Raw genomic sequence first — 69,035 nt, forward strand, 5'->3', positions numbered from 1 at the left:
GAGATAACCTACTTTGAAATTCTGAAGAAATTAAAAATATAGTAGAAACGTTGACTCTATATAATTACTCATTTTTTGAATACATCTAAATTCATATTTATAATTGTTGAGAGTTTTTATTTTAAACATGAAAGACTGCTGTAATTAACATCTATCAGAATTAAATTGATTCATTAAGATTTTCATTTTGTCAAGAGCTTAATGTTAAATAAAATTATTTATAATGTAACAGTACATATACAATGGTATACTCTTCTATGAATCTTTGAAGTCATTTTGAATACAGGATTTGGGGGGGGGTTCTTGATAAACCATATAAAATGCAAATCAATTTTTGTTTTTGATTGATCGAGGTTTAATATTTTTTTTTTAATAAAACTATGAAGTAATTGATTTGTAATATTGAGAAGAGCGGCACATGTCACCTTTAAATTACTGCGCTGTAATCCTTAAAGAGATTAAATACATACATTTATGTAATGTTTTGAAATTCTTTGAGTTGACATTTTCAGCAATCAGTTTATCTTTGTAAACATGTGCTTGTGAATCCATACATTTAGTAATTTACTGGTTAAAGGGAGATAATTCGACTTTTGTACTAAAATATTTTCATATTACCCAGTGGTGTATATTTACTTATGATATTAATTGATATTTATGTTTATTTTGATAAATTGATTAATTCATTAATTAAGGCTGGGATGGGATGTCAGGATCAAACATTGCTAACATTATTTTCGACATGGAAGAGTCGGGTGAAATCGACAAAGAAAATTCTATGGTTCCTAAAGTTTTATCTGACAGTTCCTGGAAAAAAATCAACGACAGAGTCCCAGATGGTGATTTATTTTTTTAATCAGTCTTTTAATTATTTTCATATTTAATTGTACTTTCAATCGCATATGTAATTAACAGTGCCATGCACTCCAGAAGTTGAATTTTTTTTTCTAAGAATCAGCATACATTGATAAAAAAAAATTTTTCACATTTGAAGTAAGACTCGAAAAGTTTTTATGTCACTTAAAAATCTTTTTAAATCAAAAATTGTACAAGGAAAAACAAATCATTTAACCTGTTGTTCAGTATCAATGTTAAAAATCCTTGAAAGCATCATTTTGTGTAAATATATATTTTTTGCTTCTTACAGATATCAAAGAGCTTACTCAGAGAAACAGTGAAATGCGAGAGAGGACGATGTGTATTTTGTGTTGTGAGGAGAGGGTGTCCATTGTTTTTTTACCCTGTGGGCACCTGGTCAGTTGTGCCCAGTGTTCACCCGCTTTAAAAAACTGCCCAGTGTGCCGAGAATCTATCAAAGGGACGGTCCGAGTGTCATTTGCATGAGTTGGTCAAACAAAATTGAAAATAATCACACAAAAAACAAAACAACTCAGAAAATTTATCTATACAATTCAAAAAGATAAAAGAAAAAAAAAATAATGTATACATATATGTTGCAATAATTGTCGTCAGATTATTAGATGGTAATTTTAATTGGAATGTCTGTCTGTCTGGAAGGGGGGTTTACATTTTTTTCTTCTATTGATTTTTCTTTACTGGAATTCAACTTTAAGATATTTTATGTCATATATTTTTTCTGCAAAAAATTGCTTTTTTAAAAATATTTGTTTACAATTATTTGAGGAAAATGGTGTTTTATTTAAAATTCATATTACCAGATATTTGAAACTAAGAAAAGCAACACTGATGAGGATTTAATATCCGAAATATGTATATATGTCTTCAACTGATTCAAATAAGCAATTGTTTGATAAATGCATAAATCATTTTAGAAAGAAGGACTTGTATTAAGGTTATTCACTCCTCAGCTTTTTAGAAAAGTTAACGCAGAAACTTTTACTTCAAAACTACTAATCAAAATTTAATTTTTATGACATATTTATATTCAACAGTGTAATTTTTTTAACATTCATTGAAAAAACTGCTAAAAAATCAACAAAGAAGCAAGATTTATGAGGGACTATTTCTTTTGGTGGAAGGATATTTAGCAGAAAATTCTGCCTCACATACTTTTACTCGGAGAAAATTTTCCGTTTTGATATTGCTAAAAATATTTAATATAGGTCTTAATTTATATTTTTAGGCTAAGTTTTACACCTTCCCTCAACAAACTTTCCCAAAAAATGAAAATATATGAAAGAAGTCCAGGTCAAATTTACACCATTTTTAGCCTAAAAATCACATATTTTGACAAATATATAAAAATTAACATCACTGACCCCACCTTTTTCTTTCATTATTTTAAACTACTCAATACTTGTGACTGATCAGCACTCAAGTCGTAAAAAGTTTGATATAAGAAAATTTTTTATTGCCGATTAAGTTATTTAATACCCCAAATATGTTATTGTTTAGTGCAAAAAGGTCAAACAATAATTTACGCGCATTAATTTCCAAGATTTTTTAAATGTTAAATATTATTCAAACTATTTTACAAAAAATAAGATTATATTTATTGCCTTGCTTACATCTAATCAAATATAATAAGGGTTAAAGTAATAAACCAAAGAGATGAAATTTAAGTGCAAAAAGGTCAACTTAAATGAACCATAGATCAGTAGGATGCACACTGACCCCCTATTTTCTTTGCAATTTTGAGTTACACTTTATGAGTACTTATCAAAAATATACTTCTCAAAAAATCCTTGATATAACATACTTGAGGAGTGACTTACCTTAAAGGAGAATTATTTAATCATGAAATTTTTTTGTTTGACCAACTCATCACTGCAGCACAAGGTTTAGGGGTCATAATATAAAACCTATTCATTACAATAGTTTGCTAAATTGAATTTTAATAGTCATTTTGTATTAAAATATTTCTTTAGAATTCACTAGAAACATTTACAGTAACATTTTAAATACTTGTGTTTGAAGCTATACCATATTTATAAGGGTCAATGGAATTTTGTTCTTAACGAAGCAAGTAAAAAAAAAATAGGTGAAGCAAGAATTTGAAAAGAAACGAGAAACAAGTTTTCATTCCTGTACATTATAATTTTTAACATTATTTTAATTGATCAAGATAGATCAAGCACAACTTACATATGTGCTTCTTGTATTTATAAAGCAATTTGAGCACTGTACAGCACATATACACATATTTACTACATGTACATGCAATTACATGTAATTGTACAAGCATAGCACTCATTTCATACAATTTAATTACCGGTATGCTTATATATGACATACATGTGATTAATTTTTTGTTTTGCTAATAATTATTATTCAAGGTACAGAATATTGAAAAAAACTATTTTAATTTGGTTTAAATTCCAATTCTTTTTGTTGTGTATTGTGAAAATCAACACTTCAACATTTACATTCAACTTCTGAAAAAAAATGAAGATCTGTTTTTATAAATTCTCCATTGATTTTGGGTGGTTAATCAAGTTTCATTTATTGGAGATACCATTTAATTTTCTATATGTAAAAAAAGATATTGCTTTATTTTAAGTTCATATACAAAGCTTTGTACATTTAAATTTTCTCATTTGTGACGCGCCAAGCAAAAACCTCCCTTATCGAAAAATTTTGACTGTTTCAGTTTTTTATTGATTCTTGTAGAGTTTTTCTTTCTCTTTCGTTTGATGTATAACATGACATATATTTCTGTACATAAATGTAAAAAAAAATCGCATGACAAAGACGGAATATTTACTTTGACGTACAGTGTACGCGTGCGTAACTGCATGACTTTTTTAACGTATAATCGTAAAATGACGTAAAGCTTCATAATAATTTGATGATATTTATTATTATTTAACTTTTGATTTGATTTCCCTCAAAGTATCATCAATTAAGGATTTTTTCATCGTAATACTAGAAAATAAACATTCTAAAGTATATCTTTTAGAAAGGGGGGGGGGGGGGGAACGAAGTGATCGTCAAGGGAAAAACACAATACAAAATTAAAAAATATTCACTTCTCTGGGAGATCTTCAAATTTATGGCGCTTTAATACAGTAAAATGGCAGAAATCTACATCATTGCAATAGTAAAAGAAAATTTGCAACATTTGGATAAAAAAGTCCTATTGTGGTAGTACTAACGAAGACACGTACGGCTTCCTACTAGCTTAGGCTACCTACTAGCTTAGGCTAGTGTGATAACCCTTAAGCTTATTCTGTAAAGCACAGAGGCTTCGGGTTCGATCCCAATTAAGCAGAGGCACTTAATTTTCTCTGTTACACTATCAAAGTATTTATTTTTAAAAAAGAAGTTCGGGAAAGTCTTTACTCCCCCTCCATTAAAAGTCTAAACAATTTATGAATACATAGAAAATATCGTCATAGTACCTGAAATTTTTTAAAGAGTGCGACAGTTTTCTTTTTTATATCCAAAGGAAAAATAACATTTCTTTTAACACAAGTTAACTATTTGCGTGTTTCAGTTTTGAATGTTTTAATACTGAAGACTTCTTGGCTTATTGAATAGATATTCTGCACCCAAGAATAAATTGTATTTGTCTCTTGTAGTAAAGTTTGATCCTTTTCTTCTAAATATATTTCTTTTCAATAATTTAAACATCAATATAAAATAGGAAAAGGAAGGCCAGGAAAAATGAATCATATGTTAAAAATTACCAAGAAATAATGATTGAACACTTTAAAATTTGATGCACCTAATCTTCATTGATTTGATTTAAACATGCATTTATTGAATTATACAAACGCATTGGAAACAAATTTGACAACTTTCAAGTTCTTATTGTGAATGAAAGACTGATTTCATAACGACATCCAAAAAATGCATGCATACTTTTCAGTGAATCAGTATATGTAACATCCATCCCCACCCATTAAATATATGTATTTTTAAATCTTGTTAATTAAAAAACAAATCTGCAATTTATATGTATGAAGTTAATCGTGAATTAATTTTGAACCGATCATTGTATATAAGCCGAAAAACAAACCACAATACCAGAATATAAATTTCATATGAATCCCACATGTGACACGTACACTCCACAACTTCATTTCTAGGAACAGAATGTAAGGCTTATACTATGCTTCACTGTTACCTTTCTCTTAAATGCTAGTTACATTTTAGTATTGGTTAAAACACGCATGTCAAAAATAGCAACAGAAAGAAAGAGAACAGATAAAACATTTTTACATGTAATAAAAATATATTCTTCGATCATCGTAAACGGGAGGGGGCATGCATATGTCTCAGCTATGGACATTCACGCTTAAATGACGCTTAATTGATTACCTGAATTAATTTAGAAAACAAGAACAAGGCACACATCTTAAGGTGTAACTTTTGTTACTTTTTTCTTTAAATATTTAGTTGTTGTAATGTATACATTTTTTGATAAACGAGAAGCTGTATGAATGGGTTAGTTGATCAAGCACGGAATATTCAAGCTGACCAACATGTATTTTTTATGTTTGATAAATCCTTTATCATAGAAAATAAAGCGATTTGATCATTGGCTTAAGTATGACATATTCAGATACATGCATTTACATACTCCAACTTCCATATATATTGAACAAATATAGGCATATTAATTACATCGGATTAATATATGTTGCATAAGCGTCAGAACCCGGGAGTTAGGAGGGGATTAGCCCCCCTTATTTTCTCTATATTTAGATATAGATTAGATATAGATTTAGATTTAGATAAGATAAGTCATTGGACATTGCTGCGTAGGCTTAGCCACGGTCCACCAGTCCGAAGGTTCACTAGTCCGAAGGTCCACAAGTCCGAAGTTTCACTAGTCCGAAGGTTCATTAGTCCGAAGGCCCACTAGTCCGAAGATTCACTAGTTTAAACCCTAATACCAATATATTGTCCGTACATTAAACTGTTCACCCTGCAAGTCTCTTTGCAGGCCCGTAGTATTCGGGGTAGGGGGGGGGGGGCTGGTCCCCCCAAATTTTCTCTCAAGATTACCTTTACTACAGGAAAAGAAAGCCCCCCCCCCATTTCACGACAGTGTAATGTTATAAGGAAAATAATCCCCCCCCCCGAAATAGGATTTTCGAATTTGGACAACTTTTAATTTTCGGGCCTGTTAACTTTTCAGGCAGGTAAGTAAAGAATTTTTTTCAGGTTGCCCCCCCCCCCTCCCTGATTTTCAAAAACGATGCTCCGTACCTGCTTTGCAATTTTTTTCCATTTTGTACCTTTAGTTAACAGGTTACTACTCAGGTTCCTTTGAGGTTCTTGAAATTCAGGCTACAAAATACTGCGACATAAGTTTATTAATAAAATTTGAAACTTCCATCCTATTTTTGTGCATATTCTCATGTTCCAGTTTCTTTTTTCTATACCATTGATCGACTATGGTGGCCTTGTGGTAAGACACTTGCTCCACTCAGCTGTAGGTGCTAATGTGGACAAGACCCCCCCCCCTTCCCCGGAAAAACACCCCAGGCCCCAACATACTTTAATTTGTTCATCTTCTTTCATTCATATCTAAATCCATATACATAATATATATAACGTAGAATTTACATTTTCAATACAAAAAATCATACCCACGGTTTTATAACTTCTCTTTTTATATTGTCAAATACTGAACGTCTTTAACCTCTAAAACGTTTAATTTATACTCTCATACTGCATTGATGTTTTTAAAAGGTCTTAATGTGATGAGCACCGCAGACGTTCCTACATGTACATGCAACAGCCTGATTCAGCGATTTTATACATGACCGAAATTATGTTGTTTTCGGGAATCCAGAACTCCAGAATCTTGGTTAGTACATGTAGAAAAACTATGTACAAAATAATAATGGTTGGAATGTTTTAAAACTGTTCAAACAGATTGTATGAATTTGTAACAATTTGAATTAATTATAACATTTTAGTGATGTATCATGTTTGCCATTTTTACATTGGGTGTACATGTATTGTGTATAACCTCATCAAACAGATTATGAAAAGGTCGATAAACATACGTTCAATCTGTTTTTATTCTCAATCATGAAATATTTTAGACAGTGGGACTGTAACTGACAATGTATGCGAGCATCCGTAAATTCAAGACGAAATTAGCACGAAGTATCCAAAGAACACGCAGACACGCGACACAGAAGAAAGGGAAGGGAGGGGGAGGGGAGAGTTTTTTTTCTACATTTTTTTGTACAACATGAGAAGGCGTTCAACAATAAAATAAACTGAGAAGCTCAAAAGGTCTTTCTTCAAAATATTCATTTAAAATCGACAGCTATAACTAATTCCGGAAGAAGTATCCAAATCAAATACTCTGTGTCGTACCTATAGAGAACCTATACTTTTCCATAATTAAAAGAGAAGTAATTCAGGTCAATTTTCATTGCACCGCTATTTTAAAAAAAATACCTTAGTTTAATGCTCCTTTTAAATTGCATGTGCATTACGATGAAATAGATGGACATTAAGCTAAAAAAAAAATTCTTTAAAAATGTGTTTGTTTGACCTTTTAAAATGAACAGACTAAAATCTTTTTTAAAACTTCCAAATAATTTATTCCGAGATTTTCTCATCCTATTAACAATTTATTGCCTTCAATCTTAATTTTTCAACACTGAAAATTTCCGACAAAAAAAAATCGACCTACCTACCAATGTAGTTTTTTTTTAACCCGAATAGGGAGAAGGCAAACAAACTTCATTTCAAAAACGGCCTAGCGGGAATTTTTCAGCCACCACTGGAAATCTTTAAAAAAATACACACTTAATTGTGAAAAGGAGATATCACACAGTCACTTGACGGAGAATAAATTTTTATAAATAAAGTACATTATTGTACATCAAATTACACCCAAGAATCTGTCTTAGTGTAAAAATAAAACAACATCCCCCTGTTCTATTGCGGAGAGTTTCACTCAAGGAGACGTTTTGACGTCGCATTTACCTTGTTGACTTTAGATGCGTCTTTTGACGTTACGTCATAATAGACATAAGGGAGGTTTTTGCTTGGCGCGTCACATTTGTTTTTAATATCGCATTAGAGTCAATATGTGTATTAATAAATGATTTCAGCTTGTTCCTACATGCTATCCTTTAATCCTTATTTTATTCCAAATCTTTGAGTTGAAAATAACCAATAAAGTCAGAATAAAATATTTTCAGCATGGCATGCTTCAGTATATAAAACGGTTGCCTGTCGTTCTTTGGGGTAGAAACTATAGGTTTGTATTTTGTCTTAATCTCTACTTTGCAAGAAGAATGGTAAATGGCATTATAGATGACCTACTCAGTAAAGGATATACACATCCGTGTATTATTATGTTTGCCCAAACCTTGGGGGAAAATGCAAGTTGGTCTTTCATCGCTTAAATTAGATATTTTAGAAAATTCATTTTTTTTTCTCCGAGAATGGTCAAGATTTTGGGAAGTGTTTGTAGCTTAGCCCGTTACATGTATGAAAATTATCCCATGTTTTCCACTATCGTTCATGCCCTAAAATACACTAACTAGACAGTGATTCCTTACTATGACCATATGGTCATATAATATACGACCATTCGTTATGACCATATGGTCATTACGCACATGTATTCACATGTGCACGCGTGCAATGCTAAAATGTGAATGAACTTGTACACATCTGGGTAAACGTGGTTAAAATCTCAAATGCATAGAGTTTTTCTTATTTACGAAGCTTAGAGGGAATATGGCACCAAAAGGGAGTTGGGGAGCGTTTGGGGAACATCTGTAACGGTCCCCGTTACAATTAGCACTAGTTTGATATTGTGTTATCTGCAGGCAATGTTGGTTTTACACGCAATAATTACTCAATCTACAATTGGAAGAACAATGAACAAAAAGGATAATTTAGCACAAGAAATACTTTAATTGAATATAAAATATATCACAACCAGCAAATTGCTGAAATGCTTTGTGTTAAGGTATCCACCCTTTAGGCTTTGTGTGTAGAAACATATTGTCTTTTTTCTTAAAAAAATCATTGCTCAATATTCTGATATGAATTACATGTAGATCACTTTAGAGTAGGAATACTTTTACCATGTGTATTTTTTGTAAAAATATGATTCCCTATATAGTAATAAATATATATATACCGTGGAGGTTAAATTGAACATGCAACACCGATACATGTATAAAAATTCAAATATTTCAAAGATATAAGTTTAATTAATTGTTAAAATGAAGGATCAACCCCTTTCCTTGAAGACATAGTCAAGAGAAGACAAAAATTAGATGGTTTTATTTAAAAATCTTGAGAACCAATGGGACAGAAAAGCTGAAAATATTTGAAAGCATCCAGCTGAAACGTATGTTGAAGCGTCCAGGACTAGTTTTCAAATAATGACCGGTCGCGGGCAAAAATATATATATACAATGTAGATCCAAATTTCACATAGAAATATACGCCCCGGATCAATCGATCCCGGTGCATAAAAATCTTCCATAAAAACTTCTTAAGATCCGCTGGGTTAAAAAAGCTGAAACCGAAGTGGAAGTATCCTGAAGAAGTATAGATTCTCAAAAAAACGGAGGCGTACAAGGCGAGGTCAACCCCCCACTATGAAAAAAGACATTTCTCAATTCTAAAAGTAGTATTTGTTCAAAATTTTATGGTTTATATCATCTTTAACACATGAAATCCTGTAATTCATTGCCTTATTAATTTATTAATTATTTATTTTTCACTCATGTTTTTATGACATTTGAAAACAAAAAAAAGAAAATGATTCGAACTCTTTCCATAGCCGCAAAGCTAGGTTTGGTCCACGACCAACCGCTTTTACCACTACGCTACGAAGTATACGTATTATTTACGTCTATCAGTGTGATTTAAATGAACGGGTTTTTTGAAGCGTAAATTTTTTTCAGAAAAGTTCGATTTTCATATAGAATGGGTTCAGATTCCATTTTTTGGACAAATGAAATAGATTTCGCATTTACGTTTCCATCATTTAAGTGTTCACGAAGAATGGAGACTTGACCCTTTCATGTTCAAAATTCGTTTTTTATAGCTACATTAAGCCCATTTCCCACTAAATATGCTTAACTTTCAACTTTGAAATAAAAGATTATCAAATGATAAGTCGTTCAGTTAAAAAAAATGCTTTGAAGATGACATGACTGAGAACATGATTTTAGAAAGTTATAACTTTTCTGTGAATTTTAAAAATTGAGAAACATTTTGTCTCAGAGCGGGGGATTGTACACGCCTTATACGCCCTCTTTCTTTATAAATCATGACCCTGAGACTACAATGCATGGGGAAGATTCAAATTTTGACATGAAAATAAATAGGACAAATATTCAAAAATTCTTTCAAGAACCACTGAACCAGAAAAGCTGACTCTTTTGTGAAAGCATCTTTGGGCAGCTAGCTTGGATTAGAAATTGTTCATTACCCCAAGGGGTGGGGCCCAATGGAATGGAATCCAAGCTTACATTAAAATGTATCGGAAAAGTCTTCCCAAGAACCAAGGGGCCAGAAAAGCTAGAACTAATGTGAGAGTATCCAGAGGTAGTGCTCAAATCATTACCCTCATAGGTAGGGCGGGTCACACATAAAGATCGAATTATTACTTTGAAATATATTTGGAAAATCTTGAATAAAAACTTCTTAAGAACCACTTAAAACAACAATTAGTTAATTATAATATCTAAACTGTAGCACTGAAGACTTCCCCAAAAGTGTGTATGTGAAGAGGGGGGGGGGGGGGTTACCCCATTCGCACTCATACTACTGGCCTACTTGAAAAGGAAAATGGAAAGGCGTTATTTTGTGTTAATAAATATATGAAAGATTTATTTTAAACCATCTTTATTTTTGCAATTCCCTATATTCCTGCACATCCCACTGACAACTGCATTCGTATTAAGAAAAGACATCACTCTACTTGTGAAGATACGATATAGACAGATGCTCGTATTTATTAATAGGATGAAAACTGCTTTGTAAAATTATAAAAAATAAATTGTTTTCTGGAGATTAGAAAGGATTTGACTCGGGACATTTTAATCATTTCTTCGGGAGAGGGCAAACACATTGAAAAACTATGATTATTTGAACCATTTCCAGGTTAGCTTGGAATTTCATTAAGGCGTGGCATACTCGACGTTACATAATTAACTTCTGAAAATTACACAGCTTTCCTTTATTGTTAAAATATGCATGGGATAGAAATTCAGGCAAATGCCAGTTAGTGTATCAATTAACCAATGGTGTTGTCTCGTCCGGCAAAGAGGAGGAGCTTCAGCTATCTCAATGTTGTCAGCATCAATGTAAAGATCCTGATGTTATTTATTTATCAACCAATGAGAATCTTTTCACCATTCGACAGACCTTAATTTCGTAGCACCAAAAATGTCACGCCTTACTGAAAGTCCAAACTAAACTGGAAATTGTTCTAAGGAAATGTCAAATGTTTGATTTGATTGTATATATTTCGAATTTCAGTGCCCTGCATGCGTAGAATTCTTTGGTCTGTCTGTAGCCAAAATGTCAATGGAAAGGAACATCATGCATAGATCTACAGTGTATAGTGTCCGGCTGTATGTGTTATAACCTTTTTTGTTAAAGCTTTTAGATATTTTTTTTCATTATACCAGTACATGTATTTTATAGGAAGTTCCACCTGGATTTAATGGTAAATCATTAATGTTTTTCCTTCCTGTGCAAATGTTATAAGTTTTCAGTTTATGAATGATTTATTATTTAAATTATCTTAATTTAATACAGAACACGATATTGGGTATTTTTTGAATGAATGTTATCTACTCGAGATCATGCAGTCGCCAGATATCTCTGATATATTTTATATTTGCATGTATATTACGCAGTATTTGTTCAAGGAGAAAATTTTAAATAGTGACTAAACTTTGATAAAATTAGATTCTTCGATACACTGTCTCCATAGCATTATGCAAATATAGTAAGTATATATCATTGTACCGTATTTATTTTAATAGAATAAATGACTACAATTTAATAAAGGCATGAGGGATTTGAAACCATTCGTTATTTTTCTTTTTGTGTCTCATTGACATCCATCATTCAGAGATAAGAATAGCCCCAGCATCATCACATGCACACACAGTCATTCATTTAAATGCATCCATTGTTGTATAGTAGTTTTTCCCCCATAGTAGCTTTTCCCCCCGGAAAACTGGCTATATAGCAGCTTTTCCCCCTAGGGAGAAAAGCTACTACATAGCAGATTTTCCCCCATAGTAGGGTTTCCCCCTAACGTTTTTGGTTTAGATTTTTGAAAATTGTTTATGGAAAGCTGATTAGGCTTTAAATCGATGTTTTGAACAGTGACTGAAGTACGTTACATTTATGCACTTGCATACATTAATGAACGAAAAAGTGTTTATTGTCAACTGTATAAACGTAAAGAATTTATCATACCTGTCAGGCAATTCATGGAACTACTTGGATACTATATTTAAAACTTAAATTATACAACGTACATGGATTATATATTTCAAATACATGTATACACGTGCTATTAATTAAAGAACTTTTTTTTCCCTTTTTTAACTAAATTTAATTTTTTATGTGAAACAAAATCTTCTGACATTGTCTTTGTTATAAACATGTGTCAGCCAAAAGATCATAGTGCACGCTGATAGCGAATGCGCTTATAATGAATATTGACGCTTACAGCAAAGTGATTTTAATTCCCAATGACTTTAAAATATATTGTAATCGTAACAGATATTTAACGAATTACGGTTATAACAAAGCAAAATCCTTCATCCCTGGCACTTTGTTATAAGCGTGTCTTACCGAACTTTTATGTTGTAAGACGTATATTAAATTCAATAAAAAAACGTGAAAAATAGAAAGGAATAGTTAGTGCCAATTTTTTATTAGATTTAACTTTAAAGATTTAGCTTTTTTATTGTATTTACATTATATATCTTCAGTAAACACACTGTCCCCCCCCCCCCCGCCCTTTCATTGTTTTGAAAAAGAAGTCCTAGGTTTGTGGACTAGACTAAGGAAAAGCGAATGTTCCCAAATAATTATTTCAAAGTATAATTATTTCAATAAATAAGCAACTTTGGAATTTGTATTTATTTAAATGCAACACCATTTACCTGAGCCAGTATAAAGATAAGATAAAGAAATAGTTAATAAAATAACTTTTTAACTTGCATATCTTCATTTGTTTTCTTTTGTAGTAATTCATGATTTTTTTTTATAGTGCAGTTTTTACGTATTAGGTATCAACCATGGAGAAGTTCATCTCAGATGTAGTTTTGAGGTGAAATAGGCTGTTTTTAGGACTGCAGTACATATGTATATGGATAATTGATTTTAAAGAAATGTAAACCAAATATTTATGCAAAAAATACATACACATGTATATATCCAAAAACACAAAAATATGTACGGCTTTTTTTTCAGAATCCAGCAGCATTTGGATAGGAGTTTCAGAGTTATTTATTAAAATTTTTTTTATATTATTTCACAAAAAATATAAGACAAAAGTTCTAAAAAGTCACCCTGCAAAATAATTATGTAATGTGAAAACAATTTCCTTATCGTAATGGATTGATTTCATAACAAAAAGAAATGTCAGTCTACTTAATTACGTGTCGGTGATAATAAATGTGTTTTCAAATACGCATGTATTCAGTATTTTTACAAAGAATGGTCCTCCATAAACTTAACCGGAATGAAAAAAAGGGGGAAAATCTACTATATAGTAGGTTTTCCCTGGGGGTAATCTGGCTATAAAAGAGGGGAAATTCCACTATATAGCCATCTTTCCATGGGGGAAAATCTACTATATAGCCATTTTCCCGGGGGGAAAAACTACTATATAGCCATGTTTCCGGGGGGAAAGATGGTTAGGGGGAAAGGCTACTATACAACACCATTCCTAATCTTGGATAAAATCAGTAATTTGCAGAGTTCCAGAAACGAACTCGCATTTTTGATATTTGACACACAGTAACGCATACCCTTCAGCTTAAGAACATATAAGTGGATCATTTAAATATCGGGAGGAGGGCATATACAAGTTAAATTATACATATACATGTAATGGTACAAAAAATTCTTTGAAGTTTGTACATTTTTTGAAAACTTAAAAAATCGCGGAATCTCTCACTGTCTCCCCCCTCCCTCCCTATCACATATCCCGCTTAAATTAATCAGGAACAGATGAAAACTATTTTCTTTCTCACTCATAAAGTTATCCCCCATACTGCTATTTGCTGTATCTTATGCCAAGATTCCTATAATATCCATTTTGTTGCACTTACAACATTCGCAAAACCCGTATTTATAATTTTCTAGTTTCAAAACGTTTTCAAATATATATGAAAATTATACTATTTTAATTTGAAATGCTTCTCTCTTGTAATAGTAGGGTATTTTTGGTGTGGAGGTATTATATTGGGGATTTACCGATTTTTTTCCCATGTACAGTTGATAAATGAGTGCACAAGCGTCGGAAGCAAATTGAAATTGGGCGAGGGGTCTTCCGTCAAAAAAGTCTTCTAACGGTCCTTGATACACGTGAAGGATCATCAGAATATCAAGTCTAACATGGGTCATACTATTTGACACGGCGGAGTGTGCTTACATGTAACATTCTTTTCCTGGAGGCATCTGTTGCCGGTGTAAAGACGAATAATGACACCCCTCGAATAATGACCGGGGGGTTATTTTTCAACGACAAAAAATGACCCCCACCCGTAGAAAAAAATCATTTTTTGTAGAAAAAAATCATTTTTTGTAGAAAAAGGGTCTTAGGGGGTCATTATTTTATATGTAAGTCCTATAAAATAATGACCCCCATTGAAAAATGACCCCCTTTAAAGTGATACAAAATATACAATCTTTGATATCTTTTTTACAGCGAAACTAATTTTTACATTTTCTGTAACCAGAAAAATACAAAAAGTCGTATGAAATAATTAAGAGATTCACGTAGTCTTTCAATGCTAAAATTGTGTTTGAAAAGAGATTCTTTAATTGTTAAGTAAATAAAATTTCTTTTTAATATTCCTCCTTATAATGTTTGCTTAAAGAATGATATTCCAGTTGTTTTTAGAAATCAAACCATGCAAAAATCAGGTTTAAATACTCTTTAATAGGAAAAATTAAATTTTCCGTCATTTCAACTTTTAGTTTTTTTAAGTTTGGCAAATCCTATTTGACAATGAAAGAGGAGGAAATTTTTATCCCCCCCCCAAAAAAAAAAAGAACATTACGTTAAATCAAAACAAAAAAAGAATAATAAATGAAAAGCAAAAATATAAATAAAACTCTATATCTTTCAATAATTCTGAAAGAGGCTCTAGATAAAATATTGAAATGAAGTTAAGCCTTCACACAAGTACTATCATATCATAATTTACTTCGCCATGATTAAAGCATACTTTAAATGTTGGTGGAGTTATACTTGAAAGTATTGTGGCAAAGTAACAGTTAAAAATTAGTAGAAAAGTAGTTTATTTTTAGCTTATTTTTAATTTCTTCTTATAGAAAAATAAAGGTAGGGTGTTTTTTTTGTTGCTTTTGTTCAATAGCGACTTCCTCCGAAATACAAAAGGGGGTGGGGTAAGTATAAAACCTAAAAATATGCTCTGTAAAGCTATGGGCTAGTATAAGATACACAGTCATTCTAATGCAAAAACTATACATGTAGACATAAACTTTTGATTAAGCACACAGTATTGATTACATTTCTTTTAACGTAGAACCTACTTCGTATGGCATCATAACTGGTATATGTGTTAAACCTGTTCTAACCCATTAAGACGTTATAATTAATTCAATGCCACTTTTTCCGTACTTGACAGCTTCAATAAAAATGGTAGAAAATACTGCATTTTGAAATTCACAGAATTCAATCATGCCAACATAATCTTAATTCAATTCATATATTTTTCGGTTTATAATGCTTAATGGCAATATATTTCTTAAATAAGAAAAATATTAGGCACCTTTTATTTACTAGATCTAGACCTGATGTTTACAAAACCAAGACTATCTAGTGTACTGAAATTACAATGTACATACAACTTTCGTAATAATTTGAATGGTATGTAACCATTTTGAATGCATAAATCGTAAGAAATATTTACTTGCCAGCTATATATAGTGTAATATATTGATGAAATGTGTCTAAGATGTACGTATTGTAGATCGTTTGATCGTGTATACATTTTTGTGATATCTATAATGAAATGATGTGCATTCCTTTTAACAATTATTTGTTACCTAGTCATATTCTTGGTGTTTGATTACAATTTTTCTATTAAATATGATCTTTTTAAAGTAAAAGTACAATTTCTGATAAATATTTAATCTGAAAGTAACCCCAAACAGTCATTTAATTATTAAATCCCGTGTAAGTGCAAAAAGGTCAAGAATATGAGTATCAGGATATAGCCTATCTTTCATTAGTTAGAGGGGAAAGGTATATATTTTAATCATTTTTTGTAATCATTTGGCTATGTTCTTGAAGATTGAAAACATTGTTACAAAGACTTCTAAAACATATTTACAAATATAGGGTAAATAATTGACTAAAAATAATAGAGTTCATTAGACTTTTTTTAATGGTGGACTTATCTTTTATGTTAATTGAATAAAAAAGAAATTATTCTTGATAAGATATTGTTTAATATTATTCAGTTCAAAAAGTTTATAAACGACGAGGTTTGAAGAAGTATTTTTGTGATTTTTTAATATTCCCTTTATGACAAGTACCCCTAAAATATTTGAAAATGTGAAGTCGCATTAAGTAAATACCATACCAAATTTCACAGCCTGTTCTAGATTAAAAAACAAGGAAACATATCATGATATCTTTACTGATTGATAAGCAAGTACTAATTTATCATTTTGAAAAGTTTGAAAATCTTGTGACAAAGTCTTTTCCGACATAGGTTCTACCTTAATTCTTGTTTTACTCCACCCTTTTACTCAATTCTGAGTATATTTTTCAGAGAATGTAATATGAAAATCAGAACAAACATTTTCATTGTTGTAACGTCTTCTTTATAATGTATATTAATATGAAAAGTTAATTGAAAACCATTTCTTTTTATGTCCCCGTAATCGAAGATTCGGGGGTATATAGTTTTATCGTGTTCGTCTGTATGTCCGTCTTTCTATCTGGCGGTTTGTTTGTTCGCAAAAACCTTAACCTTTACCATTACTTTTCATTTATTGGAGCTATGACTTTCATATTTAATGTGTATACTCCTTGTGACAAGACCTTACTTTGGGTACCACCAAATTTGACTTTTTGACCTTTACCTTGGAGTTTGTCCCATTTTACAAAAAAATGCCAAATTTTTACTTTGGCCATAACTTTCAAACGGTAGATACAAGTACTCTTATACTTCAAATATGTAGTTTTTGGCATTACCTTTCATTGGATACTAAAAACCTTGACCTTTTGACCTTGACCTTGGAGTTTTCCGTACTTATGATTTTTTTTCCTTGGCCATAACTTTTGAACGGTAAGGGCAAGGGTATTCATACATCACATATGTAATCCTTGTTACATTAAACATTTTCTTAAGAAATCATCAACTTTGACCTTTGAGTTTGACCTACCTTTTTCCTAATTTGCAGTTGTATTTCTTGTGAGAAGACCCTACTTTGGGTAACAATATATTTAAATTGCATTTAAGAAAAGTTTAATCTTTGCTATGTTGCCATACAGGAGCATAGCTGTTTCACAAACACATCTTTTTATATATGAGGATTTGCGGATAAGAGATGGATACCTCAAAGCGTAACAGACAGACGGACGGACATCCCGATCACTATATACCCTCCCGCTTTTCGAGCGGAGGATATAATAATATATATTATACTGATGATTTTTCTGTAGGTTCGATGATTTCCACCATCAAAAAACAATGTTTACCTAACCCTTAAGGCTTGATAAATCTTTTACTCCTTTAGATTCTGAATCATTGCATTTACCTTTAAATATAGGTATAAATGTATAATGTTATGAGATCAACATATCAGTTTATTCCCAATAAGCTCAGGTGAGCATTTTGGCCAATATGCTTCTTTATCCAATTTTTTTTGCCCCCTAAACATTTTAGCTTTAATGTACAGGGAGTCATTTTTCTACGGGGGTCATTTTTCTTCACGTGGGTTCTGCAAATTTTTAAGGAAGTGACACTTTTTCTACGGGCAAAAGGGTCATTTTTCTACGTCGAATAATGACCGGGGGATTTTTTCAGCTGTCGAAAAATGACCCCCAGTAATTGTCCGAAGGGGGGTCATTATTCGTCTTTACACCGGCATTACAAGATCGAGAAGTTCAACCAAATTGAAATATCGGTATACAGTAATATGCCTTGTGTTTTGATGAATTTAGTCGATGTCTGAATGGAAGGAGTGATATCTTTGGGGAGATTACACCTGAGTGTTTGAAATTGAACTCTCAAATTTTTAGCATTTATGTCTTAACCGTAAAATGCTGTGACCAACTCAAATTCCTTATACAAAATTTTCTCCCCTGTCTCCTTTAACAAATAACAACTCCAATATATTATTCCAGGCTGATCAGAACGATCTTCAACATGTTCAATGCCATTCACAGGTAAATCAATTGACTAAAAATGATCAACTCTATACAAATCTTCACAATTGTCGTGGTGATACATAGACCCTTTGTAAATTTTTTTGGAGAACGTCTTTGACGATGCACTGCAGGACCATCAATACTTTCAGAACACTATATGGGTCTTTTTTTGCATTCTCATAAGATGAGAGACAATCTTCGTTTGTTCTTAGAGACTCCAGAGTTTTACTGTGCTTTGAGCCATTTTCTGACCTTCTGCAGCAGAGAGAGTTTTTGTCTGTAGGGCTTTGCGAAACATATCGCTATGACGGAGCAACTGTTCACCCAGCAGACAATCAAAGAGAAAGTCAAATAAAAATATAGTCACAACACCTCTTATTCTACATCTCATCCCTGATACTTTTACATATTCCATTGATTCCTCCCATACTCCCAATCATACTTTGTAGTTCAGTATAGCACTCTGGAGAGCATCTGCCCGACCTGCCCTTCTTGTTTGACACAATAAAAAAACCCATAAGACTTGAATATTGAAATTGTTTGATGTGGCCATCAAAATTGCTTTATTGTAGTGTCGACTCTGTGATCACATTTTGTTATTATAGTATTAAAAAACATCTCGCTAAATTGTCAATGAAATATTTAACACCATTTTGACTTCCTGTCATTGTAAATTTTCAATGACCATACCAATGGATTTGAGCTTGATCTCTTTATTAATATTTGTTTAGCAACTCCACTCTTTGACCCTGCAAATTGTAGGATTATTTTTTCATATTTTCTTGTTCCGTAATTTATTAAAAGGAAGATCTGCATCTTGAACAGGTAAGAATTAATATCGTGTATCGGCTTTAATGTCGTCATGTTCATAAAAGGAACAAAATCCTAACGCTATATGTTAGTGATCTTAATTAAGTGCTTCATAATTTGTGTTGTTTAATTCCATTTATTTTTAGTAACAGTGTGTTCTACAGGAAATAAATTGCATTATTTTTTCCAGTCATTTTTTAAAGGATTATATTCATTTAGAGTAGAAAACTATTGTTTCATTAATTTTAATCTATCGTTTCAGAACTGTGACGGATTCTACTTTTGTTGTGCTAATTTTTACAAAGACGCAAAAAGGGAATTGTAGCTGTAAGATGTTGATTATAATAGCTGATTGCATTAAATTTATCTTTTCTGGAGATTTTTTTCTATCAATATCTAAAAAACTAGCTAAATTCTTTCATTTCATGTTTTATGCACGTGTTGTACATATTGTTTGTTCAGAATTTTTTTCAATAATTTTACCAGCTAATTTTCCCACTTCAGTTTAATTTTGCAAAATCATTTTAAAATCTATTTAATGATTGGAAATGGATTTTGTATTTTTTTTCCGATACGTCAGCTCATTTCATTGTACATGTTGTACATGTAACAACATACCACCCTTGTAAGCGGGATACTATATACATGTGAAAAAATTTGTCCACGTGGTACATTTGGTCAAGATTGTGGTGGACAGTGTGGTGTTCCCCGAGGATTGTGACCACGTGACAGGATGTCCACAGTTAAGCCAAGATGTAACCACACAGACAATCACAGGTATAAGCTACGTGTACATCATGTCTAAAAAAATAATATACCCATTGTGTTGATAGCAAGCTGTTAAAAATATTACGTCTGAGATTTTTCTGTCTTTTTCTATTACAACAGAAACATCAAGAGAATAAAACAACCACAAGCTTAATATTTGGACTACCTGTCTCTAAAATAAAGGATGGCAACCCATCAGTAATATCACCAACAGTAAAACCTCATGTATCAACATTTAACAGCACAAATCTGTACTCTTCTAAGATTCAAACAACTTCATCTACTTCTGATATTACCAATCTGTACTCTTCTAAGATTCAAACAACTTCATCTACTTCTGATATTACCAAGGATTTAACAGTAATTATTTACTATCTGGTGTCGGATTGCTGTTAGCTATTTTATTAATTGTAATCATTTCCAACTCCGTTTGAGATCAAAATCTTCGCAAAAAAAGATATCATGAGCATGAAAAGAAAAGTGACACCTTGTAAAGAAATGTATCCAATGATTCTGCAAGTATGCCACTCGAGAGTGATAAAAAGCAATACCGCAGGTTAGAACAGGATAAGGCCAACCGCCACGTCTATCAGAAGGCTGAGTCTGAGTATCAGGAAATTGATCAATGTTTAGAAATGTTGGAGGTATCATCCAGACCAAAAGATCTTTATCAAAAGAGGAGTTTCGGGAGAAAGTAGTTATTTGGAAAATTATTTAGAAGTTTCAAAAGTAGATATAGTGAACAGCAATGACAGACAACGACATTCTTACATAGAACTTTTTATTCAGACAAAATCATGTGAATGAAAACGTAATTGATGGACGTATTGAAAATACTAGTAATTCATCGTCCTCATACGATGATGTAATGACTGAATGTTCAACAGTTGCAACGGCTAATGGAAATAATGATACGTATCTTGATGTTCAATTTTGATGAGAAGTCAAACAGGAAATAAGATAAACTCAATTTGTAACTTTTCTCTAAACTGTCTGTAAAATCAACTCATCAACTTGTGCTATAAGGTTTTTTATTATATTGATGCATTTCGCTATTGTTGCTTTTTTTTATCCAAGGTGCTCTTGAAATACTAAGATAAACTATGGATACTTGTAGTTATATATCATATGAGGATATGAAATAGATTTGTTTTTAATTATGGGATGAATTGATCTTCATTACAAGTTTAATGATTGACTTCAAATATAACGAAATAATGCAGAAAATTAATAATAACTAGTGCTTATTGTAACGGGAACCGTTACAGATGTTCCGCATACGCTCGCCAACTCCCTTTTGGTGCCATATTTCCTTTGAGCTTCATTAAATACGACAAATTCTGCACATTTTTTACTTTAGCAATGTTTTCCCAGAAGGATACTTATTATATGCAAATTTTAGCATTGCACCCGTGTGCATTTGAATGCCTGCGCGTTATGACCATATCATCTTGTCTACACTATCTATAATCATATTTTAATATGATATATATTAAAGCATTCAGTCCAAAAATATTAAAAATCACTCATTCAATGTATGTTTAATTTCACTCTTTCCAAATGCACGCACATGCGTGCACGTGCATGATGACCATACCTCTTTATAGGAGTCCTGAATATTTATCTATGTTCTAAATCCCATCCTGTTTGGTTGAAAAACAAGGGAGTTATAGCCATTTCAAGTTTAAGCCAATCAGATTGCAGCACACGTGCATGCGTGTGATTTCTTGATTTTTTTTGTACATTATATTGCTGGATATCCTAGTATATAACAATGTTTTAAATTTCAAAGCATTTCGTCAAAAAACAAAGTTGATGCAGCCATTTAAAGTTTCAGCCAATCAGATTGCAGCACACGTGCATGTGCGTGATTTCTGGAAATTTTTTGTATATCATATTGCAGGGTATTCTAATGTTTGACTATGTTTAAAATTTCAAAGGATTTCGTCAAAAAAAAAGAGATATTGATATTTTTATTTCAGCCAATCAGAGCGAAGCTCACGTGCACGCGCGTGAGTTCGTGCTAATATGAGAGTATGTTGATATTAACACTATTAATATATCTTTATGTAAAGAGTTTTAGAGGATTTCATCAAAAAATGTAAAAGTTATGGCCATATTAAGTATATCAGTCACATCACTCACTTCCCGCACCCGCACGTGCAGGCGTATGCGCGCAAAATGACATTCGTTCTGCACACCTACAATACACACCCATTAACCCTAAAAAGGTTTTAACATAGTTTGGTCAACAGTGTCTGAGAACACTTCGCACAAAAAAGTACCGGAGAAGAAATAAGAAGAAAAAAGAATAATTATAATACAATAATAAAATAAGAAACAGAGTAAAAACAATATGTTCACAAACTCCGTTTGGGTAACATAATAAAGTTAACAACCTTGTAAATTTTTGTACAGTCAGCAAAAATTGGTCGAGTATTTATCTGTCCCCCGGCATTACTCTTACCGATTGGATTATTTTAAGTGATATTTATTTCTAAACCCCATAGTATTACCTCTCACATTGGCCACTCTTCATCCTTGAAGAAGAGTAAAAAAGATGTTATTATTGTCTCATCTATGTTCATATACAAGGATTATTATCAAATCCGTCTTATTTCTAAGGTTTTAAGGTAATTTCCAAGTCTACCTGGTCGTTAATTAAATCATGAAACTCAAAGTCATTTTTTTTAATCTCAAAACAAATATTCATGCATAGTAATTAAAATTAATTTTATTTTCAAATACATGTAGTTCAAAAAGGAAGGACCATAATTCCATGAATTTCTTTGTAAATACATCTATTTTAGATACAGATTTCTAGAAATTCCTGTATTTAACATTATAGCTGTACTGATTCGTAAAGCTTAGTTCGAAAGAGTACACATCACGTCTATAAATTAATTGGAATGTGCATTCAACTGCTCAGTTAAAATCATCTGATGCAAGTTAAAGCTGAACATGATTCGTAAAAGGCATAGGTCCGCCATTTTTGTTACCGGTTCTCGCTACTCTGCAAACCCGTATATAGAGGCAAAACATGGTCTCTGTTCAGTGAAATCAGTCGACATCGGTGAAAACGGACGTATAGTATACAGGACTAAGTAGCAAGAATAATTACATAATACTTGGTCTACTGCAGAAAAGTAAGATACCAAATAAATTTACAATTATTGTTGTACAGTTCAATGCAGTATACAAACAACACAGATACATATAACGGCAAAAAATGTAAACAAAGGTAATGCAAGATAACCAGCACTAACACGTGTCGCCATTACACGACGATATCCGCGACAATAAAGCAGTCAGGTGTAACGAATGTAACGAGTATACCGTAGTGTTGATGTATCGTAGATAATGATATCGAAAATGGCGTATGCCTATTTACGAGTCGTGTTCAACTTTAAATTAACTAGTGGTCAATGTGTTAAAGAAATTACAATGTTGTTTAGATTCAAGGTTAATCTACCTTACACTTTTCATATAAATACGCATGGTCAAGTCTTCGAATTTCTGCTTAAAGATATACTGCACCATGTTTATTTCATTTTTATAAGATAAAAATATTGATGTTGTTTCCTGTTGTGTTGTCGAAATGCAGTTTTTCCAGTAGAAAATGTACAAAAAGTAACGTAACATACAGTAAGTAACTTTGGACGAACTATAATTAAAGTAATAATGAATTCCCTACCTTTTCAGCTTAGCTACCATTCTAGTCTTCCAAAGAAAATAAAATAAATCTCGAATATGTTTTCCAGGGTTGCGAGAAAGACCAGTGAATATTAAAATTCTACAGAACAGTACCACACTAAGTAATTTTAAGAAGGTACCCCGAGTACTCATTTCTTCTACTGATCTTATTTTTTTCACCTCATGCAAAAAAACTACAGTTATAAGTTGCTTTAAGTACGACCAATGAATTACATGTACGCCATTGTCACTGTGAAACCCACTCTAGATTCTTCAGCCTGAAACTGACACATACATCCTTCCTCACCCCACCTCTCTCTCTCTCTCTCTCTCTATGCCCTCCAGCGTAGAAACAGTCAACATTGTTTGACGACGGGTGATGTTCCAAAAAATACGTGACTGCGCAGAATTTATTCGCGCACGGTTCACTGTTATATGTATTTGTATAAAACATTCAGTATAATATAATAAATATAGCATTAAGTTGAGTGAAGCATTAAAAATTTTCACCCCTCGAAAACCATTGTCAACATCGGCTGCGCCTCGGTTGACAATGGTTTTCTTGAGGTGAAAATTTCCAATGTTACACTCAACTAGATGCAATATTAATTTTATATATTATGATATTGATTGGAATATTTAACATAGGTCTAATTTATATCCTTAGAACAAGTTTTAAACCTTTCTTCTACAAACTTTGCCAAAAAGATTTGTCAAATAAGTCAAGATAAAATTTACATCATCTTTCGCCTGAAAATAACACATTTTGACCAATATTTCAAAATTAACATCACTGACCCCAACGTCTTCTTTCATTATTTCAAAGTACTCGATACTTTTGACTGATCAGCACTTGAGTCGTAAAAAGCTTGATTTCTTTCCTTTTTTAGTTTTTTTAATAACACAAATACGTTACTTTTTAGTGCAAAAAGGTTACACAATAATTTAAGCGCAGTGATTTGCAAGATTTGTTCAATGATAAATATTATTTAAATTATTTTGCGTAAAATAATATCATATTTACTGCCATAGTTACATCTCATAAAATATGATAAAGTTTAAAGTAATTTGCAAAAGAGTTAAAAAGAGATGGGTGAAGGTAGCGTGCAGAAAGCCCAGTAGCTTCGGATATACCGTATAACGGGTATTTTCTGCGGTTGTCCAGTTTTTGCGAAATTTTGCGGATAGAAAAAATCCGCAAAAATTACAATCGCAAAATATTTTTGATATGACTTCAGGTATTTTATACATGCAAGCTTAAATATAACATATGCAAGTAAATAAGTGGTGTGTCTGCAAACTCATGCGTAAAAGTGTCTTCGTTAGCGATAAAATTCGGATATCTACATACGAAATAGGCAGTTTTTCTCTCTTATTTTCCACTTTTCAATCCTGTCAATTTTCTTGAGAAGGTGATTAAAATAATTGCTTGTGTTTACAATATGGCTTAATTGTCTCGTGAATTTCATTCAAATCATGATACGCGTATTTTTGGGGTGGCTGATTATGCAACTGTAAAATTGTCTGTTTTAGCTTATGATGAAAATCACGATTTAATGTTGATAGCAATTAATCTTAATTAAGTGTACATGTATTTTAGATTATGGCTTGGAGACATTAATTATCATCATCTTTATATCTATTTAAATTATTTTTATACCTCATACATAAAATCAACGTCTGCGGTGTTAGAATAAAGAATCTAATTATTGCTTGAGTGGACAAAAGTCTTGAGGAAATTTTTTCGATAAAATGTATTCTTTTATATAAGAAACAATAATGTGGTATCCATTGGGTTCGAACACGGGCAATAAAAATCCAGAGTTGCAATCTCTATTGAGACTAGCACGCTAACCACTACGGTACTCAAATCCTGAAGAATTGTGGCATTTAAATAATGTTTGTGATATGACTATTGATTTAAGGGACTTCAAGTATTTCCCGAAAAGATACGAAAGTTATGTCATAAAATTATATTTTTAAGGTACAGTTTTTATAATCTTAGTTTATATAAATAAGTACTTGTCATCATATTCATTTCGTTCATGTATTTAAATCATCTCAATGGGTATTCTGTGTTACATGTATTGAGATATGCCTTATCTGGGCCTCATCTGTTGTTTATTTATAACCCAGCCTCGTTTTCAGTTTCACCATCTTTGCGTTCGTAGCCATTGTGGAAATTTGTTATATTTTTAATCAACCACCATCCTTACATTTACTAAGGGAATTATTGCTAAATCATGATTTTTCAGTTAGTGTGACATCAGTTCTGTCTTCCTGTGAAACGATTTTATGTTTTCACGCGTTGTTTTGTGACTTATTGAACTTTAACTTTTGACCTAAAAGTTATGTCTACGGTTCGTCGAACAAGGAAACAAACAAACTTTACCATGTCAAATAGTGACAATCCCAGTAACTGGACGGTCGCCGAACTGAAGAAAAAGCTGTCAGATAATGGAATAAACATTAATGTGAACCTAAGTCACAGCATTCTGAAAAGGATTTATGTAGACAATGTTTTATCCGTTCAGGGTCAGCAAGCAGCTGCAGATGGTGATCGCAATCAAGCTAACATTACCAATGATATGCAAACTGTGGATAACCATGATATTTCTACCATGCGTAACTCTGTGCTATATTCAGGGGCACCCACTCCTTCTGCTAATTTAGCCGAGGGTGCACGCGCTTCAAACATCGAAGTCTATCCGGAACCAGGAATTCCAGGCGGTAGAAGTTCGTCTTTTACTTCACTTCCGCCCAGCTCAACGCTTCCTACAATGGCTACATCAACAGTTACCACATCTGCGATGTCAGAATCCGTTATTCTTAGTACTTTGCAATTGTGTCAGCAGGCCATAACATCATTAACTCAGTCAAACAAGACCAATGAAGCTAAATACAGTCTTCAAACAGCCATGTCAACGAACGCTGGGACTCCTGCCGTGAATATATCTGATGTAGACATGGTTTCGCCAGAACTACGTGCTGATATTCTGGCAGGTAAGGACGTGAATCTCAACATGTTATTAATCCCCAACTACACAACCCCTTCCCAAAAGAAAATTAAAGAAAATGACGAACGCCTTACACGCAGTCTATCTTTAGATGAGTTCATTGTGGCATTTGGAAGGTACAAAAAAATCATGTGTTCTGCCTTTCCCAACAGGTCTAATGAGTTAGATGGTTATCTCTCACACATTATAGAAACTGCTAATGTATGGCCTGACAAATTTTACGAGTACCATCAAATGTTCTCGAGTAAATGCGCAGCTATGCTTCTACAGCATAACATTAAAATTGACTGGGCTAAAGGAGATTTTGAACTAAGAACTTTGATTTGTGCTGGGTCTTCTGTCAAGTCGTGTGATGTTTGTGGCTCTAACATTCACTCCTCAGGTATGTGCCCACATAGAAACGCAAAAAGACAAAATACTCGTCCTCATTCAGGGTTTAAAGTGTTTCGTCAACAGAAAGATATTCATGGCCGAGAAATTTTGTTCCACGATGGTGAACAAATTTGTAATAATTACAACTCCACAAAAGGTTGCAGCAAACCTTATTGTAGATACGCTCACACTTGTACAGCTTGCAAAGCAAATGGACATCCCAGATTTTCATGTCCTCAAACACCTAAATCCATGAATGAATCTAAACAAAAAGCTACTAGCAGTCAATCCAAACCAAACACAACAAAATGACTAAAGGAACCACTGACAAGTATAAACGTTGACAGACTTAGATTTGAACTTTCTTCATACCCAGACAAAAGTTTTGTGAATTACTTGTGTTCCAGTTTAGAACAAGGATTCGATACATTGGTTGTTGACAACAATTTACAAACTTTTGAATGCAAAAATTCTTTGTCTGCGCGACAAAACCCAAGCATAGTTGATGAACTTTTACAAACTGAACTTGACAAAGGTTATGTTCAAGGACCTTTTTCACTGCCTCCGTTTAATTCTTACAGAGTCAGCCCGTTAGGAATAGCAACTCACAAATACTCTGGGAAAAAACGATTAATCTTTGATTTGTCTTCACCTCATAACAGTTCAGAACCAAGTGTGAATGATCTTATAAACAAGGAACAATGTTCTTTGTCATACGTTAAAATAGACGATGCAATTCAAATTATTCAAAAATTTGGAAAAGGCAGTCTTTTGTGCAAAACAGATATGACTGACGCTTTTAAGCAAATTCCTATTAGTCCTAACCAGTGGCACCTGTTTTGCTTTAAATGGAGAAACCATTATTACCACTATGTGCGATTGCCATTTGGTTGTAGATCAAGCCCAAAATTATTTGACAATCTTTCATCAGCTGTTTGTTGGATTGCGAAAAATAATTATGGAATTCAAAATATTCTACACTTATTAGATGACTTTTTAACAGTCGATAACCCAGAGTCTTGTGGTGAAAGAACTATGGCATTATTGTGTACAATTTTTCACAGACTTAATTTGCCATTGTCACCCAAAAAAACTATAGGACCAACTTGTGAATTAGAATATCTGGGAATTATTCTAGACACTATCAACATGCAAGCCAGATTACCTCTCGATATAATTGAGAGGATTACGTTATGCATTAGTAACATTCTGTCAAGAAAAAGTTGTACACGGAAGGAACTAGAACAATTACTCGGTCATTTAAACTTTGCTACCAGAGTAATATTACCCGGCCGGTCATTTGTCTCCTACCTCTACAAACTTATGTCCTCGGTCAAAGAGGGTTATTACCACATACATCTAAATAACGAGTGTAAGGCAGATTTATACATGTGGCTGGAATTTTTATCAAACTGGAATGGTATATCCATGTTTTATGATGCGTGCAAAGTAACGTCAGACTCTATTCAGTTATTTACTGATGCCTCTTCTACAATCGGATATGGTGGCTACTTCGAAGGACATTGGTTCTGTGATAGATGGCCAGTCGACCTACCTCGCATTGTCAATGATACATTATCTATGGCCTTTCTTGAACTGTATCCCATAGTTGTTGCTAGTATTTTATGGGGTAAACAATGGAGTGGAAAAAGAATCGTTTTTAATTGTGACAATCAAGCAACCGTGCAAATTATCACCAAAGGTCGCTCAAAGGAACCTGTAATTATGAAACTAATGAGACGATTAACCATGTGTGCAGCTCAGAATAATTTCGCTATTTACAGTACATATGTACCTGGTGTTAAAAACAATATTGCTGATAGTTTATCTCGTTTGCAGATGGATCGTTTCAAGAAGCTGGCACCAGAAGCAGATCTTCTGTGTACGCCGTGTCCTCCTTTAATGGAAGTGATTTGGACAGTGTTGTAGAAAATCTCTGGGACCATTCCATTTCCATTAGAACGCGCAATCAATATAAAGTTGGACTGGACTGTTACATCAAATTCACCTTGCTGAGAGGACTGCATGGTTCCGTTAGTGACTTACCACCAATGTCGGAACAATTGTTAATATATTTTGTTGCTTTTTGTGACGATCATTTAAGATTAGCTTATTCAACGATCAAATTGTACTTAAGTGGTATCAGATACTTTTATTTAAGATTGAAAGGATGTAATCCTTTTCAAAATAATGCTGGTCAAAATTTAATTTGTTTGCAATCAGTTTTAACTGGTGTAAAGAAAAAACAAAGCATGTATGCTGTTCCTAAACGCAGTAGGCTTCCTATCACCATGTCCATTTTAACAAAAATGTGTCAATTACTCAGGTCAGGAATTTTTGATATGTTTACATCATATATGTTTGAAGCAGCTTGTACAGTCGCATTTTTTGGGTTTCTACGATGTGGGGAATTCACTGTCCTCAGTGATTCTCATTATGATGATTATGTTTCAATCCAAGATGTAATTTGTCACGACTCATTTGTCGCACTTACATTAAGAAAATCAAAGACAGATCCATTCAGAAATGGAGTTCAGATTAAATTATTTAAGACACAAACAGATGTCTGTCCAGTGAATGCTGTTGTTAAATACCTGAAACTAAGATCAGAAGTTTTCAAGTCACAACCTTTGCCTTTCTTTGTTACCAAGGAAGGTTCCATTCTAACTAGAGCAATTTTCATTGACACACTTAAAGTCATTTTATCTCAATTAGGCCTAAACTCTGATCTCTATAATGGTCATTCCTTCAGAATCGGAGCAGCTACAACCGCACAAGAGGCACGCATTGAAGATCACTTAATTAAAACATTAGGTAGATGGTCTTCCAATTGCTACACTACTTACATTCACACATCTCCTTCAGTTATTCAAAATGCACAACAACAAATAGCCTCTTCTGTTTTGTAGAAATCAGTAAACAGCTGCACCTGTCTGTTTCATTTGTTCTTTTACTAAATCAATGTGCTTTATTCAGTAGTACATGTATTGTAATTTCACAAGGTGTGTCTTAAGATGTACATGTTGCATATGTTCTTAAATGTATATATGTTTTTCTATTTCTTGTTTAATTATTATATATTTTTACTTACATTGGAAACTTGGGGCTACAACTGCTTACAGTTGTATTTGGCTGTTTTGGTGTACAAATATTACAAATTCTTTAAAATTTTTCCATATTTTAACCAATAATCCCCAAGTTTTCTCCTGGGGGTTAATGTGTGTATTTTCTATATGTATGTTTGTTTACTACATTTGTATATATATTTTAACAGTCGTGCATTCTTTTTACTTATTTGCTGCTTATGTGTTACCATTTATACTTTGTCTATCTCCAATTGTCCTAGAGATAGATCAATTTCGTTAATGCATTGTAAGTCGGTTGTCAGTCCCCATAATCCAATATGTGTTTTGTATATAATAAACTTTGTAACTGTAACATTGTTTGAGTTTTATATAAATGAAAGATTATTTTTATAATCTTAGTTTATATAAATAAGTAATTGTCATCATATTCATTTCGTTCATGTATTTAAATCATCTCAATGGGTATTCTGTGTTACATGTATTGAGATATGCCTTATCTGGGCCTCATCTGTTGTTTATTTATAACCCAGCCTCGTTTTCAGTTTCACCATCTTTGCGTTCGTAGCCATTGTGGAAATTTGTTACCACCATCCTCCCCACCACACGCCTTGTGAAATTACCTTTGGGGATTGTCATTTGTAAATAATTATTTTTATTAGTATTATTGTTATGCAGTAGTTTTGTTTTACATATTCATTAATTTCTGTGTAAAGATGTGTAATCTTTAAACAATTATGTTATTCTGCTTGCATATGTTATGTCAATCTTACATTTCTCATGCTAAATGTATATCACCAATGCCAATCATTTACAAGTAATTGTTTTCATGTTAGTCATTCTGCTGCATGATTATCAACGTTCCTAATTCTAAACATTTATTTCATACTAGTCATGCTGACATGTTTCCAATCATGCTAATGCATGCATTTCTTTTCTGCTAGACACGCTAGTTATTACAATTCTAGTATTCTACAATGCAAAATGCATTTACAATAATCATAATGACGTGTATCACTATTCTTCTTTATGTATTTAATGCAAGCAAGTCATGCCGACGTATGACAATCAATCATGCTTACGCTTATATCTGAATTTTTATGTTAGTCATGCTGACGTATGACATTCAATCATGCTTACGCATGTCATTCTTATGCTAGTCATGCTTACGTATGACAGTCAATCATGCTTACGCATGTATTTCTTAAGCTAGTCATGCTGACGTATGACTTTCATTCATGCTTACGCATGTCATTCTTATGCTAGTCATGCTGACGTATGACATTCAATCATGCTTACGCATGTCATTCTTTTTGCTAGTCATGCTGACGTATGACATCTAATCATGCTTACGCATGTATTCTTTCATGCCAGTCATGCTGACGTATGACATCTAATCATGCTTACGCATGAAATTCTTCTATGCTAGTCATGCTAACGTATGGCTGTTTTGGTGTACAAATATTACAGGTGTGGGTTTTGGTGTACAAATATTACAAATTCTTTAAAATTTTTCCATATTTTAACCAATAATCCCCAAGTTTTCTCCTGGGGGTTAATGTGTGTATTTTCTATATGTATGTTTGTTTACTACATTTGTATATATATTTTAACAGTCGTGCATTCTTTTTACTTATTTGCTGCTTATGTGTTACCATTTATACTTTGTCTATCTCCAATTTTCCATATTTTAACCAATAATCCCCAAGTTTTCTCCTGGGGGTTAATGTGTGTATTTTCTATATGTATGTTTGTTTACTACATTTGTATATATATTTTAACAGTCGTGCATTCTTTTTACTTATTTGCTGCTTATGTGTTACCATTTATACTTTGTCTATCTCCAATTGTCCTAGAGATAGATCAATTTCGTTAATGCAGTAAGTCGGTTGTCAGTCCCCATAATCCAATATGTGTTTTGTATATAATAAACTTTGTAACTGTAACATTGTTTGAGTTTTATATAAAATGAAAATAAAAAGTGAACTGCACATCTTCTTCTCAGTTCTAACCTGTTTAATTTTTTTATACCTAGTCGTTCTTCTTCGTGCTACGTAACAAATATAGGAATCTATTGTTGCATTCTACTTGTAAAAATATATATATTTATATAGGAAGCGCAAAAATACGCACTCAAAAACATGACATTATATTTTCTTCATCATAACAATTGTCAAAAAGATTTAAAATATTGAATATAGTCTGTTCCCCATTCACTTGACCCTGTTATTTCAGGTAGAGTAAAGACATTCTCGTCTTTAGGTAAACACTTTTGTGTACAAAACAATGGAAAGAACCCTTTTGTGTACATAACAATATCATATGTGAAACAGTGTATAGGCATTTACATAAATTTATAACTAAAAAATCGGCACTTAGTTGGTCATTTATCACACCTAAGTTACTTGTCTGATATAGTGTTGTACAAGTCAATTTCAAATAATTAAACTTTTTGATAACTTAAACCAAGGTATGCATAAGTTATTATCTTCTTTGATAATTTCATTTACCCATAAATCTATCTATGAAATACTTTTTTTACCGATATGTGCAACACGAAAAATTAGTTGAAAGGCCTATATAATATCTCATAGGCAAATAAGGGGTGTTAAGAAAGTTCGTTCCGTAATGAAATATTTTTCTAAATCTTCAAGGTCAGATTTAACTGAAGAGAATAATTTGACAGTCTGACATAATCACAAGCTTGTGCTTTCAATTTATAGCAATTTATTCTAATAGAAAATTTTAGGTTTTTTTCTACATGGAAATATACATAACCATCTTAAAAACACCCAGATGACAAACGTGCTGGTCATTTTGAGTGAAAATACATGTACCAGGACCCGGTTTTATCAACGGCTGATTAAATTTAATGAATTATTAAGCCTAATAATTCATTAAATCTTAATGATACATTAGTTAATAATTAAAGTCATTAAAGTGTGTTGTACAAAACCTTTATTAGAGTCTTATTACTTAATGAATCATTAAATATTTAAGAATTCATTAAAGATTCATTAACATTAGGGGAACATCCCACAATGCAATGCATTAATACTTCCGGGGGCGTATCTATGTGCGTTTCCTATGTTTACAAAATACTTATAATAGATCAGCTCTAATTCATAAAATAGTTTTTTTTTTAAATCAACCGAGTGGCCAACTTCCTTTCACTTCCAATTTATGACTTTAGCAATGAATAAAAAAATCAACCGATCTCTGAAGCGGTTTTTCTTTTATTCTTTATTACATGTGATAGCTTGTGGCAGTATTTTCCAAAAATGAGTAATTTTTTAAAAAATTAATTTACATGTAAGAAAATATTAACATGCAAAAAATGACAATCTACAGGTACAAATATTTCGTGATGGTAAGTTGAAAGTTGTGTGTGGGAAAGGGGGGGGGGGGGGGGGGCTTGCTATTACAGTATATATATTGAATACGATCTCTGATGTTTTATTCATATGCAGGATTTTATTGATACCGGTATAGGCCTACCTTAAAATAGGAGCTGTGTTTATTCTCTTACTGTTGACCTAGTTAACCACCTCATAAATTATGACGAAAGAAATGACGTCACTTATAGTGTTTACATGTACACGAAGTTATTTTGAATTCACTGGGATTGCAGTTGGGATTTCTATTGTGATTTGATTAAAAGAAGCATCTTTATACCTATAATTTTGTTGACAAGGTATGTGAAGTTTTGAAAGTTCGACAGACCGTCCATTAATTTCTGTACTTTTTTAAACAGTTATCAATATAATTTCCAATTTCCTCATCCGTAATGTCAGTGAAAAAGGCTCACAAAAGGCACTGATTCTTCTCCTTCTGCCAAGCGGGCAAAACATAAAGCAGGTCTCCATACTTAATGACCACTTAATGAAGCCCCCTTACCTTCATTAAAGTTGATGAATTTAACTAAGCTTTAATGCACCGATTCGTGCACCATTGATACAACGGAATTTAATGACACATTAAAAATAATCAGTTTAATGAAGCTTTAATCATTCATTTAATATTGATACAACCGGATCCAGGACATGATACCCTTTTTCACAGCGTATCTTTCATCATATAAAACTAATGAGGTTAGGTAAAAAGAAAGATTAGTCACTTTTTCAAAGAATATTTTGTCATATAGGAATTCTATGCTGACTGGATAAATTATGCATAGGTATTTGGAAGGATATATGGACCTTTGTGATTAAAATATTTCACTAATAAGCTGCATTCCTGGTTTTTCTGCAAAGACATCTGTTTCGAATTCAATACCTGCACTCCCTTATCCGTTTCAACCAAACACAGTTAAAACCTTATCAGTAGCAAGAATGGACTTTGTGAACATGAAATATCACAAACTGAAAACATATTCTCATTATATGCTGTTGTTTTGGGCTTCTATGAAATAAAAAGGTAATACAAGTTAATATGGTTTATTTTGAGTAGGGTTTTTTAATCTGTAGTGAAATTAATAATGTAAGTAAACTGAAATAGGCTAAATATATCTAATATATGTTTATACATAAGTAATTGTACAAGATGTCTAGCATATATCTTTAAGTCATTCTAAAATATATGGAAGAGAAACAGGTGTGGAAATCAAAGAAAATATGAAACGTGAAGTGACCTTGACATCAACACACTACTCTCTAGTTCAAATAAACACAATACATTCAAACGTAGAACTGAAATACGAGAAGATGGAAATGAATTGAGGCGGACAATGTGTTGGGGATACTACATCTCGTCAATCGGCTGAGTGTGTACATATTTGTGAAGTTTTACTTTTACAATCGATGACTGCCTTGTAAAATTTAAACACAGACTTACTCCATTCACTGAAATGTAAAATTCAGCTGAAGAATGTAAAAGTAAATCTCATTATAGAACTCCTGTAGTGTCTAAACATAGTCAAACAGATTATTGTAGTAAAACCATTTTTAAAACGGCAAGAGACGTTAGTAATAATTTATTTAATGTAACAAAGACAGCCTTTGGGTTACCTAAAATTTTAAAACAATACAGTATAGTTAGTCTAATAAACCATGGTTTAAAAAAGACAGCTGACCTGGCCAAAATTTAATAAACTCATTTGTAAGATTGTAAATTGATAATATTAAAATGTGTTATATATGAGTTCTAGATAGATAAGCTCCAGTATAAAACGTTTTTTTAAAGGAATCCAGTGAGTTATATGTGTATACCGGTAGTTATTTTGACATGTAAACAACATCTGCCTTATCTATTGCATTAAAAGCGCATCTCAAATTTCTACTGTTTTCTTTACCCCTTTTAAAGTTATTTTTAGTGTACCAGTAAATATATGCATGACACTAACTGTGCTATATAATAGTATGCATGGGTAGCCATGCCTGCTTAGCTTTTAAACTCGCTAATATAGGGTGTGGAAATGCAATGGAAGAAACAGGAACACATTTCTTGTTTTATTTGGGACAGCAGAAAAATAAATAATTTGATAACTTCATGAGGTAAATGTATATTGCATTATTCATAATGACTATCTATATTTTAGAGTTTTACACTGAGGATGTATTTAATTACTTTCGTTTTAAATGAGTTAAGTGCTTTATGCAATTTTTATGGGTTATTTTTTACAAACAAAAGAACTATTCGGATGAGGCGGTTTAACAAAAAGCAAACAATGTGTATGTTTTTTTTTAAAGTGATGGAAAACTTTGTGGAATCATGTCCCCAGAACACAACAGAGGTACTGGAATCCTCCAGGAGGTTGGGTTGTGGACAGGACCAGTATGGAAACGATCAGTACATCTGTGTCCCTAACATCGACAAAACAGGACTCATAGAATTATGTTACAATGGCATCATGGGGATAATAGAAAGGGGTAAGTGAGCTTAAAACTTTTCATTAATTTTTATTTTACTGTATATTTATTAAGATTTAGATCACTATTAAAGACATTACAACATGACCTCTGATAAATTCCTTATTAAATGAGAGAAAGAAAGGGGAAGAAAGAGATATGTACACCTGAATGAATCAACTAATTATATGACGTCTAAATCTTAACTGATACTCCATGTCTTACATTCTGCTCCTCCCACATAATGATTTTATTTCAATGATGATAAATAACCGATATCGATACATGTTAAGGCAACTGTTTGAGGACTACAGAAGGACAACTCATCGCACCGGATGTCTTCAATTTTCATCAGGCTGTCCAGACATAGAATATAGGAGCAACAAGATATACTTATGTGAGACCCTAGTTAATTAGAAATATCCCATTGAATTTAAACAAGTGTCAATGTTTTATGTTCTTGCTATTGCTTTTCTTGTATTTGAGATTAGGCTGCCAACAGAACATTAATACACAAGACCGATGTTATTTTGCTGAACCCTCGTGTCCAAATGCGTAAGTAAATGCCTGATGAAAAGAAGGTAAAAATAGTGATAAACTGTAAATATCGGCCACATATCATATAAAAAGTCTAACAATTTTCTAGGCCAACTCAAATAAGGCAATGTAACTTTCCTTACCAAATAGGGAAATTTCTATAAAGAATAATCTTTAAAAAAAATCCCCTTCTACAAAAGGGGTAAGCATTGCAAATACTTTTCAAATTAACCAAAAAGAAAATAATGGATACATCTCTGGTAAGCCGTAATTTCAATGTGATATTATTCAGAATCTAATCCTCCTTACCTAACAAAAACAAAACATGAAATACACCAAATACATGTAAATAAGCATCGTATTATCATAATTACGAGAAAGTGATATATTCAAATAAAAGGCTACAATTTGTAAACAAGTCTTGGAATCTTGACTTACGGATATTGACTTATTTCCAGATTATTACATCTATATACCCTAATGGCATGAAATATTCATGTTGGTTTAACTAAAATTGTTATATTGCATTGCATAAAAGCCAAAAAAGTTCATCAGAAAAGTCTGGCAGTAAAAATGAATGAAATGTTATGGTCCAAACTTTCCGTATCCACATCTTCAATAACAACTGGCTTTGATATTACGAGATGCATTTTGCAGATGCAAGTTAATTTTTAAAGGCCAAGAAAAAGAGATCAAAATTATTGGCATGAAGAGAAAGCACTAGTCACAATGATTAAAACTGTGAAATATTAAAGACCTAATGATACTAAGTAACTGTTAATAAGTTTGACGAAAGTTAATGGTTTTATAAGTGTGTCAAACTCCAAGGCGAGGGTCAGAAAGTAAGAAATATCTAAACACACTGTGAGGTCTTGACACATTTATTAAATAATTTGAATGTCCTGGCTCCAATTATTCAAAAGTAAGGGCCAATGTAAAATATTGGTATTATTTTTTATTTGGTAAAACACTAAAGTCCAGCTCAAAAAGTCAAGTTATTTGCAACGCTAAAGTTTAAGTGGATAAAGAGACAAACAAACAGGCCGACACACAGACAAATAAACAGTGTTAAAACCATTTTGTATTATCAGTATAAGACATTCATAAAATTCAGATTCATATTATTTCAATGAGGTCTAAAGAAAGTTTCATCAAGAATCATATTGACTTCAACTAAGTGAGGGACCGGTTTACCTGTGCCATACCGTATGTGAAATGTCAGTGTAAGGGTCTATGACCAATGCACACAGAGGAAAACCATTTAGTATTATTCATACCTATTGACTCTAATTTTTTAATTGTAAATTTGATGATGAAAGGTTTCTATTTAAGTTATTCAGTATATCTACAAAGAAACATAATTTATCAATATACATGTGAATACCTATAAAGAAGTGATCAAAATTGTATTCTTTCATCGTGAGTTTGAATCCATTGTGTTGCGCAGAGGCTGATTTATCGGATGTGATTTTGTCAACAGAGTTTAAATTGTAACATTTGTTATGCGATTTTTAATCCGCATAACTTACATTTTCATTTGTATAGCACAGAGAGCATCAGTACCGTGGACACTACAGAAGCATCTAATCTAGGGTTATCGACAATTCAAAGTATTTACAACACAACATCTTACAACGTATCTGAAGGCACCTTTCCACAAGACTCCAACGATTCTACAGAGGTTATTGTTTGGAATATGGTTGCTGTTATGTTTTTCATCATTTTGATATTGGCTGGTGTCCTTTGGAAACGAAAACAGAAAGACAAAAGAACAACTCCTCACGTATGTAGACGTTCATGAAATTTTTAGCTTGTAAATACAAACAATCTTACTTAAAACATCTGTTAAACCCCAGTCACATTTCCAAAAACAACTAACGGCTGACAGGTTTTGAAGCAAAAATTGGTTCTTTGGGTTCTTTTTTTTACGGATATAACATAAATGGTTAATGCGTAAGATATAAAGAAATCTTAAGTATTCTTTGCTGCTTAGATGTGCATCATTTGTCGTTTTTATGCAGTTCTATACAAAATGTTTCAAACGTTTTCAACATTGAGTCACAATATTTTATAAGAATCCGCCACTTTGCCTTGCGAACATTACTCGAGTCACCTATCTGAATATAGATATATGAAAAAAAATATTTCTGATTTCTAAAGAATTTTTGGGGTGATTTGGTCGAGGCCACCGGTGTTCTTAGAAACAATGTGTCTGCTCCTTGTCGCCCGATACTCTGCTCGGCCGATCATGTTCTTTCAGCCGACAAGACTTGAAAAATTTGGTCGCCCGACCATCGGCTTAAATGTGATCTAGGCATTACTTAAAGCGCTTGAAAGCTATAATGTTTTCCGATTTGAGAATTTTTATTCTTTGTAACGATATAAATTCTTATTTATTTAATTATACTGAATCTAATAAAAAATATAATTGAAAAGTAACGATATTAAAGCTGTATGGTAAGTTTCATTGTAACGTCTTAACAATTAGTTTTGTACTCTCATGAGGAATAATATTTAAGTTCAAATATGTGAAGTCTACCTTAATCTTATATCAAATAATATCAAAGTAAACAAGTAATTTATTTTCTTAACACATTATAATCAGTTGATGAGATCAACATACAATACAAAAAAGGAAGATATAACAACAGAAACAGATTGTAAAAGTTCGTTGCTGTCACACCACACAGAACTTACTGATGCTAATGAATTTAACTAACATCTGATTTTAATGTTAAAATTACATGTAAACAAAACAATATGAAATTTATGGTTTAAAATATAATTGCACTGCAAAGAACTTACTGATGGTAATGATTTTATAAAAAATCTAACATTTAATTTTAGAATCAAATGTGAGATTTAAACAAAACAATATAAAAATTGACGGCTTAATTTTTAATGATACTGGAAAGTAAAGTGCATACAGTCGACATTGCACATTTTTTTTAATTTATAGACATAATGATAGAACATTGTAATTTCTACATCATTTATGTGTGATAACTCTTTGATAGTTACATGTAATGGAGTTATTTTCTTGATAATTCTACCTGAAAGTTAATAAGGCACATCGATATACCGGTGGGTCAGAAGCTAGGACAAATATGCATGTAAATCTCATGCAGCTGTCTTTGAATTTGACGTCAGTGACTATTGAAATTCACACTGAGAGGCATTATATGAATTAAATCTACTATTGGTCTATATCTTTAAAATGTGAATTTACAATTTTATTTCACAACGAAACCAAAAATTATCAGCAATTGGTGTCTAGTTAGTATACTAAACCAGGGACATCAATGATATTGGGAAACGTGGGATACTTTTGCATATCGGGAATCGCACGTGTTCTTTCTTGAAATCAATAAAAATATTATTTTTTTTTAGATACAGTGGATTTAGAAAGGGTCTAATCAAAAAACTGAAATTGGGAAAAAATAAATAAAATTAAATGTACCTGGTACTAGTATTTCTAAATTAAAAACTGTGAAAAATGAAAAAGGTTTTACAAATACTCTTGTCAACATTAAATCAAATGAGATAGACAAAGTTAATTCTGAGATTTGTATCAATACAGAACCAGAGGAGATAGTTCTCATTGCCGAAGAGACATATAAAAGTACGGAAGTAGAAGAAAGGCCTGGCTTCATAAAGACTGGTATTGGTATCGAATCTGCAGAAAAAAGAGAGTGTGCTATTTCAGAAACTTTTTTTAAACCAGATCAGAAAGAGAATGAGCTTACAGAAGGTGGTAAAAATATCTATGAAGGAAAGAAGATCAATAGACGCAGAGGTGAGAGTCAATGATTATTCACTATACATTTACATTATCACTGAAATTAAAAAGAAAAGCATGCAGTACCAATGATACTGATGGTAAGATATCAATAAATAAAACTATTCCATGCATGTATGATTTTTTCCTAAACTGTGACATATATTTTACTTGAAATCAGGTACAAATTATCCATATTGAGAACCTCTCCCTAATCTTATTGGCTGTCACATAGTACTTACTGTATTCAAGAAACATGGTGAATAATTTCAGTTATGTTCTAAACAGCACAACATACATAAAAAATAATGGTTGGTGTTCCGATTGGTTGTATTTTTTTTTAAAAATAAATTTCTGGGTAAATTGCATTATCACTTTTTAGTAATGAAGTAAAAAGAAGCTGTGAATTTGATGATTTTGCCACGCATACAGTTATAATATTACAAATGGAAATATCTGAAATTTTTAAGGATAAAAAGTGTATTTTTTTATAAGGTTTGACTATTTCTTTTTCCTTAACCGGATGATTTAAAAAAAAAATATGCTTGGCTCAAATCTACATGTTGAGGAACATTAATTTTTTGTGTTCAGACTTGTCACGTGATATTTGAGTGAGAGGGTTGTAGCAATAGGTTAAGAGGGTGCTGCTGAATTTGTATAAATTTCAATACTACAAGGCCATAACCAAGTTAAAAATCTCAGTTTATACTATAATTATTTTTTAAACACCATAAAGTTTGTGAAAAGTGTTGCAAACCTATATAGATTACCTTATTTAATTGCTAAAATTTTAGATTACCTTATTTAATTGCTAAAATTATATTTGTTGAACAACAGGTTGAATATTTTTCGGGTAAACGAAATTAGATATGACTATTTAATCAATTTATTTGCAAGATGTCTTGAGGTTCGCAGAACTTTTCAAATATCTTAATGCTTTTTGAGTTTTTGTATAAAAATTTGGCATGATACATTGAGGATTGCCCTTGTAATAAATCGATTTATCAGGATCCTTCTATTACTTTTTCAATGAATCTCCCTACAAACACACGACAGTATCAGTTGTGTGAAGAATATAGTGACATTATATCAATAAAATATTGCTTCTAACTTACCACTTTTTATATAACTGCAAATAATAATTTTAAAAACAAAAGACATTTTTCATTGTACAAAATGTGACTTGATCAGCCTCCCACTGTAACCAAACTGCGTCGTTTTTGCGAGTTGACGTCACATTGACAAGAGATATCGATGAATTGTTAATATGTTGTTGTGTGGGATTTAACAAACGACAAAACTGCATGAAATAGTGAGTTTTTAAAGGTATCCGACCCATATTATTACCAAATTTCCTGACCTTAAATATTAATTGTTAGTGAAATATCTTGATATTATTTTAGAGTAGAAAAGGTATTTACCAAGAGAAATTTTCAAAAATTTAATTACCTAAGCAGAAATTAATTATTAAAAATTGCATTGAAGTCTATATACATATCTATTATGCATTCAATTCCATTCAATCCGAGGCCAGTATGCATCGGATACTTTAAGTAGTCTACAGCTATCTAGCAGTTCATGATCAAAGAAGCAAATAAAATCATTAGTGGAATTTTGAAGACCTTATATTATGTGTGACGTCATAGTAAATATTCCCCGTATAAATTAGGACGAGCCTCCTTGCTGTAATCTTTAAGACATTTTGTGAGCTTTTTACATTTCTTCTCTTCTTTTTGAAGTTGAACATGAGACGTTGTTACCAGGAGAGACGACAGAAACCCAAGGTGATTTATTTTGTGACAATATTGCTGACATTATTTTCTTTTCAAATTAATTTGATTTACCTTGAAATATACATTTCATATGATGTTGAATTTCTCTACATTTCAAAGAGATAGTTAATACAACTGAGCAGATTGATCAAAATCCTCAAGAAAAGATTGCAAACAAGACAGGTGAGCAAAGTGACAAAAATACGCAAGATCATCCTGACAACACAACACAAAAGCAAATTGGGAACAGTATGCAGAAAGAAACTGAAAACAATACGCAAGATAACGGAGGGGAAGACAGAGAAATAGAATCTACTTCCCCAGCTAAGCTGCCGCGTTCAGTTACTGGTACTAAGGATAAAGGTACCGAAGAAATTACTTTTACAAAACTCATTACATCACACGCTTTGTACATGTATATCTTAACAAATCAAAATCAAAATTTGTTCGTTGTCTATCGTTGTCGTTGTTGTTGTCGTTGTTGTCGTAAACTTTTCACATATTCATCTTCTGCTAAAGAACCACTGAGTCAATTTCAACCACTCTTGCCACAAGTTATCCTTTGTGAATTGGGTTTAAGTCTGTTCAAATGAGAGACCAAACCCCCATTAAAAGGGGAGATATTCATGAATAAATAAAGAAAAATAATGGTATCTTTAGAAAATCTTCCTCTAAAGAACCATTGGGCAAGGAAAGCTGAAACTCATGTGGAAGCATCCTCAGGTATTATAGATTCAATTTGTTCAAATCAAGACCCCCGGTGGTAGGGCGGGGCCACGATGGCCGATCACCGGTTTAATAAGGAATAAGAAAATCTACTCCAAAACCACTGTGCCAGTAAGAATGAACGTACATGGAAGCATTCTCAGGTAGTGTAATTTTAATTTTGATCAAATCATGACCCCGGAGGTAAGGCCAGGCCTTAAAAATCAAAGATTTACATAGAATTATATTTTAGGAAAAATCTTTGAAAATCTTCTTTTCAAGAACCACTGGGTCAGGAAAGGTGAAACTTTTGTGACATTCTCTTCAGATATAAAGTGTACCGGTAGATTCAAGTTTGTTCAAATTATGACCCTCAGTGGTAGGACGGGGCCAAAATGGACAATTGAAGTTTTACATATGAATGAATACAACAGAATTTTATTAATAAACTCTACCTTTTAAAAGCCACAAAGTCGTGATTGGTCATATCTTTATCTAAGTATCCCCACGTAGTGTTGATTTAAGTTATTTTTCAAGTCATGAATTGGAAGTAGGGGTTTAGGGGTTATGTAGGATTGGCCGCAATTGAGGATAAAAGGTTTGCCTAAATATATTAGTAAAATATTTTTTACCAAGAACAGAAAAAACATGTTTGATCATATTGTTATAGAGGCATCATCAGGTAGTACAAAGTTATAGTTCAAATGAGGGTTCACCTTCAGGCTGGGCCACAAGGTGAGGGAGGAGGGGGTTAAATGAATAAATAGGTAAACAAAATCATTTGCTCAAGAACAGCAAAGGCAATTCTTGTATGGAAGCAATATCAGATAGCTGATAGTTTAACACCCATGTAAACTTCTCAATACTGAAGTAATATCTGCTTTTATATCCCAACCAATTTGCTCTGGTGAACGTGTGCCCTATGGCTCTCTTGTTTTATAAAATTCATTACATTTTGCAAATGAATGATGCGTTTAAATAAGGGTCATTTCAGATATGCAGAAAAGATAAAAAAGGAGTTTTTGATTTGTATTTTGCTGCCCAGTAAACCTCCAGTATCATTTAGACCTTTATCTTCACCTTTCTGTATAATAAAGGTCAATAAAAAGACACGACTATGGAAGGGAGTTACCGCCAAAAGTCTATGTATCTTGCTTTTATTCTTATTCTGCCTACTTCTTTATGCTTTATTGTAGTATTTATATGTCACTTTATTGTTTTCATATTCGTCATCATTTAATTTCACTTTGACTTTTACCATTCTTCATTTTGTCTTTACTTCTATGATGCTTTATTCTTGTATATTTATTCTACTTTCTTTTTAACTTAAACATTTTCTTTAATAGATTATTAGCATTATCTCTACTATTAATGTTAATTCAATCACGCTAACAATGAAGCATATTCAATGAAGACGAATGGAGGTTGTCAAACCGTCAAAATTTAGTGCGGCATTATAACGCTAGATGGCGTGGTGTTCGCTACGAGTGTTGGTAAAACTAGGTAAGAAAACCTGGGTCGGGTTATTTGAGATTCTTCAACACACATCGAACTTTTGAAGGCCGGATCCAATCTCCCGATCCAATGATGGAAATTCCATATTTATTTTCTCTGGGCACACAGGAATAACGGCTTCTTTTTTCGGACATAACTTTATACTATACAATGTTCATTTTAAGTCCGACCCACTTTTTGTAAGAGTAAGTGTCAAATAAGTAAATGTAGTACGTATAGTAGAAAGAAAATTTAAATTTGATTCTAAAGAAGTTGAATCTAACTCAAAACCCACCCCGCCCCCCGAAATAGGATTTCATTGGCGTCGAAAGCTAATTGAAAGATTGGGGGGGGGGGAGGGGTTATGTATATAAGAATTTTTTTTAGACTTTCAAAAAAAAAACTGACAAGCAAAAAAACTGCTAAAGCTACGCAGGAAGGTTCAATGTCAATACTTAGTCTATCTTTGGAAAGAAGTGGGGGCTAACCCCCTCCCCTCTTCTCCGGTACCGACACCTATGTATTTTCAAATTTGAACAATTTCCTGGGGTTTATTTTGCGCTTGTCAAGCTGTTTTCAGCCGGGTAGCTTGAATATTTATTCTCTTTTTGGCCCTTCCACTGAACTGAACTTCTTCACGACAGATAGTAACTGCTGATTCGCGTGATTCTAGGGACAGGGCTTTGCAAAGGAGTGAGGAGCGTTATGGGTACATGTAGGCAGGCGCGGATCCAGAATTTTTTTCCGGGGGGGGGGGGGGGTTGCCCCAGTCAAAAATCCATTCCCAGAAATTTCTTGAAAAGCATAAAAAGAAGATAAAAAACCTTAACTTGCTCAAACGTCAAAATTCTATTCAGTAGTAAAAAGTTACGTTTAGGTAAATGTTTCGTGGCCAACCTCCCCTCTACCGATGAAACTTACCCCATAGGAGGTCGGCCACCCTGAAGTCAGTATATATATTGAGACTTTAGTGGTGTGATTGTACATTGCATAATTTCCTTTTCGAGAATTTTTTACTCAAAAGGAGAAGCCACCTCTTGCCAGTGGAGAGCTGCAAATTTGTCCTACGAGGTACTTATAGCCATTGAGCAGTGAGGGATCTTTTTTCGTGCTAGCACCTACTGCGACACGGGACCTCGGATAATACGGTCTAGATCTCATGCGGAGGACCGAACTCCACATCCTATATTGGGATTCGAACCCATGATATTGGTCGACTCCTTACTACTGTTCTTTGTGACTCTATATATAAAGAGCAGACGCCGTAACCACAGTGCCACGCTGGCGACTGTATCCAAGGGAGAGAGAGAGAGAGAGAGAGAGAGAGAGAGAGTCATTATCCATATGTACTCGTGAAGATTACGAGGGTTGTTCGAAAATTATTGAGACATTGTGTATATTTTGCTTTCTAATGAACGTCTTTCAGTGAAAATTGGCATATACGTTTGACATACACTAAAGGTTAATAAGAGCAAGAAATATTTTTCAAATATTAAATATTTTCTCTACAATTTTTTATAAATGTGTCAATAGTAGGGGTACCCGGAGCAGTCGCGGAATCAGACATTGGAAATATGTAACCCCAAAATTCCAACTCTTCGTGGATCAATGATGAGAGCGAAAATAATTCAGTTTAAGTGTATAATTTTTCAGCTTTGGTTCAAATTCATGTTGTGCAACTTTGATAGAATTTTGATCAGAAATACGGAGATCATAAAAAAATTAACTGTGGTAGTGAAATCTGCTAACAACGAAAAAATGGATTTTGACGACAAGGGCGGAGCAGCAAGCATACCTAAAATTTTGTGTAGCACAATGCAGAACTTTTTTCAAGACTCAACGACCTGCTAAAACAATAACAACGAGAAAAAATGATGTGGTAGGGTTTGTTATTTCCTTGGTATACATTTTTTGTAGCAATTAATTAAACAAGAGTAAAATTAAAAGATCTGGACGACCATGAGTTATTACATACAGTATTGATATCGTTACGGTATTTAACCCGCGTTACATAAATTAGCGCCGCATGATTCTTAGTCGTCCTTTCCCATAAATGAAAATTTTTGACTGGGTTAGCAACAGCATACATTTTTAAAGAATAGTTTAAGAAAAGAGACTGTTTGATTTTTGTAATGTTATATATCCAATAACAAAGAAGGAAGAGTATTAAACGCTTCCCGATCGTTTCACATGCGAAACAATCTACGGCTAACTTAACGTTAAATGACGTAGCGAGGCTGCTCCGGGTCGATAGACATATGCATATTTATTACTTCACAGAAACTTATATAATTATCGTAGGAAATAGAAACTTTGCTTAAGTGTTTTAGACGTTCTTTATAAGATGTGGATGAATTTTCATGAAATTATCTCCGTCCTTTATGGAGTAAATGTAATTGTCTCAATAATTTCCGAACAGCCCTCGTATCTATGTTTAAACAAATGGTTAAAATGATTTAATTATAAAACACTACTAAAATGATATTATTTAAATATTTACTCCCGGGGGGAGTCCCAAAGTATAGTCTTCCGAAGGAAGCATCACTATGTAGTCAGTCTTCCAGGGGAAATCTTACCATCTAGCGAGACTTCCGAGGGAATAAAATGTATCAGGTACATACCTGAACTTATAACAAACATCAGTCTTTTAAAAATTTAAGTTTGATTAATAAAGTATTAAGACAGAAAATTGAAAATCAAAAGCCTGCAGGGCCTGCGAGTTGACTTGCTTGAGTCAATTGAGCCTTTTCATACATCTGGGCATCATACCTTAATACATTCAGTTTATTTTGCAGCTTAAAAATTGAATATTACACGTCTGATCCATGTTCGGTTCATAAACAAAGTGTTTATTGCTTTTCCTTTATGTATACAGGTTGGCACTAAAGGCCCTCCATATTATTTTGACTGGATTCTATAATAAATTAAAGCACATTAGCTGAAGTGGTCAGTGTTATGGAATAATTAGGTTTAAGGTTCCCACAGCAAATCTGGATTCTAGAAATAGATTTTCAACAACAACTAGCTACAGCTAATGCAAGCAGAAGGTGTTTGTGTTAGGGAGTATTCTATGTCAATTATAAATAAACTTCAGATGGGAGGATTATATCCACCTAACATGCTTGAACATATATTCATATGCAGTAATTGTATGTACAGGGTACAGATATTTAATCAAAAAATTCTTTAAAAGCATGAAGGCATAAATAATGTTACAGTGAAATTTTATACAGTTTTTACCTCTTAAGTTTATACAATCACTCAAACCAAAGCATTTTGCTAGAACTATAATGTTTGGCGTACGGATCACCTTGATGAATGTGTGAGAAATTTTACAGCTCTGAAACGGCTGTGTCAACAGGGAGTAGCTTGCTACGCAAGCCAACTCAAAAACTCGAATAACCCCGGCCCGGGTTTGCTTACCTAATTTTACAAACACTCTTAGCGAACACCCCTGCCACCTAGCGTCATAATGCGGCACTAAATTCGGACAACTTGTATTCATCTTCATTTAATATGCTTCATTGTTTGTGTGATTGAGTTAAGATTCGTAATAGTTATAATCATTTAGAGAAACTGTACCAATTTTAAAGAAAGTAAAATGAATTTACAAGAAAAAAGCAACATAGAGGTAGGGGCAAAATGAAGAAGGAGAAAAGTCAATGTAAATTATAATGAAGTCGAATATGCAAACAATAAAGTGACATATAATTACAATAATAACAAAGCATAAAGAAGTAGGCAGAATAAGAATAAAAGCAAGATACATAGACTTTTGGCGGTAATTCCCTTCCATACCCAGATAGCAAGACTATGTTGGGCCAACATTGGCAAAAGGTTGTATGGTTGGCGTTGGGGTAACAACGTTGGGCCAACGTTGGACCAATGTCACCATGCCAACCTTCTAGACAATGACAAAATTCCTATGTTAGCCCAACGTTGGTCCAACGTTAGCAACTTCCATTCACTGATGTGGATGTTGGTCCAACGTTGGCCCACTGTTTGTAATACACTCTTTAAGAAAGTGTCTTTTAAAGTTGGTAGTAGTATGTTGGCCCAACGTTGGCCCGATGTTTGAAATACACCCTTAAAGAAAGTGTCCTTTGAAGTTGGTAGTTGTATGTTGGACCAACGTTGGCCGGTGTTTGTAATAACCCTTAAAGAAAGTATCTTTTAAAGTTGGTGGTAGTATGTTGGCCCAACGTTGGCCCGATGCTTGTAATACACCCTTAAAGAAAGTGTCTTTTAAAGTTGGTAGTAGTATTTTAGCCCAATGTTGGCCGGTGTTTGTAATACACCCTTAAAGAAAGTGTCTTTTAAAGTTGATAGTAGTATGTTGGCCCAACGTTGACCCAATGTTTGTAATACATCCTTAAAGAAAGTGTCTTTTAAAGTTGGTAGTAGTATGTTGGCCCAACATTAGCCTGATGTTTGTTATACACCCATAAAAATGCTTCTTATGAAGTTGATAGTATGATGGCCTAACGTTGGTTTGTTATCTATCCTTAATAAAGTGTCTTATCAAATTGGTAGTAGCATGTTGACCCAACGTTGGCCTAATATTTGTTATACACCCTTAAAGAAAGTGTCTTATCAAATGGCCAACGCTGGCCCAATTTTTATACTGCAAACTAAAGATGGTGTCAATTTTAGCTGCTGAACTGACATTCTATGTCCATGCTTTTAATTGGATGACCGTTTTGTTTAGATCTGATATATTCAACATTTTAAGTTTTAACTTAAGTGATCACAGCACCAAAGAGTGTTTTATTATATTTTTTGAATTGTGCACATGCATGATTACTTATTTGAAATAAAACCCTTGAAATTATTAATTTTTTCATGAGAATTTAGAGAAGACTGAATACGTTCTCAGGAAGGATGTGAATGAAGCCCACATATACATAAATCCAAATGACACAGCTTTATAATTAAATTGAAACAAAAGTTAGGCGTTCGCTATCACGTGACCAAGCTGTGGAGTGAGCTGTCCGATTCAATTGCTCACAGGTGGAGATAATGCAGGGCAAGCAAGAAGAAGTGAAATTTAAATTTGTGGATTATACACTTGCTATACAGCTGCATTTAGGAGCGATGTAAGTATATTTATTCTTATTTATTCAGGTTAATTGTTAAAATTGATTAGGAATTCATTCTTGTCATGTTTTTGCACACAAGCACTGTAAGTTAAGGTTAAATAACATCTTTTAAGTTGTTTCTATCTATCTAATTCTTAATTGTCTATTACAGACACGATTGTAACAAAGAAATTCAGTCAGAGACTGTAAGGAAAACAATGTTGTGGCGGTACATGTAAATAACAATGAAATCGAAGACCATGCATAAAGAAGTGTATAAAGTATGAGATCAAGATGAAGAAAACGGGATGCGACGAAGTGACGGAAAAGAGCGGGAATACAACAAAACGACTATAATAAAGGAAGTGAGCCCTGATTAAGAACTTTTAATTGATAATTTTTCATAATTTACCTCTATTGTCTATTTTAAAATTTATTTTGTAAATTGTGATTGAATTTATGTATATAAAATATTATCACAGTGAATCATTAGTAATGTTTTCATTGAACATCTCCATGTATGGATTATGAATGCAGATTGAATTGTGTATTAATTATTTTAAACAGTCATAAAATAGGTTTATGTAAAGAATCACTTAACCAATTGCAAATGTTTCTATGTAATAACTACGTTGGCCCAACAATTTGCCATCTGACATTGTAAAAAAAAAGGGTCAACATTGGGCCAACCTAACCAACTTATTAAGGTTGGCTGTTAGTTGGCATACACTAAAAACTACATTGGCCAAACAATATGCCATCTGACATTTCAACATAGGGCCAACGTTGGGCCAACCTAACCAAACAGTTGTTAAGGTTGGCTGTTAGTTGGCATACACTCATAACTTCTTTGGCCAAACAATATGCCATCTCACATTTCAACAAAGGACCAACGTTGGGCCAACCTAACCAACGAGTTTTTAAGGTTGGCTGTTAGTTGTCATACAATTATATCTACGTTGGCCCAACAATACGCCAACATGTTGGACCAACGTTGTGCCGATGAGCAAAATTACCGTGGGCCAACGTAAAGTTACCAACAGTGGGCCAACGTTGGAAAAAAAATTGGGCCAACGTTGGCCCAACTATGTCTTGCTATCTTGGTACACGACATGTACAAATAAATGATTTCACACTTCATACATGTATTATATGTAAAATGTTCCAGTATTATTTCTTTATTCTGTAAACTCAGAGACCACCCACTGCAAGGTTTTGATCATCGTTCACGAAATAATTGACAAAATGATCTGTTGATGCCCATACATCCTCTCCTTTCTTACTCTTTATTATAAAATGTGTTTTCCCCTTTTAGATGGAACACTGTTTAATAATCATGGGGAAGCTCACTCATTCTTTGAGCTGCTTTGTTTTCATATATTCCTTATTTCAATTGCATCATTCGCCTGTCGGAGACCGCTATCTAATTAATGGCAACTTACATTAAAAGCTCATTGTCGGATATCAAACATGATGTGTTATATCTCGAGATAGAGATGTCAGTTAATCACTGATAAATACAAAAGTAAATAAAATGCACACTTACTTTAAACGTTAGTAAAATGTAAATCAAAATGCACCAGTAATAAAATTCATTTAATTATCATTTCCGAAATCGACAATAAGTTTATGTATATACGATCTGTAGGTGAATTGGAGGCACGGAAGCCTTTTGGTCCCTATTATAATTAAAATATTTTATCATACGGTCGCCAGATAATCTTCTGCCTGGCAGCTCATGATATTCGTTTGTTTCATAACGGTTTAATTTTTTTTTATTCCTTCATTAAACCCTTCCCTCACCTTCTCGGAAATTTATGGATTTCTGGACGGAACTGTTACATTTACTTGATATATCTTTGATCAGAGAATCCTAAGTCGTAAGAAATCTACCCCCATTCTCACCAAATCAAAAGGGGGTGATCAGTTCTCTTAATTTGCTGGTCTACTTGAAACATTTTAGTGGTGATTCCAGTATTTTTTTTTCGTAGATCGCTTCGTGGAAAGATGCATCGATTTGAAGACAAAAATATCAGGTGAGCATCTATAATTTACATCTGCTTATTTTAGATCAAAACGAATCTTTTGTATTTTTTTAAATTAACAGAACGAAGTTTGGAAGGGTATTGCTGCCACTTGAAAAACAAGATGTGTTTGTGAAACACTATGCACCCGGCGGTAACAAAGTTAAAAACATGTGTTTAGCATTTATGTCACAATCAAGGTCACAAGGTCATTGATCCTGGTGTCACTTGAAAGACATTGATTAGTGAAGTGCATGTATGCACACCAAATAGGAAGTCTCTATCTCTCATGGTTCAACAGTTATGGTGAATGTTTAAAATAAACTATTTTTAGCATATAGGACACAGTCAAGGTCACAAGGTCATTGACCTAGGTGTCATGTGAAAGGGCTTATTTAGTATTTATTGCGGGGTATTTAATTCTGTTCGAATCTCACTTACTCCTTATTAATGTGCACAAATTGATGTCAAGTCGCACTGGAATGGGATTTTGGAATTAAACAAGAAAAATATTATTTCTGTCTGCATGGTTACGGGTATGGAGGCTAGTTATGGTAAACGTAAAGACCCATTATAGCAAACATAAAAAGAATGTACTGATACGTAAACTCGATTTGTATCCTCTTAACAAGATCAATTTATAATAAATAATCCAAAAACTACTAATGTTAATAATCGAAGTAAACATATCTAATTTTTGTTTAGGCTGGTTATCTGTTTATTTGAGAAAAAAAGACTCAACTTATTTTGGTGTCGGGAGTATTTTTAAACAAGAGTGCCTGTAATCTTATTTTAACACATGTTCAAATAATTATGATTTGACAATCATTTTACTACCACAAAAACGTATCTTATTTATTAACATAGTATGGTTATGCACGTAAGCAAGCATGATTTCACTGTAAAATCTGAACGAAATAGTTTAAGTTTTTTTTTTAGTTTTCTTAATATTCAATATGTATATATTTATTTATTTAAATATATTCGTATGAAATAATAGTACATCATATTAGAGGTATTGATTTTTCAGACTTTTACATTTATCCAAAGTAAGTTCTCTTAATTTGATGGTTTAAAAATAATTTGGGTGATGAATTGGTTTTTTTCATCATTAATCTTAAGACTACACTTATACTTTTTAAATGTCTGCTTGACACATTTTTTATTGATTCCAGTATTATATATTCTTTTCTTTCGTAGAAACACACGTGGGAAAGTACGATTCTTGGAAGACAGAGATATCAGGTGAACAAATATTATTTACATCTGATTATTTTAGATCAAAAAGAGTTCTTTGATATATTTTTAGGCCTAACTAACAGTAAACAAAGAGTTCATTTCATAGATAGATTTTTTTAAAAATTTATAGTAATATTTTTTTCAATTGTTTGCATTGCTTTCACAAAATTTATAGATGAAAATTTATATTAAAAGCATTTTTACTCGCTGTGAGGGATTTTCTTATAATCCAGAAGGGGTGAAATTCATTTTTTATTCGGTAAAAAATACCAGGAACGCCCCAGCCTCTATCGTGTTCTCATCCCAACATTCGCATATGGTACATTACATGCAGAAAATTATTGGAAAAATAGCATCACCTACATAGTAATCGTTTCAATAAAACATAGCTCAAAAATCTATCTCATCTAAAGGTGATATGTTCCTTACTGGGCAACACAATACAGTAGAATTCCGTATTTGTCCCCCTCTTCAACTGAAAGTTTGGGATATTAATTATAATCTGTCTATCCGTCTGTTCGTCCGTCTGTTTGTTAATCCACCAGTCTGTATTTCCGTCTGTCTGTAACACTTTCGTTTCTGCTCGATATCTCAAGAACACTTTGAGCTTTTGCAATGAAATATCACATACCCTATGGCCAAGAAAAAAAAGGAAATAAAATAAGTAGTGATAATTTCCATTCCTACGACGATACGATATATCCTGGTGAGCTTGAGATAAAAGATACCACAAAAGTCCGACACTTCTGCTTCATATTGATATTTTACTTGAAAAAGACACTAATAGTAATCTAACAACCAAGCTATATAATAAACGTGATGACTTTAACTTTTCTATCGTCAACTTCCCTTACTTATGCAGCAATATATCTTCATCACCTGCATACGAAGTATATATATCTCAGTTGATTCGATACCCAAGAGCATGCTCTACGTATGAACAATTTCTTCAACGAGGTAAATTATTGACAATCAAGTTGATGAAACAAGGATATCAACAGTCTCGGTTAAAGTCATCATTTCGTAGGTTTCATGGTCGATACAATGACCTTGTCAACAAATACAATTTATCATTGAGTCAGATGCTGAGTGAAATTTTTCATACCAGTTGTTAGTCCATAATTTATACAATGAATTGACGACGGATTTTTTCCCCGTTATTTCCTGATCATGAGAACGAACACACGGCGGGTGTGACCGGTCGGCAGGGGATGCTCACTCCTCCATGGCACCTGATCCCACCTCTGATGTTTCGGAGGTCCGTGTTTGCTTTGCTCTTATTTTGTATTTTGTGTTGATGGACTTTGAGATTGAATACTGTTCGTTATCTCCATATCCTTCTTTGAAGTGAAAAGGTCAAATGCCAAGATAATAAAACAATAAATTCTGTCTGGTTCATTTCCGCTCAAAATCTTGGATATCGTTTGAGCATTTACAATGAAATCTCACGTGTACATAACAACTCCCTGTGGCCTAAAAAGACCCATATTGAGATCTAAAGTTCAAAGGTCAAGGTCGTAATGTTATACATTCTATCTGTGTGTAACACTTTCATTTCCGGGCGATACCTCAAGAAGCTTTTCAGCTTTTGCAATGATATTTTATATCTGTCAACATATCCCCATTGCCTCTTTCACGCCTTTCAAACTAACCCCTCCTATTAAAAAAAATTATTTTTATTAAAACTCGTTTGGCAATTTTTTGCACACGAGCATGAGAAGAGTTATTACGTATAATACAGGTTGTCTGCGGACTTTATATGCTTATATTTTTTTAAGAACTGTTAAGTAAAGGCTTTAGACACCAGCAGACATACTTAAGAAAATTTCCTAAGACGTGTCTAGAATACTTGCTAAAATATATCTTAGGAATATCTTAGGATACGTCTTAGGGTGTAAGACGGAAGCATTCAAGGCATATCCTAAGTTAAGATGTCGTGAATTCCATCTTAGGCATTTCGTTTTTTTTTTTTTTTTGTTTTGTTTTTTTGTTTTTTTTTTTTTTTTTTTTTTTTTTTTTTTGTTTTTTGTAATATAAGCAATACATAAAGTTCCTATTTCAAATGTTCAATGTATTTATGTGCGAATGTAGAAGGGAGGGGGGCGTTTCTGGAAGTAAGTTTTCTCCTGAGTTCTAAAAGCATATTCATTGGTTAAAAACCCTCCCTCCCGGACGCACACATACACACACACACACACACAAAAGAAATAAAACAGAATGCCATATATGAATACATGTTTTCTACAATTGTTTTTCAAAAAATCAGGTTTGGCGACTTAATATAATTCTTACTTATCAAAAACATTTCCGATTCAGCATCTTCTTTTCTGAGTGTGTCCCCTCCCCCTCTTTTTTTGTAAAAATGATTGAATTCACGATTGATATGTTAAATTTTTTTTTCAGTTTCAATTTAATTTTTTCGGCATATTCATCGATTTCCATTTTTTTTTATTTTAGTAGTTAAGTTCGTTTGTTATGTGTAATAAACTGTTATATAACAGAGCTACTTGTGTACAATCTATTTAACAAAATTAAAACAGAAGAGCGGAACTACATCAGCTTCAGAAAAGCTACATTTGTAGAAAAACTACATTCATTTAGCTTCAGATTTGTCGCTCGCTGGTCTGAAAATAATATGGTTGGTCGTCCATTCCAGTTTTTTCAGACCATGGAGCGAACTTAAGAACTGCGGATAATGTATATACATGACAAGTACAAATCTCTCAAATTTCTTTTATTTTTTTTTTGTATAACTGGATTATAGCAAATAAGAAAAAAATGCAAAATATCATTTCTTGTTGTTTATCCCACGTTGATAAACACTTCTCTCTCTCTCTCTCTCTCTCTCTCTCTCTCTCTCTCTCTCTCTCTCTCTCTCTAGCAAAAAAATAGGTGTGATATCATCTAAACAGACAAACCTTTGTTTGTCTTATATGGTTTTTGCGCAGAGAGGACCTTACGACGAACATATGACCAATCGTTGAATTAATAGCAACGTTTACGCCGAATACATGTTTACAGTCTACTTCGAACACGTGTTTTGGGTCAATCTATGATCGTGTGAATGGAGTGAAACATGATAAAAATGTTTTTATGAACAACTGTGGGTTTTTTCCTGGTTTAGAACACCAGCGCTTCAAGGGAAAGGAAAACGAACAGCATCTTTAAAGCATTTAAATGGAATAAACTTTCTATACATAGCTATACTCGTGATCACGTGTTTTTGCCAGGGAATTCACCTAACAATTGTATTCGCCAATATACAACAATTGAACAAAGGAAGTAATACAGACGCAAATCGCTTTGTAGTGTGACTTGGAGAAACGTTAACCTCCACCTTTTATTCAACTACTGAATTTTTTGTCATTGTGAGCATGTAAATTATGTAGAAATTTAAAACAAAAATCGAACTTACCTTTTTAACCGGAAATTCCTTTGAAGTTATGTTAACCATAAGGGATTGTCTTTCGCATTGTTAAATGTAAAATAAATTTTTAAAATTTTGAATCTTCTTTGAATATACTTAAAAGTTGTTAGAATAAAAATCCTGACACTTTCAGGCAAGAAAAACTACGTTAAAAAATTGAATATGTAAAATAAATTTTTGAAATTTTGAATCTTCTTCAAATACACTTAAAAGTTGTTAAAACAAAGATCCTGGCCCCTTCAGGCAAGAAAAACCATGTTTAAAAAAACGGTACCACACCTATATGCATAAACTCTATAAGGTACGCAAGCTCCCATTTAGGAAAAAAATACCCAAGCCCACTTCAGGGCCTATTTCTGGACTCTAAACCATTAATTGATTTCGGTATCATGGCTTTGTCAGGGAGATGGGCTCAAATCGAAGAAATTGTATCCCATTAAACGCGTGTTCACGACTGAAAACCGCATCAACATCTATGAAAATCATCACTGTAAGGGACAAAGCCATGATACCGAAATAAATTAATGGTTAAGAGTCCAGTGGGCGTGGGTATTTTTTCCAAGATGGGAGCTTGCGTCCCTTATAGAGTTTATGTATATAGGTGTGGTACGTTTTTTTTAAATGTGGTTTTTCTTGACTGAGAGTGTCAGGATCTTTATTTTAACAACTTCTAAGTGTATTTAAAGAAGATTCAAAATGTTTAAAAGGACAAGTGCACTTAAACATTACTTATTGGGCCCTTTTTATGTGCCTTTTTACTTTAGAATATACATGTATTACAAATCGTTTGCTATTGGTAATAGTTAGATACTAGGGGATATTTCTAATTAAAAAGCATGTTAAGTACCACTTAAATCAGCATGGATTTGAATCAATTGAATATTTTTAAATGCCTATGGATACCCTATAAATCCGGAAAAGTCGTACCGAACCTTCTTTTAGTTTTTGTTTAATATGTAAATCTAGGGAATAGATATTTAAGGACATTGGCAACGTTTCTGGATTTTGTATAGAATTTTTCAAGAACTTTTGAACAGGTTTAATGGTATCAAACATGTTTAATTCAGGTCCATTTTACCCATCAAACCAGCCTTCCTTTATAGATTTTATCAAATCAATATGTTTTTACAATTCTCAATGCATTTCTTATGTAAGATGTTGATGAAATGGGCCTATATTATTTTTAATAATAAGTTTTCTCTAAAAGCCAATTTTTTTCATAAAGTTTATACATAAAATACATTGTTGAGTCTTTATTTCTGGTGAAAAACATATATTTGGGCTCAAATTGCAATTATAGAAACAAAACAAAGAAATACCAGCACTGTTCTTTGATTTTGAGTTACTTCCCTTAACATCTAATTATTATTCACAATGACCAAGAGACTTGTTGTTTGTTTCTATACTATAATTTACTTTATTTGAAAGGAACTGTCATTAAACATTTTTGCAAGAATTTATTATTAACTTTTAATGATGCCTCCTTCACAAGACCTATAGAATCGTTCTCATCTGGCCTACATGTACCTAGCTATCACCACTTTCAGCATAATTATGTCACTTCTTTGCACTTCCCAGCATACAGTTATGTACTTATTCTAAATGACGACCTGTTGACTGTCTGCCCCCTCAACACAATGTAAACAAACCCATCTCTGCTATTCTTTTATTATTGTAGAGTTGAATATATCAGATAAAACACACACACGTGCTTTTGTTTACCTCTCAATCTGTAACACACGCTTTATTGGTTTTCACCGCCTAGAGAATTCCATACGGGAGATCACTCTCAATGACTATTTTTATAAATGCAAAAACCTGGGTATAAACCTTTTTTTCTCCGGAAACCCTCCGTTGCCAATGACCTTAAATCGTTACTTGAACAATCTGATGGTGGATCATAGTCGGGCGCGTTTGCGGAATGATACTTCTTGCGCAAAACCTGTTTATAAAAATATTGAATGAAGTTGCGTAGTTGCCTGTAGCTAAAATGATTAACCTAAATTGGTACTCTTGCATTTGAAAAATTACAATAAGAGTTTAATTGAATTTGAAATTAAAAAGGAGTGTTATAGGTGGCTTTCAATACCTGTTTCATTGTCTTGCTATGAAAAACACTAAGCTCTCCTAATCCTCCCGTGTTCTAAAAAAACAAATACATACAAATATCTCTAAACGGCAAGACAATGACTTACTGAAACAAAACTTGTCTATGTTTTACCTGTTTATAGTGAGCACTTTTGAGGAATGTTTACCTGGGTAGAACTCACGTGACTCTCAGTATTTTGAATAATTCATTCCACACGTGGGTTCAACATGGGTCATACAGGTAAATACTCTCACTTGCTATACGAAAAACATTGTACCTTTTAAACATTTTTAATATTTTAAGTACGAGCCTAATAATGTGCAAATTTTATACCTTCACACAGGTTTTTTTAATGTATCATGCGACTTGTGTCATTCGCAAAAATTTGCACAACGTTAGGCTCGTAGTTAACAAAAGCAAATGAATGACCGTTCTCGATTTACTATAGAAAATCACAAATGTCAGCTGACCCCAACCACATTGTATAGTTTTGTTCTTTGTATATTCGTAGATTTCAGTGGTAAAATTTGTTGAATCATATGGTTTAGATATCAATTAATGATTAGAGATGAAAAATTTTGCTTAAATTGATTCTTTATTTTTTTCACATTTTACCGGGGCCCATAAGTGCACTCGTTCTTTATTTTACATTTAACAATCCGGAAGACAAGCCCCTATGATGTTAACTGTAACAGGGAATATCACCGCTTTTTAATTCAAATATCTTAAAAACTCAAAATAGTAAGATCATTTTCAGTAGAGATCATTGTTCTTAGATTATAAACGTAGAATTACTGAACTGGACTACAGAACATCATTTTAAATATTCAAATGTTGAATCAACACATACTTTCAAACCAAACAACTTCTAGGAACCTACTGGGAATAGATCATTGCACGTCACAACATACACTATAGCGATACGGCGGTCCGTTCGTGTAATAAATGCAGTTTTATTTGGAACGTATTCGTCTCAAATGTAAATATTAGTAATAAACAACAATGTTAACAAGTTCACTGGGAAATGAACTTTTAGTTGGTACGTGACAAAATCTTCTGAGAAGCAGGATTTGATCATGTGTCCAACTAAAAGTTCATTCCACGAGAACTTTTTAACATCGTTGTTTATTTCTTAAATGAGTGTTTAATACAAAGGAACGACATCGCATGACTTCTATTAATAGCGAAATGTTCCTTAATGAAAAAGCTAACAGAACAACAATACCCCACAGTATAATATTTCTTTGAGCAAATAATACAGTCGAAAAACAAAAAAAAAAGTGCTGCTAGAATCCCACTGTCCTCTCAGTAAAATAGTATTACTTATTTCACAAATTTTCATGAAACTTTACAGGTTTTTTTTTTAATTTTGTACATATGAACTGAAATACCTCATAAAACAATGCTTAACTAGAGATTCTAGCAGCACTTTGCAATTATTTAAGAGGGCGAACATTCCATCTCTACAATTCTTATATTTTGAAATATCTAGTTTATTTTTATTCAGTTGAATTTTTTTTTCACGAATTACAGAGGACAGGCCGACCAGGATACGTATATAGCTGACTGTCTTCGAAAATGAGAATAATCGATAAAAAAAAGAAATTTTTTATTTACCTTAAACCCAAATGAATTTCACACGATACTAAAGATATTTGCTTTTTAACTCCATTTTGCGTATCTTTGTACATGTACATGTACATTTGTACAGTCTTAGCCAAATTCTCTTTACACAACATGATCAATTTCCAAACTATATGATGTACAGATATGACATCATCAGTTGTCAATTTTCATCGCCCGAGGGCAATATGATATTTCTTGGCTGAATAAATCTTCATGTTTCTCGAACATTCATGCAATGAATAGCTTATTATACCGAAACAAGCAAATTCGTTTTTAAAAATTAACATAAAATTTCAAAATATCCCCTTCATTACTGAATTTCTTTGTCACATCAAAATTCGATCAAATAGTCAGAAATTTTGGGACGTATACCAGGTTATTATGACGTCAACTAATCTCTCTATCGCCGAAATATGGCTGAAATACTGCCGACTCGGCGTAAAACAATAATAATAATCAATCAACTAATCTCAGGAGTTTTCGTTCAACGAACTATAACTTATTGCGGGAAAATACACTTAGTGTTCTGAGGAGATGGAATATGATGAAAAGCGTGCCCAAGACCGTGAAATATGAAGTTTTATGGCCCGGTCACGTAATATTTTAGACCCAATCAGATAACGGGTTGTAAAGGATAATCATAATGAGGAATAATAATCTTGTTTGGATCAGTTTAGGTTTTATAATTCGCGACGCAAAGAGTTGCTATCAATTTTATCGACTATGTCAGTAGCGGCCGAGATACGAACTCACGATCTCCCGATCACAGAGCGAGTGCTCTACCGACTGAGCTACCGTGAACGGTCACAAGTACTTTGAAGTTGACATCAAAGAGATGCTTGAGTTTCTGATTGACAGTATCTATGTGGTTTTTAAAGACCAGTTATTCCAACAATTTATTGGATTTCCAATGGGTACCAATTGCGCTCCGTTATTTAAAAAGTTATTTTTCTATTCATATGAAGCAGAATTTTAGCAAAATATTATTCGTGAAAAGAAGAAAACACTAGCTGTGGCCTTCAACTCGACTTTTAGATATATCGACGACGTATTGTTAATAAACAACGGTAATTTCCTTTTCTACATCGATACGATATATCCTAATGAGCTTGAGATAAAAGAAACTACGAAGTCTGACACATCTGCTTCATACTTGGATATTTTAATTGAAAAAGCCGCTTATGGTAATCTAACAACCAAGCTATATGATAAACATGTTGACTTTAACCTTTATATCGTCAACTTCCCTTACTTATGCAACAATACACCTTAATCATCTACATAAGGAGTTTATATATCTCAGTTGATTCGAAACACAAGAGCATGTTCTACGTATGAACAATTTATTATACGAGGTAAATTATTGACAAACAAGTTGATGAAACAATAATATCAGCAGACTCGTTTAAAGTCATCATTTCGGAAGTTTTAAGTCGATACAATGACCCTGTCAGCAAATACAATTTATGATTGAATCAAATGCTGACTGACGTTTTTCATACTTATTGTTAGTCCATTATGTATACACTGAATTGACAACAGATTTTTCCGTTATTACCTGATCATGAGAAGGAGCACACAGCGGGTGTTACCAGTCAGCAGGGGATGCTACCTCCTCCATAGCACCTGATCCCATCTCTGATGTTTAGGAGGTCTGTTTGCTCTGCTCCTATTTTGTATTGTTTTTTGAACTTTGATATTGAATAATATTTGTTATCTCCATATCCTCCTCATATAGAAAAAACTAGAAATACAGCGTATATAGAAAAAAATCTTTAAAAAACTTCTTCTCAATAAAAGCAAAGCCGTGATTGCTCATATTTATATGAGAGCATCCTCAGGAAGTGAAGATTCAAGTTTGTTCAAATATTGACCCCCAGGGTTAGGGTGCGGCCACAATTGATGATCAAAATATAAAACTGGACAAAATGTTATAATGATATTTTATTTATTGTTGTCCTTCGATTAAGAGGGCAGGTTTGGAGGTTCAAAGAATTTCAAAGAGATTTAGTCCAAATCCTCGCAATACAATCATTGCTTAGCTGCAGATCTGTAGCGTTATGGTTTTATATAATTTGTTTTTGATTTGTCCTTAAAATATATGTAAAACATAGAAATATATAAATACAAAAGAGATACAAGTGAGATCTATATTTGTTCAGAAATATAACAATTTGGAATCTACAGGATTCGTCAATAAATTTATGCACAGCAGAAAAAAATATGTGTTTGTTTCTACAGGCAAATTTACATCACCACATAATAACACATTTGTATCCATATTGACCAATTCGTCAAGTAGAAATAGGCGATTGAAAAGATCATTCCTAGAGTTTAGATAATTTCTGCAGGCAAAAAAGAAATGATAAACATCTTCATACTTTCCACATGAACACATGTCTATTAATAATATTTCTTTTGTGTAAATCATAATTAAGCATACAGTTGTGTCTAAGTTTAGTATGGATTATATTTGTATAACGTTTGCCAAATGAGAAATAGATTTGGGGATTTTTTATTTCTGAAGTTAAGTTTTTTTTCGAAATGCATTGAGTGAGATGGCTTCCCTTGTTTCAGTCTATAATAATTTCCACTGTTTCACAGCGTCAGGAATAAAAGACCTTTTACATAATTCTAATCTGCATCTTGGGGCAGCGTATTGTTCTTTATTACGGGTATTATATTTTGAAATGTTTTCACGCTTGTTTGGAACAATATCACTTAAATATTCAGGAACACTACTATTATGAACTTTGTACATCGTGGTCATTTTTACATTATAGCGCCTAACTTTCAATGTTTTCCAGCCAGTTTCAGAGTAAAGTATTTCTCTTGACACAAAATTTGGAAGTCCTGTAACAATTCTAGCTGCAGATAATTGAACTCTTTCAAGCTTTTCGGCCTCATTATTAGAGCAGCCATCCCAAGCAATTGAAGCGTATTCGAGGGAGGGTCTGATAAATGTGACATACAATTTTGAAAGGTGTGTCCAGCCTATTTTAAACTAAAGTTTTTTTTTTCAAAAAGCCCAAGTTTCTTATGAGCATTGTTTACAATACTATCAAAGTATTGTCCAGCTAAGGTTTTGTGATAACAATAGACCTAAATGACGATGAACAGGTACACACTCCAGTCTGTCACCTTTAAAAAATGATTTAGGCATAGCTGAAATATGTTTCCTATTGAAAAAAATAACTTTAGTTTTGGAAGGGTTGAATTTTAGAAGCCGCTGATTTGACCAAAGTTCCAGTATATGTAAATCGTGATTTAAGTTATATTCAATATCAAGTATGTTGTATGAAGAATGTTGAAGCGAATATTGTCATCGGAAAAAAGTCTACACAATGATAACATATTTAAAACAACATCATTGACATATATCAGAAATAAAATGGGTCCTAAAACTGAACCTTGGGGTACACCTGCAAAAATATCTAGTTTTGTTGATAAGAGATCTTTATACATAACTTTTTGTGACCTTTTACACAAATAACTAGAAAACGACTGCAGAAGGTCACCTGATTTTCCGTAAGTTTGTAATTAAAAAAGAAGTCCTTTTTGTCAAACTCTGTCAAAAGCTTTTGAAAGATCGCAGAAGACCATACAACATGATTTACCTTCATCAATATTTTGAACAATACTATGATACGTTTCTAGTAATTGATAAACAGTTGAATTACCTGGTAAAAAAAATAGCCTGATATCAATAAAACAAATTGTTACAATGGAAATAATTGTATATATATTGTATCTCCATAATTTTACTAACACAAGATAGTAACGGCACAAGTTTATGATTAGAAACTAAGGAGGGGTCATCTTTTTTAAACAAAGGAATAACATGAGAAGTTTTCCAAAAAATGGAAACTTTTTTGCTGATAGGGACCTATTAAACAGCAGTGCAAGTGGTTTAGCAAGAGTATAAATAGTGGATTTAACATTTTGTGACTAATACAGTCAGGACCTATGGCTTTGTTCACATTGAGAATTGATATAATATCAATTACTTCTTGTTCTTCACTGACAATATTACTGAATGTTTCTCTACACAAACTGTACATGTTTGGCAATGTTTCATTTGAATCGTCAATTGTCAAAATGGAAGAAAAATATGAATTTATTCATAGTATTTTTCGCCGTTATCATTATGTATTTGGACTGATGGAATTTCGTTGGACATTTTCATGTTGAATGTGTCTTTCATTAACTTCCAATAAAGTTTGTTGTTATTTTGGCTTGAATCCTCTAAAGATGTATCAATATTGTCGTAATAATTTGTTATTGCATTTTTTTTTTCATATTGTTGACTGAATTTAGAACCTTTCTGTATGCAGCAAAATCGGATTTTTTTCAGTTTTTTGTGCTTTCTTATGAAGTCGGTTTGTAGTTCTCATTGTTTTCCTTAGAAGTGAATCAAACCACGGTTTGTCGCGAGGACTAATGATTACCGTTTCTTCAGGAACACATTTAAGGAATAACTGTCTTATTTTTCGAATTCATGAAGTGATCAGTGGATTGGCTTGTGTGATAATTTGCATAAACGCCGACGGCGTTTATGAATAAAATTATCACACAAGCCAATCCATTGATCATCTTCATAAATTCGAAAAATCTGACAGTTATTCCTTATATTTACATGCTTTGATTCCGCCAATCCACGGGCTCCAAGCCTGCTTCTCTCTAGGTGTTGTCCCGCCCTGCACGTGGGTTTTTTTGGAACCGCGCCAAAACATTCATGAGGAAATAAATTACATTTACAATTGGTAATTTTATCTCGGACAAAGACATTGGAAATGTAAATATTTGCGAACACACGCAAGATATTCAGATGTAAAATTTTCCGTTGCTATATCTACTGTCTGAGCCTCGTTTATATTTTCATTCCAATCACAGTTTTCAATTAAAGAACTTAGTTTAACAAAGTCAGCTCTTTTATAGGCCCAAACTTTTATTTTGTAAGATCGATTGTAATTTATGTTAGAGGAAAGCGTTAAATAGGTAGCTCTGTGGTCACTTATGGAAGAGTCCATTACTAATGTACCCGATTCACGAACTTGGATATCAACTGAAGTGAAAATTGGGTCAAGGAGCGTGCTCGATGTGTGCGTAATTCTTGTAGGTTCGTGGACATTATTAACAAGGTTATGTGTTGAGATAATTTCATGGATTATATGTGTTTGTGGAGTTTTAAGAGTTTAACACTGATATCACCAACTAAAATTATTTTTAAGGACGATATACACAACACAAAAAGATTTTAGAGGTATAGTTATCAATTTCAATACAAATACATTCAATGTCAGAGGGTTTAAAATCATGGTGTCTAATAACACGTATTTGACTAGAAAAATAGATCATGACACCTCCCACGAAACAGTTCCTATCTTTTCGTATTATATTACGAAACCCATCCAAATATAGATCATCGTTATTTACTGTTTGGTCAAGATGGGTTTCGGTAAAACATAAAATATTGAAGTCATGAACGAAAGAGTTTAAGTGATCTAATTTGTGTCTAATACTTTGAATATTAAGGTGTAGAATGTCAAGGACATTTTCAATCGGGCCCGGATTGACCTCAATATCACCACGTGCCAATAAAACAAATGTGAAAAATTGTAAATAAAAGTTGATGTACACAGATTTAAGGGCAATGGATGTCAAGCGTGAGCAAGTATTCTAAAAACATTTTTCATCAGTTGCAAAAATGTGCGCATGAAAAAAAAACCGGCAATAAACATGTTTTTGATGTACGTCTGCCAGATAAATTGAAAAGACCGATTGCAGCACGATATTGTTCAGTGGAGTTATCCATTATCTACCTTGTGACAAAAGTATTTGTTAAACAAAAAGCTGCAATCGGTAGCTGCTAAATTTATAACACACTCAAAAACTACAGTAACTGAATACACATATTTGTTTGCATGACTAAGAAAGTTTGGATATAATGCATAGTTCAAAAAGTTAACAAAAAATAATAGAAAGTATACATGTAACACAAACACAAAATAAACAGGAAAAAAAAAACAAATGGAAAGCGAATATGTACATAGAGATAAAGTGAATAATAATATACATGTACCGTACACTTTTGTCAACAAAAGAACACAAAAATTATGTAATTGTGTTGAAAAGGTTTAAAGTTGTGGGAAAACTGTCAAGGTACACATTAGTAGAAATCGTATCTTCACAACTTAAGCAAGTTGCAGAGTGCATATACAAAGTACCGGTAACAGAAATGTATATACATTGAATAAACAAGAGATGCAAATAATGCATAGGGTATAGGGAATTGAGAATTGTAGATAATGTTGTTATAATCTGGATAATAAAAAAAGGAAACATATTTGATTTTAGCTTTTGTTATGATTGACATTTAATTTCAAGGTCATGTTGAAATACTTGAGAATATCAGAAAGGGTTGAAAGTTGTCAATAGGGAATAATGAGGGAAAAACACCTACACTACCTCCTGAATTACATGTCCGAATTTGACTAAGTCTGATTCGTCTCTGATGTGATGGTACTTATCGCGATTGTCCTTGACAGTTATTTTTCCATTGGAGGATCGGGCATTTTGGAGGCGCTTTTGACGTCATAGTTGTCGGCAGAGAAAGAGCAGTCTATCGCGAAATTTTGTCAAATTCTCATTGACCGAAATTTGCATGGTTTCCTCGTTGTCGCGAATTTGCTGGAGTTTCTAAGTACATGAAATTTAGTGACAACGGATTTCAAGCGAGCTATAATTCGGCGTGGACCTGTTCGTTGTTTTTTGGGGTTACCAACTCTGTGCGAGTTAACTATATCATCTTTTGATAGCTCTATTCCGGCAATTGAGGTAGCCTCAATTGCAAGGAGTTTGAAACTGGTGTCTTTCCCTTCTGTTTCAGGAATCCCCCATACTCGGATGAGCGGTCGTCTGCCGTACTGCTCAAGGTCATCAATTTGTCGACGCATTTCGTCGTTCTCGTTATGTAAGTGGTTTAGCTCCGCACGAATTGGGGCGACTTTCTCTTCAATCATGGAGGAAATTTCCTCGCGAAAAGACTCGCGGATAACCTCTCTAACAGCTTCGGCAATTTTTAGAATATCCTCTGGAGATAGTGTCAAAGGGCCATTTAAAACATAATGTTGTTGAAAACCAGGATTGAACTGTTGGAGTTGTGGGTATAAGTTTTCATAGCCATTAGCAGATAGCGATGTTGGCGTTGAAGTACAAATAGGAGATGGGTTTGTTGCTCCTGTGAGGTATCGGTAGGGTTTTCAGATATTGATCCCTCCTTTGATTTCTTAGGAGAGCGAGCTGCCGCATCAGCAAAAGATTTTGACATGTCTCGAAGAGATCTTTTTTTAGATTCCCCATTTCCAAGATTACACAACGATTACACAATGACAAGGACAGTAACTTTTATGGAAACAAATGTTTTTGTCTCTTATACACTATCTAGGTTTACATGCCTTAAATCTTAGAACTTAGGACGTCTATTGAATCGCACATTCAGGTTGTCGTGAGTAATGTTCATAACGTTAATACCAGCATAAAATTCAAACACAAAGTTTTAACTCACATATTTCATCATTTCTCTCCGAATTTTCAAATCATAATACACCTTTCCATGTTCTGATGGTTTTTAAGCCTATACCACATACATTCTCAGCTGAATTTAACTGATAACTTACATTTTGGTCGGAACTGACTAGAAACCGTGCACAATCGAACAATGGCCGCAACTCCACCTCCACTGTTTTCACTGTAAAAATATATTACATGTACACTGTATATGCACACAGGGTATAGAAGTACAGGGTGTTTCACAATATATGTCACACATCTAAAGACAGATAGATAAATGACAACTAAAGCTACAAATATATTTTATGTATCATTTTAATCATGCAGCATAATTATGTTCAAAATCATCTTAGGGGTCAGAAAAACCCAACATTCTCAATGTCAGTTACTAGGGCAACAAATCCTAAAATGTTATTCTCCAAGAGTTTCCCAACATTACATCCTAAATAACACAAGACTCTAAATGCTTAGACATTTCTGACTACTGTTTTGTAAATTTCACAGGATACTTGAGACTTTGCTTGTTTTATATCTGGCTTTTTAGAACCCTCAAGATACATATCTTTTTTTTTATCTAAAGTTGCATATAAATAAATGTGTCGTTTCAGAACCACTGGTATGTGTTAATTGATCTCCACTTCTTTCCCCCATCCTTTCATTCAATCTTGCAGACACTGAAAGTCAACTGGCTTTAAATGCTGAAATCTTGTATGCAGACAAACAACTCAAATATAAGATTTCTAAATACACTTAGGGGGGGGGGGGATTTAGCTGTCTTTCATCTTTACATTAAAATTTAGTTCAAATTCTCTTATTATTCTTAATATATGAAAACTACATAGCAATTTCTGGACAGAATATGTTTTATCATCACACCCTGTACAATATTCAGGAAGTCGTTCTTATAATTAAAGTTTACAACAAATTTTTGCGGCAAGTTGTATTCCAGTTTGAGAAAAGGTGAAATTATGAGGTCACTGATTATATCATCAGTTACTTCATGGTATATTATAATTTCCCCAATACTATACAATATCATAACTTTAGATCAATATGCTTTCCTATCGTGTTTTGGTATTTTTGGTATTTTTGGTATTTTGCTCAATATTCAGATTATGCCTATATTGATGTGTGACATAGATTGTGAAACACCCTGTACGTAGATTTTTTAACACTGGAATACTTTCTGGGACCCCCCCCCCCCTTCTCCAAGAAGAAAACAAGCAAACAAACAAACAAACAAAAAAAAAAAAAAAAACAATCACACATATGGCATGTCAAACGTTGCAATATTTGATAATCTTGTGATGTATATTCAAAATCTTGTGATGTATGTTCGAAATCTTGTGATGTATGTTCGAAATCTTGTGTGATGTATATTCAAAATCTTGTGATGTATGTTCAATATCTTGTGATGTATATTCAAAATCTTGTGATGTATATTCAAAATCTTGTGATGTATGTTCAATATCTTGTGATGTATATTCAAAAACTTGTGATGTATATTCAAAATCTTGTGATGTATGTTCAAAATCTTGTGATGTATATTCAATAATCTTGTGATGCATGTTCG

The 69,035-nt window shown here is 32.9% G+C and overlaps 2 protein-coding genes and 1 long non-coding RNA gene across 3 annotated transcripts in view; all 3 read left to right on the top strand.

The window, feature by feature from the left end:
* LOC134248640 (baculoviral IAP repeat-containing protein 7-like) overlaps positions 1 to 3,513 on the top strand; it is a 4,344-nt gene extending 831 nt beyond the window's left edge. Inside the window, exons 3-5 of the mRNA XM_062731045.1 lie at positions 696 to 839; positions 1,148 to 1,813; positions 2,704 to 3,513. Coding sequence (XP_062587029.1) covers positions 696 to 839; positions 1,148 to 1,344 — 341 coding nt within the window. The 3' untranslated portion in view covers positions 1,345 to 1,813; positions 2,704 to 3,513. The remainder of the gene's footprint in view (positions 1 to 695; positions 840 to 1,147; positions 1,814 to 2,703) is intronic.
* A 22,320-nt stretch (positions 3,514 to 25,833) lies between these two features.
* LOC134248642 (uncharacterized) lies at positions 25,834 to 30,111 on the top strand. Its single transcript, XM_062731047.1, has 2 exons — positions 25,834 to 26,806; positions 29,032 to 30,111. Exons 1-2 carry the CDS (start codon positions 26,155 to 26,157, stop codon positions 30,099 to 30,101), a joined length of 1,722 nt encoding a protein of 573 aa, XP_062587031.1. The 5' UTR covers positions 25,834 to 26,154; the 3' UTR covers positions 30,102 to 30,111.
* A 6,509-nt stretch (positions 30,112 to 36,620) lies between these two features.
* LOC134248641 (uncharacterized) lies at positions 36,621 to 39,363 on the top strand. The gene is made up of 3 exons (XR_009988091.1): positions 36,621 to 36,676; positions 38,204 to 38,451; positions 39,264 to 39,363. It is a non-coding gene; the product is annotated as an uncharacterized LOC134248641 (long non-coding RNA).
* Positions 39,364 to 69,035: the final 29,672 nt, after the last annotated feature.

The sequence above is a fragment of the Saccostrea cucullata genome, unplaced genomic scaffold (assembly GCF_032062105.1).
Source record: "Saccostrea cucullata isolate Sc308-1 unplaced genomic scaffold, CSIRO_AGI_Scuc_v1 ctg6002, whole genome shotgun sequence".
NCBI classification, from domain to species: domain Eukaryota; kingdom Metazoa; phylum Mollusca; class Bivalvia; order Ostreida; family Ostreidae; genus Saccostrea; species Saccostrea cuccullata.

Bases quoted from the DNA above. Each gene is read 5' to 3' on its own strand.
- LOC134248642 (XM_062731047.1), top strand. From the start codon at position 26,155: ATGTCTACGGTTCGTCGAACAAGGAAACAAACAAACTTTACCATGTCA. The intron at 26,807-29,031 runs GTAAGGACGTGA...TCTCGTTTGCAG, and splicing joins ACGTGCTGATATTCTGGCAG to ATGGATCGTTTCAAGAAGCT.